The 72,089-nt window shown below is 42.8% G+C and overlaps 1 long non-coding RNA gene across 1 annotated transcript; it reads left to right on the forward strand.

Annotated features, from left to right (window-relative positions):
* The first annotated feature begins 31,183 nt into the window (after positions 1–31,183).
* On the forward strand, positions 31,184–54,016 carry LOC137356449 (uncharacterized). Its single transcript, XR_010971058.1, has 3 exons — positions 31,184–31,260; positions 42,219–42,345; positions 53,864–54,016. It is a non-coding gene; the product is annotated as an uncharacterized lncRNA (long non-coding RNA).
* Positions 54,017–72,089: the final 18,073 nt, after the last annotated feature.

Consider the following 72,089-nt stretch of genomic DNA (forward strand, 5'->3'; position numbering starts at 1 on the left):
GGATGTTGATAGTGAGGGATTCAGCGATTATAATGCCATTGAATGTCAAGGGGAGATGGTTAGGCTCTCTCTGGTTTCAGACAGACTTTGTCTGGCACCTGTGTGGTACGAATGTTATTTGACATATCAGCCCAAGCCTAGATATTGTCCAAGTGTGGCTGCATTTTGCAAGGACTGTTTCAGTATCTGAGGGGTCGCTAATAGTGTTGAACATTGAAATATTGGGCAATCATCGGTGATAATCTCCACTTCTGACCTTATGATTGTGTAAAGGTTATCGATAAAGCAGCTTGGCCTAGGACACCAGTTCTCCACTATCTAAGAGGAAATTGCCCCCTTGGTTGGAAGCCCAAAGGTCATCTTAAACATCCATTCCCTCCACCACGGTATTATTATGGCCAAAGAGCATACTATTTACATTGCACAAGATGTACTGCAGCATTTGACCTCGACTTTTTAGACAGCACGTCCCAAATCACGATCTTCACAAGTGCAGCAGTCGTATTGGTATGTCGTTACCTCCAAGTTCCTCTCAATTCACACAGCAGGCAGACATGTAAATATATTGCATTTCCTTCGCAGTCACTGGGTCAGTACAGTGAAGGTCCCTACCATCTTCACCAAACGGACAACTGAACCTCTCTAAGTTTTTCAATTTTATATAGGGAAGGGCAATAAAATTCAACCTTGCTAGAGATGTCGCCATCTCGAGAAAGAATACAGACAAAGATGGAAAAGGAAGATTAAATTTTGATTGCAGAGGAGAAATTGCTGAGCATTATTCCCTCTCCTGAGGTAAAAAACGGCCCCTTCTCTATTTTCAAGATGAAATCTGATAACGGTTCTATTTTACGTCCTGCTGTTAGGGAACTTATCCAGCAGGGGAGGAAGCATAAATCCATTCAGTCAGTTGGTGGTATATGTGACTGACCAGGAATTCAGATTATTGTGGCTGAATGTAACGGTTAGGCTCCAGCAGGTGGTTCATTCAGGCTGCAGAACTTCCCTTCCAATTTGACTTGGGGAATTTCATTTGTGGCGAATAATTTAACCCTCTTGCCTTCCTCACTACAAATTACCTACATCTCATAAGAAACTGCAAAGCTCCTATTAATTTTAGTTAGAACAACTAGTCTTAACATATTCTCTCGATTCAATGACAAAACAGAAAAGTCTAGTAGTGAAATCCTGGTAGATTTCAGACAGTTAAAAAAAAAGAAACAGGTAAATAGCGTGTATTTCTGTAGCCCCTTTCAAGGCCTCAACAGGTGGCAAAGCACTTCATAATACATTTTTGAAGCAGTTATGCTATGCAGGAAACATGGCAACAAGTTTTCACTCATCAAGCTCCCACAAACAGGATTCAGATAACGATAGGATTATGTATATATATTTTTTTACTCGATATTGGTTTTGGAATAAATACTGGCCAACACAGGGAAAACTCCCTTCTCTTCTTTATATATTGCCATGTGGTCCTTTATGTGAACCTCACAAGGCAGGCCAGCTTCGTTTTGACGTATCATCCGAAAGAAGTTACCTTTGATTGTTCAGCACTCCCTCAGCACTGCAGTGGACTGGCAGTCTACATTGTGGTGCTTATACCGCTGCAGGGGCACTTGAACTCACAAATCCCTCACTTAACCAGACTATTACCCATTGAACCACGGCTGGCAGTGGCTGCAGAAACGTTGCAGCATCGAAACAGGCTATTCAAATCAGCTAGTCTTTTCATTCACTTGAGCAATTGATACTTATCATGCTTACCTGTCTCTGCATCACCTCGATCCCTTTTCTCCAATTCGACCATCAGCTAGAAGCATAAATATTTTCTGCATAAAATTCAAACCCTGCAAGTGAATTCCAAAACATCTCAAAACTCTGCGTAGTGCGATGTCTCCTCCCTTTATACTAAATTTCTTACGCATCATCTTGTATGAGGTAAGATATCGCAAATACATGGTGTTCCGAGGGGTTGTGATGTATTTTTTGTGATTTATTTGCATAAATTATGGAAATATCAATGTTATAACTGCAGGTTATTTTTCTTGAAATTCCTACAAGATGCTTCCTCATATGGATGGTAAAATAACCAGGAACATTAAGAATTTCACAGTGTGAAAGCTTTAACGTTTCTTACTGAATTCTTGACATCGACGTATGCATGTGTTCTTATATCCGCAGACTAATAGATACAGGGTTTTGTCCCCTTACCCTACGCTGCCCACTCCAACACTACCAACAGAAGGTATTTTTATTCAATCAGTTTCCTTCGGGTATCTCTAAAAATTCTAAAAAAAAAACATAACCACCATTACCATCTTGAGTATGGGGATGCAAGCTAGAATATATGATCTATCCTCATTCTGCATCCCTTTGCGCTGTTAATTTTCTTTTGAATCCGCACTGAACTCCTTAAATTAAATTTATCCGTTGCAGGTTACGGTGCGCAACGCTTCACACAGTACTCCAGATATGGTCCAATGCGAGCGTTACCAACTTGTTTCAAAACGTCCTGTCTTTTACATTCCAGACCTTTATATAAAAATAGAAACAATCCTTTTCCTGTACGTTTATTTCCTGTACATCACAAACAAATTCAATGATTTGCATGGGTGGGCCGCTAAGAGTCTCCTCACAACTCCGAGGGTTGTCATTGGAGATCAGGATTGTGTCTCTGCAATCATATGTATATGTGTGTGTGTGTATATAGATAGATAGATAGACAGACAGATAGATAGATAGATAGATCGATAAATAGATAGATAGATAGATAGATAGATAGATAGATAGATAGATAGATAGATAGATAGGTAGGTAGATAGGTAGATAGATATAGATGTCGCTTCTCAGACCTATATATTTTGGCTTTACAGTTACAGCTCAATTTCTTCTTATTCTTTCATGCGATATGGGCGTGGCTGGCTAGGAATTGATTGTTCAGACCTAAATGTCCCTGAAAAGGTGGTAGTGATCCATGTTCCTAAACTGGTGTAGGTATACCCACAGTGCTTTTAGGAAGGGAGTTCCAGGTTTTTGATCCAGCGACAATGAAGGAACAGCGATATATTTCCAGGTCACGAACTTGCAGGCAGTGATGTTCCTATGCATCTGCTGCCCTTGTTCTTCTAGGTGGTAAAGCTCGCAGGCTTGGAAGGTGCTGTCAAAGGAACCTTGGTGCATTGTGGAAGTGCATCTTGTATATGGTACACTCTGCTGCCACTGTGCGTAACTGGTGACAGGTGCAAATGTCTAAGTTGGTGGATAGGATACCAAACAATCGGGCTGCATTGTCCTGGATAGGCTTGAGATTCTGGAGTGTTGTTGGAGCTGCACTTATCATGGCAAGTGAAGAATATTCCGTCACACTCCTTACTTGTGCCTTGCAGTGTTGCTGGTTGCTGCTTTGCGTTTTTAGCATCAAGACTCATAGGTGTCTTTCAGCCTCTTCCTTAGACATTTCAAAAATATTCGTCTCATCGATGCTTACTTCTTTGTGCAACACGCATCACTTGTCCACTTAGGATTGCCCTTCAATATTTTGTCCAAATCAGTCCTAAATCTGTGAGCAGCCTTCTCCAATTCTATTATCCTGCCTGTCTTGCTTGGGTTTCAACAGCAGACCATTTATGCACATAGTGTATGCTACAGTGGTAGCTGCCGTGGACGAAGTAACTGAGATAGATTTATAGATTTTAGCGTTCCAGCAGAAATATCTCGGAGGCATGAAGTAGCACCTCTAAATTTTCAAAGTCACCTTTGAAAATCTGGTTGAACGATAGCGTGTCTTCGATCTGTTAAATATGCTGTTAAGATGTGCATCAACATAATCATCCAAAGTTCCTTTACCTGCAGGAACGACAAGATATGAGGTCGACTCAGAAACATTCTTACATGGTTTATTATGAAGTAATACATTTCTAGATGCAATTATAGTCGTGTTATCTGGGATGAAAAGCAGGGCGATGAGTTACAGCACTTAATGTCGAAATAACTTTGGTAAATTATTGTTGTGGCGGGAACACTGGAAAAGTGTGGGCTTGATGCTCTTCTAGGCCCACACTGAACGCTTGGGTCCGTCTGAAAAAGATTCCTTCCACTTTGTGCGGCCCTACTATAGGTCCCCTACGTTTGGTTCCAATGTGGCACTGTTTCCTGGCGTCTGGGAACCGTAGGGGCAGACTGAATGAGTGGGAAAGAACGCGGCAGATGGAATATAATCTGGAAAACTGTGGTAGGGGAACAGATGTGCAGAATATTTCTTAAAAGGTAAGAGATTAGAAAGTGTAGATGTACAAAGGGACCTGGGTATTCTCATCAATTCGTCACTGAAAGCTAGCATGCAGGTGCAGCAAGCAATTAGGAAGACTAACGGTATGTTAGCCTTTATTGCAAGAGGATTTGAGTACAGGAGTACTGAAGTCATGCTTCAATTGTATAGAAGCTTGGTTATAATGCACGTGGAGTACTGTGTGCAGCTTTGGTTCCCATTACCTTAGGATGGATATTATTACCATCGAAGGAGTGCAATGAAGGTTCACCAGACTTATTCCAGGGATGCTCGTACTGTCCTATGAAGAGAACGTTTGAAAACTGGGCATTATTCTCTCAAATTTCAAAGAATGAACGGTGCTCTCATGGATCCCGACAAAATTCTTAAAGGCATCGACAGGGTAGATGCAGGTTAGATGTTTCCCCTGGTTGGGGAGTCTGGAACCAGTGGATACAATTTCAAAATAAGGGGGAATCCACATAGGACTGAGATGAGGAGACATTTGGCTACTCAGAGGTTTGTGAGTCTTTGGAATTTTCTACCCCAGTGGGCTGTGGAAGTTCAGTCGTTGAGTATGTTGAGAACAGAGATTGACATATTTCTAAATACTAATGATGTAACATGGATATGGGGATAATGTGGGACAAGGCTTTGGAATGGATTATCAGCCATGACTGCATTGAATGGCAGAGCAGTCTCGATGGGTCGAATGGCCTACTCTTGAACCTATGTTGTCTTTCTGCATTTTGCTGCCATCCTCCTTTCAATTTGGCGCAATCCCAAATTTTGAAATTGTAATTCCAATTTCCAAGTGCAACGCAGTAAGGTGACCCACAATGGATGCAACACCTCTCCTTGTGAAACATCATTTCCCACAATTTTCCAGTTTGAATAACGACTTTTAACGATTACTCTGTAGGTTCTATGTATGTTTTAGTTAGTGTTCCATTCATTCTGTCTCCTGATGCTACATGTGCTGACCATAATTCTGGATAAGTATTCCGTGCATTAAAGAAAAAAGAGGTGTTTGAAATTCCAAATGCATTAAGTCAACTACATTACCATTATGTCCGCTCTCTGCTAAACCTTCAAAAAATTCAATTAGATCAGTCAAACATGAACGCTTTTAGTCATCGGGATAACTACTCGTTATTATGCTTTAAGTTTCTAGATGTTCCTCTATGACATCTTTGAGGAAGTATCTCATTGCCTTTCCAACCATCGCCGATAATCTAATTGGTTAGTAGTCACTTGGGCTTCCTCTATCTGCTGTTTAAAATATAGGAACTGCATTGGCTATCCACCACTCTTCTGGCAACATTGCCTTTCCTAGTGAAGTCTTGTATATATGCAAAATTCCTTCTGCTATTTTTTCCCTAACATCCTTCGATATGCACAGATGCAATCCATTCACACCAATTGTTGCTTACTTTCTGAATTTGATTAGATTAGCAATTGCCTTACTCATAATTTTTGTAACAACTTATAATCTTAAGATATATGAGCAGGACTGGGCCATAAGGCCTCATGAACTTGATCTGTCGTTCAGCAAGTTCATGTCAGATCCACCAGAGCAACACTACTTTCCTGGCGTATCCAATGTTCCTTGATTTTCTTAGTGCTCAGAAATACATTTTTTTTATATAATCAATGATTGAGCATCCTCTAAATACTAATGACATAAAGGGATATGGAGAGAGTGCGGCAAAAAACTTTAAGTGGTTTATCAGCCATGATCCTACTGAATGGCGGAACAGGCTCTATGGGATGAATGACCTATTTCCGCTCCTATGTTCCTAGGTTGTTTGCCGCAGTCTTCCTCTTTGTTAATTAGACCTCATAGTTTGGCGTCATTCCCAATGTGGTAGATAATGCCAAAGACTCACAGCCACACAAGTGAAGGCATTGCTCCTTGTCCTCGTACTGAATGGATGATACCTTAACTGAGAGTATGACCCCTCATGCTGGGCACTTGAACCAGCAATAGATCATGTATCCAATTATTCCCTGTTTAGCCCTCAAACAATTTTATGCATTTCCATTTAACATCTCTCATTCTTCCTAGCTCCAAGGAATACAGGCCTACCCTATGTAAGCGCCCTTCAGAAAGCAACCCTCTCTTCCCTGGAAGTAACCGAGTTCGCATTCTGAGCACCCCTCTAAGCAAAGTAGCTCAAGTATTATGCACAGCCTCGGCATCCCTTCCAAAGGGATACCGAGGCTGTGCATAATACTTGAGCTATGGTCTCACAAATTCCCATATAATGCACGAAACTTTCTTTCCCTAATACCCCTAATACTACACTAAAGACGAACCTTGACTTGAATTTCTAATTGTTTCCTGTCCCTGTTTGTTAGCCTTCTGTAATTCATGTAGAAGAACATCAAAAACCCTCTGAATACAATTTACTAACCTTTTACTAATCTCCCACCTTAAAACAAACAAAATAATATCACAAAATAATTCATGGAAATAATGGGAGCCAAGGTTTCAACGAGAGCAATGGACTTAAAGAAATCAGTATCAGTAAATAAATAGTATTAGAAAAATGAATGGGTCTACCCGGTGAAGAAATCCCTTGGCCTTGACAGTCTGCATCATCGGTTTTTAATCGCAGTAGCTACAGAGTTAATTAATGCATTGGTTTAAAACTTCCAGAAGGCCTTAAATTTTAGAACGGTTACCAGGGATTGGAAGGGAGCAATCATAACCTCGCTATTTAAGAAATGAGGACGAGAGAAAAAGGGGAACTATAGGACAGTTTGTCGAACATATGCAATAGGCAAATGCTAGAAACTAGGGATGTTAAAACAGAACACTTAGAAAATCATACCTAGTATGTTTAACCAGAGTGAGCACGGAATAATGAAAGGAAAATCATGTTTAGTAAATCTTTTCAAGATTTTTCTGAGGGTGTAACTAGTGAGGTGGGTAAGGGCGGGGGGTGGGGGTGGGGAGAGCTCCTGGATTATATAAAGGCATTCATTAAGATACAACACAATAGGCTATTTAAAAAAAGCTCATGGATTGGGGTAACATATTGGATTGAATTAAGAGTTGGTTAATTGAAAGAAAAAAACAAAGAGGAATAAATGGGACATTTTCTGGTTGGCAGGTTGTACGTATCACAAGGATCAGTGATTTGGCTGTATCTATTCACAACCTATATTAATGCCTTAAATAATGGGACTAAGTGTCTCGTATCTATGTTTACTGGTTATGCAAAGTTAGTGGCAGAGTAAACAACCACAGGTCGCAAAGAGGCTGCAAAGGGATGCAGAAAGGTTGTGCGAGTGAACAACAATATGGAAATGAAATACAATGTGAAGTTGCAAAGAGTGGCGTTACCCAATTTGGTGGGGATAAAAAAAGAATATTTTGAATGTTGAGAGATTGGAGGATGTTTGCATTCATGGTGAACTGGATGTCTTTCTACATCAATCACAGCATGTTTACATGCAGGCCCAGAAAGCAATTGGGAAGGCAAATGGTATGTTAGGTTTTGTTGTATAGGGATTAAATTATAAAAGTAAAGGAGTCGCACTACAATTGTATAGGGCTTTGGTGAGGCCATAACTGGAGTACTGTGTGCAGTTTTGGTCTCCTTATCTAAGGAAGGTCATACCTTCCCGAGAGGGAGTGCAACGAAGGTACATGCAACTGGTTCCGGCGATGAGAGGACTGTCCTATGAGGAGAGTTTGAGTAGATAAAAGCTATATCACCAGGAAGTTGCAAAAAATGGATCTGTATTTTGCACATTTATGAGTCATGTTTATTTGAATCATAACCCATAAATTGTGATACCTTAGATAAAGGGCTAGAAATGATTAGAAAATATTTGTTGGAGATCCAAATCTAACATGATGGTGGAAAAATATAATGCAATGAAGCAAGCTAAAGAAAACGTAAATGTATCATCGACCGACTTTCCTGCTTTGTTGCTGGCTCAGTGTTTTTTTTTAAATAAAATCACTAGACTGACGCTCAATGAAATTGTCATAGACACAAGCTAGACATGAGAAAATCCGTGTGAGACTTATTTGATTTTCATTGCTACAGGTTATATGTATACAAACGTTAGTGCTTTGGACGTTATGTTTTCACAGTATATGATAAAAGGTAAGTGACAGGGTATATTGTGATATCAAGCTGATTGATGAGCTTCGTTTTTTGTGGATCTTTACTATTTTTGTATCTATATGTGGCATAACCTGCACACAGATGTTTTGACCCCTATTCTTTTGTGTTTGTTCATGGGATGTGGGTGTTGTTGGCTCGGTCAACATTTATTGCTCTAATTGCCCGTGAAAATGTAAGAGTGAGCTTCCTTCTTGAACCTCTGCAGTCTTTGGATAACAAGAACACCAACAGGGCTGTTAGGAAGGGAGTTCCAGGATTTTGACCCAGTAACAGTGAAGGAACGGCGATATAGTTCCAGCACACTGTAATTGAATACTTGTATCTGGTCGATAAATTAATGCTTCATTTAGACGTAGCCCTGGAAAGACCACAATTGGAGCACTAACAGCAGCTCTGAGCACCACACCATTGCAAAGACGTATTGGCATCGGAGGTAGTGCAATTTAAATTGACCAGAATGATGTCTGAAAACAACGGGGAAGCGATTACACAAAATAAGGCTAAATTCTCTCGAATTCAGAATATTGAGGTGTGATCTGATCAATTTTTCAAGATAGGAAGGGGAGAAGAGGGGGTTGAATTATAGAATCATAGAATAGTTACAGTGCAGAAGGAAACTATTCCACCCGTCTTGTCCATGATGTCACTTTGTGAACAAATCAGCTGGTCGCACTGCCCTCCTCTTTCCACTAGCCCTGCATTTTCTCCTTTTCGTCATAATTGAATCTGCCAACGCAGGCAGTATACTCCAGATCCGAACCACTCACTGCATAAATATATATATACAGATAGTCATGGCACCGTTGGCTCCTTTGCCATTCGCCTTAAATAGATGCCCTCTTGTTCCCCACCCTTCTGCCAATGTGAACAATCTCTCTCTCACTCTATTCTGCCCAGATCCCACGTGATTTTGAATAGCTCCATCAAGTCTCCTCTTAACATTCTGTTCTCAGAGGAGAATAGACCCAGCTCGCCAACCCATCCATGGAACTGAAATCCTTCATCCCTGGAACCATTATCCGAAATCTTCACTGCACGCTTTTTGAAGCTCCCGCATCCTCCGTAAATTGTTGTGCCCAGAATTTGGCGCAATGCTCAAGTTGAGGCCGAAACAGTGTTTTATAAGATTCATCGTAAAGCTGATCTTCAGAAGGATTACAGGAGACATGAGGAAAAAGGTTTGCACCCAGAAGGTGGTGGATGTCTGGACTTCACTGCAAGAAATGGCATTGGAGGTAGAAACCCTCAATTCATTTAAAAGATAACCGGACATGCTCCTGAACTTCTGAAGCCTGGAAGGCTATGGACCAGGTGCTGGAAGGTGGGATTCAATTGGGTGGCTCGGTTTTTCGGCTGGTACAGACACGCTGGGCTTAATGGCCTCCTTCTGTGCCGTAATTTTCCAATGGTTTTATGGTTAAAATTCTGTCTTCATTCATCCCGTTATGCTTATCTAACTTAACTGCGTGCAAGCGATTCGCCTCCAATACCGCTTCTGTTAGTAAGGTCCACATTCTAGCCACTCTGGTACAAAAAAAACTCCTAAATTCTTTATTGGATTGGTAGTGACGATCATGCATTTATGGCTGCAAGTTGTGGTTTCTCCACGTATTGAAACATCTTCTTAAAGTTTACTCTATCTAATTCTCTCATATAAATTTCGATGGGCATCATATCACTCCTCAGCTTTCTCTTCTGTGCAGCAAAATCCTCCCTCCCCCCGTTTAATCTTCCCTGATAGATGTATTACTCGAGGAAAGTCGACATCTGTGTAGGTTACTTTGAGGTTTGACTATCCCTGAAAGTGTGCTCCCTGATTCTGACACACGGGTAACCTCTCGCCGAAGGGTCCAGCATACCGTGATGAACGTTAGGGAATGAAACCTACCGTCGTTCTGCGGGTTGGACATACAAGTGTCCTCCGTCCCACATTGACATGGCTGACATTGATTCTGTGAGAAAATACTGGATTAGGGACACTTTCCCTTCCCTGAAAGCCATTAATGTAACAATTAGAATTTACCAGCTATTCGGCAGATTTGTTCATTGTTTTTGCTCCATCTTAGAAAATTGCCTGTCATTGGACATTATTTCTAGTTCAATGGTCCTGTAAAGGATAAATGGGTCTTTTTCCGAATGGCAGGTAGTGACTAGTGGGGTACTGCAGGATTCGGTGCTGGGAACCCAGCTATTCACAATATACGTTCATGATTTAGATGAGGGATCTTAATGTAATATCTCCAAATTTGCAGATGACTCAAAACTGGGTGGGAGGGTGAGTTGTGAGGAGAATGTAGAGAGGCTTCAGGGTGATTTGGAAAAGTTGAGTAAGCGGGCTAATGTATGGAAGATGCACTATAATGTGGATAAATGTGAGGTTATCCACTTTGGTAGCAAAAACAAGAAGGCAGATTCTTATCTGAATGGCTATAAACTGAGACAGAAGGGAATAGTCAGCGAGACCTGGGCGTTCTCGTACACCAGTCGTTGAAAATAAGCATTCAGGTGCAACAGGTGGTAAAAAAGGCAAATGGTATTTGGCCTTCATAGCGAGGGATGGCCTGTTGCAATTATACAGGGCCTTGGTGATGCCACACCTGGCATATTGTGTGCAGTTTTGGTCTCCTTATCTGAGAAAGGATGTTCTTGCTATAGAGGGAGTGCAGCAAAAGTTTACCAGACTGATTCCTGGGAAGGCGGGACTGACGGAGGAGGAGACATTGAGTCGATTAGGATTCTATTCGCTGCAGTTCAGAAGAGTGAGGGGGGATCTCATAGAACACAATAAAATTCTAACAGGACCTGACAGGGTAGATGCAGGAAGGATGTTCCCGATGGTGGGGAGTCCAGAACCAGGGGTCATAGTCCATGGCTAAAGGGTAAACCTTTCACGAGTGAGATGAGGTGAAATTTCTTCACCCAGAGAGTGGTGAGCCTGTGGAATTCGCAACTACAGAAAGCAGTTGAGGCCAAAATATTGAATGTTTTCAAAAAGGAGTTAGATATAGCTCTTGGATCTAAAGGGATCAAAGGGTATGGGGCAAAAGCCGGAAAAGGCTACAGAGTTTGATGATCAGCCGTGATCATAATGAATGGCGGAGAAGGCTCGAAGGGACAAATGGCCCAGTTCTGCTCCTATTTTCTATGTTTCTTTGTTTCTATGCACAGCAACCAGTAAATGACCATTCCCACCTGCTCTGCAGTCGAAAGTGACTGGAAATCCTTCTAATCAAACTGCCGTTTCGAACGACGATGGATAAGGTTTGAGAAGTTTATTATAATTTGTAACTGCTGAAAATAGAGTCATAGAGAAGCACAGCATAGAAACAGGACCTTCGGCCCTCCATATCCATGCCGACCACAATACCTATCTATACTAATCCCACCTGCCTGCATTAATTCCATATCGCTCTATGCCTTGCTCATTCAAGTACCTGTCCAGATGCCTCTTAAATGTTGCTACTGTTCCTGCCTCTACCACCTCCTCTGGCAGCTCATTTCAGTTACCCACTATTCTTTGTGTAAAAAAATTACAACTTTGATCCCCTTTAAACCTCCTCCCTCTCAACTTAAATCTATGCCCTCTAGTTTTAGTAACCCCTACCATGGGAAACAGACTCTGGCTGTCTACCCTATCTATACCTCTCATAATTGTATATACCTCTATCATGTCCCCTCTCAGCCATCTTCGCTCCAGGTAAAACAGGCCCAGCCTATCCAATCTCTCATTATAACTCAATCCCTCCAAACCAGGCAACCATCCTTGTGAATCTTTTCTGCACCGTCTCTAGCTTAATCACATCTTTCCTGTAGTGTGGCGAACAGAACGGCACACAGTACTCCAAATGCTGCCTAACCAACGTTATATACAACTGTAACTTGACAAGCCAACTGTTGTAGTCAATGCATCTTGCACCTCAAGGTGTCTCTGCTCAACAACACTCCCCAGGGCCCTGCCATTCACTGTATATGTCCTGCCTTGGTTTAACTTCCCAAAATGCATCACTTCGCACTTGTCTGCGTTAATATCCACTTGCCAAGCCCTTGCCCACTTTCCCAGTTGATCTGTATCCTTTGGCACACTTCTTCACTGTCCACTATTCCACCAATTTTGGTGTCATCTGCAAACTTACTAATCGTGCCCCCTACATTCACATCCAAATCATTAATATATAAGACAAAAAAAGAGGGCCAAGCACCAATCCCTGCAGCACACCTCTGTTCACCGGCCTCCATTCAGAAAAAAACGGACCTCCACTACCACCCTCGGCCTCCTATCGCCAAGCCAATTTTGTATCCATTTGGCTAGCTCACCATGGATCCCATGTGTTCGAACCTTCTGGACCAGACTACCATGCAAGACCTTGCTAAAGTCCGTGTCGACAACGTCCACCGCCCTGCCCTCGTCAATCCTCTTGGTCACCTCCTCAAAAACACAATCAAAGCCATGCTGACTGTCCCTAATCAGACCTTGCCTTTCCAAATGCATATAAATCCTGTCTCTCAGAATCCCTGCCAATAACTTTTCCAGCACTGATGTAAGGGTCACTGGCCTGTAGTTCCCTGGGTTATCCCTGCTGCCCTTCAGAAATAAAGGCACAACATTAGCTATCCTCCAGTCCTCTGGTACCTCGCCCATGGCTAACGATGATGCAAAAATCTCTGCCAGACCCCCATAAATCTACTCCCTTGCTTCCCATGGCATCCTAGTACACCTGGTCAGACCCTGGGGGTTTATCCAGCTTAATGCGCTTCAGAACCTCCAACTCCTCCTCCATTGCAATGTTGATCCGCTCCAGGATATCGCTATTCCCTCCCTTGAATTCAGCAGCTTCCATGACCTTCTCCACAGCAAATACAGACGAGAAGTTTTCATTTAATACATCGTCCATTTCCCGTGGCGCCACACATAGATCACCACACTGATCCTTAAGGGGACCTACTCTCCCCAGCTACCCTTTTACTCTTAATATACTTATAGAATATTTTTGGATTCTCCTTAATCTTATCTGCCAGGGAAATCTCATGGCCCCTTTTTGTCCTCCTAATTTCCTTCTTAAGTGTACTCCTACATCACCTGTACTCCTCGAGGGTCTCGCTTGATCCCAGCTGCCTGCACATGACATATGCCTCCTTCTTTGCCCTGACCAGAGCCTCAATATCCCTCGTTAACCAAGGTTGCCTTAGCTTGCCAACGTCGTCCTTCCATCTAACAGGAACATGCCGGCCCTGAACTCTTCCTATCTCACTTTTAAAAGCCTCCCACTTGCCAGACGTCCCTTTACCTGTAAGCAGCCTCTCCTATTAAACTTTTGAGAGTTCCTGTCTGAGGCCATCGAAATTCGCGTTCCCCCAATTTAGGACTTCAACCTGAGGACCAGTCCAATCCGTTTCCGTACCTATCTTGAAGCTAAGAGAGCTATGGTCACTGGTTCCAAAGTGCTCCCGCACTGACACATCAACCACCTACCCAGCCTCATTTCCTAAGAGGAGGTCGAGTGTAGCACCTTCTCTAGTAGGGCCATCCACATACTGCTTCAGAAAACTATCCGGGACACACTTAACAAAGTCTTCCCCATCTGATCCCTTAGCACTAAGGCAGTCCCAGTCAATATTAGGGAAGCCAAAATCACCTACTATTACAGCCCTATAAGTCCTACACCTATCTGTGATTTGTCTCTATATATATATGACTACTGGGGGGCCTATACTATATTCCATTCAAAGTGATCACCCCTTTCTTATTTCTAAGTTCTACCCAAATGGCCTCGCTGGACGTTCCCCCGAAATATCCTCTCAAAGTACTGCCGTGATGTCCTCCCAAATCAATAGTGCAACTCCCCCTCCTCTCTTACCTCCATCTCTGTCACGCCGAAAGAATCAGTACCCTGGAAAGTTAAGCTGCCAGTCCTGTCCATCCCTCAACCACATTTCCGTAATAACTATAATATCACAATCTCATGTACCGACCCATGCTCTGCATTCATCTGCCTTACCTGTAAGGCTTCTTGCATTAAAGTAAATTCAGTTTAGTCTACCAGACCTTCCACGTTCTCTGTTCTGCCCCTGCCCAGCCTGCCTACTGGACGGGCTTGCTTTAACCTCGACATTTGCCTCAACTATCTCAACGGAGAGACTACTACGTTGGGTCCCACCCCCCCTCCCAGACTAGATTCAACCCACCCAAGTAGTACTAGAAAACCTCCCCGCAAGGATATTTGTCCCCTTCTAGGTGATATGCAACACGTCCCTCTCGTACAGGTCATCTCTGCACCAGAAGAGATCCCAATGATCTAAGTAACTGAAACCCTCCAGCCTACACCAGCTCTTCAGCCACGCATTCATTTGCCGTATCCTCCTATTCCTAACCTCCCTAGCACGTGGCACAGGGAGTAATCCTGAGATTACAACCGTAGAGGTCCTGCTTTTTAACATTCTGGCTGACTCCCTGTATTCACTTTGCAGGACCTCATCTCTCTTGCTACCTCTGTCGTTATCACCAATATGCACCACGGCCTCTGGCTGCTCACCCTCTCCTTTCAGAATGTCCTGAAGCCGCTCCGAGACATCCTTCACCCCAGCACCAGGGAAGCAGCATGCCGAAGTAGGGTCACTGACCCGAAACGTTTACTCTGCTTCTCTTTCCACCGATGCTGCCAGACATGCTGAGTGGTTCCTGCATTTCTTGTTTTTATTTCAGATGTCCAGCATCTGCAGTATTTTGCTTTTATATAAGCAGCACACCATCCTGGAGCCTCGTTGTGGAAAATTAAGCATATTTGTTCCGTCAGCATATTAGGAAAGGGGTTACAATAATAATTCGGATTGCAAGTGCTAAATGTTTGAGAAACCTTTTTATTAATGTGAAGCCAGCAGATGCATGACTGCGTCTGGATCAGCAAACATGCTTAGTCACAATGACTAACAGATATCATTCGTGGAATGATTGATTTTACAAGATAGCCTTCGTGGAATGATTGACTGCATGCCTGTTTTCTAGCTGACCAGATAACTTCATGAGCAGCAGGAAGTAAAACGGAACCGCTATCAGATTGGAAATTCCAAAAAAGGGAAGTGGTGACAGATCTGTTAGCCAGGAGCTATATAATACTGAGATCTCAGGAGTATTTGATGCAACTTTCTGTTTGGATATTTAACCCTTTCATTGTCAATTTTGCTGTCATTGTAGGCAATACTGTCCAGATTTTCAGACCATGCGGAAGTATGTAACAGTGCCCTCAGCAGTGTTTGCCATAGCTGTGCGGCTGAAAGTCCCAGTGCAGGATGAGCCGCAAGATGGTCCCTTCGAGTTACCGCATGTGCACGGCAGCACAAACAAAAGGAAAACAAGAAGGGCCGGTTCCTTGATCAAATCGACTACAAAATGAAAAATAAAAAGGAGTATATGGCTCTCGGGAAAAAATTATAAGGACCACTGCTTTTTTGTAATGTGATAGTCTGGGGATTAATGGCATTATTCTTTATTCTTTCATTGGATGTGGGCGTCGCTCGCAGACAAGCATTTGTTGCCCATCCCCATTTGCCGTTGAACGAAGTGGTTTGTTTCGACATTTCAGAGGACAGTTAAGAGTTAGACACATTTCTGTGGGGCTGGAGTCACATGTCGAGCAGAAAAGGCAATGACAGCAGATTTTCTACACTAAAAGACATTCGTGATCCAGAATTTTACAGCTTTTTACAACAATCGCTGATAGCTTCACTCTTACTGAGACTAGATATTAATTCCAGATATTTAATTAATTGAATTTAAATTCCATAGACTGCCGTGGTAGAATCTGAACTAGTGACACCAGGGCATTACCCTGGGCTTTTGCATGATTAGTTGAGTGTCCTTGCCACTACGCCAGTATCTCCCACTTGTCCCACTCCCATGGTAGTAGGCTTAGACGCGAGTTGGCTGCATACCATGATTTTGGGACGGCTACAAGATATAATTCCCCCACCCCCCCAACGTCCCCCATTGGTGAAGATTCCCAGGGAGGGAAAGTCATGTGGATCGGTTGCCGCGCCACAGAGGCAGGCAGCCAATTTGCATTATTGAAGACCTAATCAGGTGTGAGTTTCCGGCGTCGCAGTCATTTGTCCGGCGGCCGAGCGGCCGAGCGGCCTCGCGTTCTATGGCGAGGCCGGCAGCTTCGAAGGGCAGTCTGACTGCGGCAGTCTTGTGAACCATCGGAGCTGGAGATTCCATGCCCCAAAGTGCGGCCGAGGGCGGAACAGGCACCTTCGAAGTTTAGTTTAGTTTAGTTTAGAGATACAGCACTGAAACAGGCCCTTCAGCCCACCGAGTCTGTGCCGACCATCAACCACCCATTTATACTAATCCTACACTAATCCCATATTCCTACCACATCCCCACCTGTCCCTATATTTCCCAACCACCGACCTGTACTAGGGGCAATTTATAATGGCCAATTAACCCATCAACCAGCAAGTCTTTGGCATGTGGAAGGAAACGGGAGCACCCGGAGGAAACCCACGCAGACAGGGAGAACTTGCAAACTTCACACAGGCAGTACCCAGAATTGAACCCGGGTCGATGGAGCTGTGAGGCTGCGGTGCTAACCACGATCAAACGATCCAACTTTCTTCCTGCACAATTTTATTTTCTATTGGAATTCCTTCACAAGATACTGGAAAAAGATCGAAAGTAATTTGCAAAATGGATTTGGAAACATCCTTAGTAGCAGGTGAGGGGCAATAATTGTCTCGCTCTTCAAATGAACCAGCACAGCCAGGACTGGCCGAATAGCCTCGCTCTTTGGTGTATGGTGCTATAGTTCTTGGAGGACCTGACATTCCCCTCCGCAAACACCGTGTGTCAGTCGAACAGAAATATTACCGACCTGTGATCTGAATTACAATATCAACCGAATATTCTTCATGATTCCTACTTAATAATTGCGAGCTTGCATACAGTTTTGATACTGCAAATATGGAAGTAGTTCGTGTAGGAATGCAGCAAGACCTTGACGATATCCACGCTTGGGCTGATAAGTGGCAGATAACATTTGGGGAACGTAAGTGCCTGACACTGACTATCTCAAACCAAAGAGAATATAACCATCTCCCCTTGAAGCTCAATGGCATTAAGATCGCTCAACCCTACACAAACAACATCCTGGGAGTTACCTTTGAACTGGACCAGCCAAATAAATACTTTGGCTACAAGAGCATGTCAGAGGCTGTGTATTCTGAGCCAAGTACTCGCCTCCTCTCACCCCAAAGCCTGTCCACCATTTGCAAGGCACAAGTCAGCAGTATGATAGAATACTCTCCACTTGCCTGGATGTGCGCAGCTCTAACAACACTCAAGAATCTCGACACTGTCCAGGACAAAGCAGCCCGTTTGATTATCAGCCCATCTACAAACATTTACTCCCTTCACCATCGAAGCACAGTGGCGGCTGTGTGTACTAAATACAAGATGCACTGCAGCACGCACCAACGCTTCTTCGACAGCACCTTCCAAACCTGCAACCTATACCATCTAGATGGACAAGGCCAGCAGATGCATGGGAACACCAACGCCTGCAAGTTCCCTCCACACACCACCCTGACTTGAAACTATATCGGTCATTCCTTCACTGTTGCTGGGCCAAATTCCTGGACCTCACTTCCAAACAGCACTTCTGGTGTTTCTTCCCCAAATGGACTGTGGCAGTTCAAGAAGTTGGCTCACCGCCACATTCTCAAGGGCAATTCGGGATGGGCAATAAATGCTGTCGTAGCCAGCGACGCCCACACACCATAAAAACCGAAAAATAAATAACGTTTTGTGCCGCTGTATTTTGTTTTGTTCAGCTGCAGGTGAGTGACAGTGCGAACAATTTGATTTAACATTGTTATTAGGTATCATTTCACATTATTGAGGAGAGTGCAGTAGTCGCTCTGTCAAGTAACATAAATAGCAGGTGCTGTTTATTGCGTTAATATTTTAAGGTTCATGCCTATGCTCCCGCAATGCATATTTCTGTGTGATATATGAAAAGCACAGGCAGTGGCACGAAATCACCAGAAGTATCACAAGAAGTAAGTTGCATTCATTATTTCTTTTGCACTTTTTATTAAATAATGCCTTCAAGATACGATTTGCAGACATCAGCTGCAACGCTATTAAGTTTGCAAAGGTCTTGTAATGCTCCCACTCGCTGTTGCTGCATTCCCCTCAACTGTTAATGCAGTCGCATGAAAGCAAGAAAGGTGAAGGCTGTGGCTGCAGTTTCACAGTCGTAAGTGTTCATTGGCAGAAACTGGCAGCTTCAGAACTGCTAATAATTGTCTTCTCCGGTCAGATTCCACATTGCTCACCGCTTCTGATTGGCATGTACTGTTACATTCAAGCAGTAATTCATTGCTAAAGCCTGGGTAAGTTGACGATAGTCCACCGCCCCCGCCCCGCCCCCACCCCCCCGCCACCCAGCCCCCCGCCCCCTCTCCCATTCACTGGTGACAACTCCGTGGTATAAGTTTGTTTTTTTTCTGTTATGTACAGTATGCAGGGTAGCCAAAAAAAATGCTGCAGTTACTGCTATTACTGAGACTTGGTTGAGGGAAGGGCATGATTGGCAACTAAATATCCCAGGATATCGATGCTTCTGGCGGGATAGAGAGGGAGGTAAAAGGGGTGGAGGAGATGCAGTACTGGTCAAAGAGGATATCACAGCTGTGCTGAAGGAGGGCACTATGGAGGACTCGAGCAGTGAGGCAATATGGGCAGAACTCAGAAATAGGAAGGGTGCGGTAACAATGTTGGGGCTGTACTACAGGCCTCCCAACAGTGAACGTGAGATAGAGGTACAAATATGCAAACAGATTATGGAAAGATGTAGGAGCAACAGGGTGGTGGTGATAGGAGATTTTAATTTTCCCAACATTGACTGGGATTCACTTAGTGTTAGAGGTCCAGATGGAGCAGAATTTGTAAGGAGCATCCAGGAGGGTTTTCTAAAGCAGGATGTAAATAGTCCAACTCGGGAAGGGGCCATACTGGACCTGGTGTTGGGGAATGAGCCCGGCCAGGTGGTTGAAGTTTCAGTAGGTGACTACTTTGGGAATAGTGATCACAATTCCGTAAGTTTTAGAATACTCATGGACAAAGACGAGAGTGGTCCGAAAGGAAGAGTGCTAAATTGGGGGAAGGCCAACAATACCAAAATTCGGCAGGAGCTGGGGAATGTAGATTGGGAGCAGCTGTTTGAAGGTAAATCCACATTTGATATGTGGGAGGCTTTTAAAGAGAGGTTGATTAGCGTGCAGGAGAGACATGTTCCTGTGAAAATGAGGGATAGAAATGGCAAGATTAGAGAACCATGGATGACAGGTGAAATTGTGAGACTAGCTAAGAGGAAAAAGGAAGCATACATAAGGTCCAGGCGGCTGAAGAAAGACGAAGCTTTGAAAAAATATCGGGAATGAAGGACCAATCTGAAACGAGGAATTAAGAGGGCTAAAAGGGGTCATGAAATATCTTTAGCAAACAGAGTTAAGGAAAATCCCAAAGCCTTTTATTCATATATAACGAGCAAGAGGGTAACTAGAGAAAGGGTGGCCCACTCAAGGACAAAGGAGGAAAGTTATGCGTGGAGTCAGAGAAAATGGGTGAGATTCTAAATGAGTACTTTGCATTGGTATTCACCGAGGAGAGGGACATGACGGATGTTGAGGTTAGGGACAGACGTTTGATTACTCTAGGTCAAGTCGGCATAAGGAGGGAGGAAGTGTTGGGTATTCTAAAAGGCATTAAGGTGGACAAGTCCCCAGGTCCGGATGGGATCTATCCCAGGTTACTGAAGGAAGCGAAAGAGGAAATAGCTGCGGCCTTAACAGATGTCTTTGCAGCATCCTTAAACACGGGTGAGGTCCCGGAGGACTGGGGAATTGCTAATGTTGTCCCCTTATTTAAGAAGGGTAGCAGGGAAAATCCAGGCAATTATAGACCGGTGAGCCTGACGTCAGTGGTAGGGAAGCTGCTGGAGAAGATACTGAGGGATAGGATCTATTCCCATTTGGAAGAAAATGGGCTTATCAGTGATAGGCAACATGGTTTTGTGCAGGGAAGGTCATGTCTTACCAACTTAATAGAATTCTTTGAGGAAGTGACAAAGTTGATTGATGAGGCAAGGGCTGTAGATGTCATCTACATGGACTTCAGGAAGGCGTTTGATAAGGTTCCCCATGGTAGGCTGATGGAGAAAGTGAAGTCGCATGGGGTCCAGGGTGTACTAGCTAGATGGATAAAGAACTGGCTGGGCAACAGGATACAGAGAGTAGCAGTGGAAGGGAGTTTCTCAAAATGGAGGTGTGTGACCAGTGGTGTTCCACAGGGATCCGTGCGGGGACCACTGTTGTTTGTGATATACATAAATGATTTGGAGGAAAGTATAGGTGGTCTGATTAACAAGTTTGCAGACGACATTAAGATTGGTGGAGCAGCAGATAGTGAAGGGGACTGTCAGAGAATACAGCAGAATATAAATTGATTGGAGAGTTGGGCAGAAAAATGGCAGATGGAGTTCAATCCGGGCAAATGCGAGGTGATGCATTTTTGGAGATCCAATTCAAGAGTAAATTATACAGTAAATGGAAAAGTCCTGGGGAAAGGTCCTGGGGAAAATTGATGTACAGAGAGATTTGTGTGTTCAGGTCCATTGTTCCCTGAAGGTGGCAACGCATGTCAATTGAGTGGTCAAGAAGGCATACGGCATGCTTTCCTTCATTGGACGGGGTATTGAGTACAAGGGTTGGCAGGTCATGTTACAGTTGTATAAGACTTTGGTTCGGCCACATTTGGAATACTGCGTGCAGTTCTGGTCGCCACATTACCAAAAGGATGTAGATGCTTTGGAGAGGGTGCAGAGGAGGTTCACCAGGATGTTGCCTGGAATGGAGGGCGCTAGCTATGAAGAGAGGTTGAGTAGATTAGGATTATTTTCATTCGAAAGACGGAGGTTGAGGGGGGACCTGCTTGAGGTGTACAAAATCATGAGAGGTATAGACAGGGTGGATATCAAGAAGCTTTTTCCCAGAGTGGGGGATTCAATTAATAGGGTTCACGAGTTCAAAGTGAGAGGGGAAAGGTTTAGTGGGGATATGCGTGGAAAGTTCTTTACGCAGAGGGTGGTGGGTGCCTGTAACGCGTTGCCAGCGGAGGTGGTAGACGCGGGCACGATAGCATCTTTTAAGATGTATCTAGACAGATACATGAATGGGCAGGAAGCAAAGAGATACCGACCCTTAGAAAATAGGCGACATGTTGAGATAGAGGATCTGGATCAGCGCAGGCTTGGAGGACCGAAGGGCCTGTTCCTGTGCTGTAATTTCCTTTGTTCTTTGTTCTTATTATTTAAGGTGATAAGTGCTGCAACATCAGCGTACATCTGCATGATCAAGTCAGATATCTTAAGCCATCAAACATGCCTCAAATTTATAGCAACTTCACATGTAGATATTTCTTTTTTTACAAACTGTACGATATCATTGCTTATTTCCAGTCCGAGCCTAAATTTGGTTGGGATGTTATTGCATTGTTTTTTTGGAAAAGAAAGGTTCAGATTTACGATTAGTGAATTGTCACATTTCATGCACAGTGCAGCATTGCCCAAGACAACAAAACAAAATATCTCTCAGAACTGGATTGAAATTAATGAATGTCCCAAATCTTAGAATTGATTTATCTTTCAACAGATCAACATGCCTTTTGAAGTGAAGGAGATGCTCTAATATCTTAGCAGGTACACAGGTTTTGAATTAAATTCATCCAATTATGTATATAGATAGAGGCGTATTTCAGCAGTACTCATGCATTGAATCGCATCCTGGTTTTATTAAACAAAGGACAACATTTGTTTCTGTCATCACGTCCTTGCCTATTGGTGCATGGTACCAAACCTCTTTTTACGCATTATGGCCTAAAGAATATTTGATTAGTCAACACATGATTTATTTTCTTGTTTTCTCTCTCTCTGTCTCTGTCTCTGTCTCTCTCTCTCTCTGTTATTGGTCGTTTGCTGCAGGAATCCAGAAGGCATTCCAGTATCCTGCTTTAAGACTGCACGTTCCGCTGATTAAATGTATGTTTTCTTATAGGTGACAATGTACTCTGCTTACGCTGCTGCTGGTGATACCACTTCCGAATCTTTACTTCTCATTCTCGATACTCAGTTACTATTGATTTCATGTTACTTCTAAAGTCGTGACAGTGTTTCTTTTTCTTGCCATTTTGTCAAATATATACTTAATGGGGCAGTAGCAACCTGGATACAAATGGGCCTACAATCTATAAGTAGGAAGTTGGAATACTTGCTTTTCAGACTGGAAGAAATTATATAATGGTGTCCCCCAGGGCTCAGTTACTGAGAACACTGCTCTATTTGAGATACGTTAATGACTTGGATAGAGACGACATAATTTCAAATGATCAGGTATTATGGTACTATAAATTTAATGCAGAGCAGTATGAAGTGAAGCATTTTGGAAGCAAGAATGATGAGGTGCAAAGTAAACTAAATAGTAAAATTTTGAAGGAAGATACTTATGGGTTCATATAAGCAATTCTGCACATGATAGGACAAACTAACTAAAAGAAACCAATACGTAGTTATTGCGTTTATAAATGTGATATGATGTAAATTATGAAAGCAAGGATGGTATGATAAACTTTGTGAATCATTGATTTCGAATTAGATGGAGCATTTGGTCCTAATGTAAGCATCGCATTTTAAGAAGGATGTCAGAACCTGATGCAGGATGCAGAGGACACTTATCAGAATAGTATCATGGATGAGGGTCTGAATTTAGGTTGTGAAACAATTGAAGTTGATAATGCTCTAGTTTGAGTGGAGAGCGTGTATTGCAAATTTGATATTTCTGAAAATGTAATGGTGGACAATTTAATTGTAACTTTCAAAATGTAATTGTATATACACTTAAAAGGGAAATACATGAAATTCACGGGTGAAGCATGATCTGTGGGATAATTGAAATCTCTCTCAAAGAACTGGCATGGATGTGTGGTGCCCAATCAACTCCTTCAGTGCTACCTCATTCTATAATTCTGTAATGGTTCCTCAAAAAAAAATGTTTGTTCCAATACCACGATGTTTCTGGAAAATTCATCGACCTGAAATCTTGATTCGGTTTTTCTCTCCACAGATCTGCAAGGCCTAACAAGTGTTTCCAACATTTTCAGCATTTAGTTCAGATTTGGCATTTTTTTGTTTCTGCTTACCTTTTCATGTGTATAACAATCTTTCCTCTGATCCAAACAGAAATCTGGTTGACACAGTGCTGGTTATAAAACTCATAAAGAGTTGTAAAGTCATAATGGCACAGAAAAATAGCATTCTGCCCATCGGTTCTATGGCGGCTTAATGTAGAACGATGCAATCAGCCCCATTCCAGGTCTCTAACCCTAGACACCTGTGTAAGTTTATTTCTCTCAAGTGCCCATCGAATTTCATTTTGAACTCATTCATTTTCTCACCACTCATCACCCTCGTAGGCATCGAGTTACAGCCGGCTAATACTTGCTGCATCAAAAAGTTCTTCCTCACATCCCTCCCCCTACATCCCTTCTCCAAAATCTATGTACCCTTGTCCTTGTACCATCAACTTTTCTATGTCTATCCGAGAAAACCTGTACGAATCATACGTATCTCTATCATACCTCCCCCCAGTCTCCTTTGCTCCAAAGAAAGCAACGCCAACATCTCGAAACTAGCTGAACTAGAATCATTCTGGTGCATTTCGTCTGCACCCGATAAAGGACTCTCATATTCTTCTGAAAGTGTGGTGATCGGATCTGGAATGTAATACTCTCGGTGTGACCCTAACCAGACCTTTACAATGGTTCAGCATAACCTTCCTGCTTTTCGACTCAATGACTCTATTGCTGAAGGCCAAGATCTCAAATCTTTTTTTCTAACTATTCTCTCAATATGCCCAGCCAGGGTTAAAGATCTATGCATCTGAACCCGCACGTTCCTCTGTCCCTGCATATTCTTTGCAACTGTACTATTTAGTCTATATTCCCTCTGCCTATTCATTTTGTCAAAAATGCATCACCTCACATTTATCTGTAATAAATTGCATCTGCCATCTGTCCGCCTATTCTGCTAGCCTTTCCGTGTCCGTCTGCAGTTGGTTTGCATCATCCTCATTGTCCATCTGCAGGTTTAGCATCATTGACAAATTTTGAATTTTCACTCTGTGTTCCAATATCCAAGTCATTTATGTATAACAAAAAGCAATGGTCCCAGCACTGAACCTTGGGAAACACCACTGTATGCCATCCTTTATTCTGAAAAAGAACCACTTAACATGAATCCCGGTTTTCTGTCCTTAAACCTTTATTTTATCCAAACTGACTCTAATCCTTCTATTCCATGAGCCTCCATTTTGCTCCCCAGCCTTTTATGTGGGACTTTGTCGAACGTTTTCACAAAATGCATTAAAAAAAACATCCATTGCTCTTCCTTCATCAATCTTCTCTGTCACTTCAAAAACATATCAATTTTATTCGTCAAGCACAATCTGCCTTTTGTCAGTGGGATCTACCTCTCCCGAGCTAACTCATACTGCTTCAACTGTCTGTTGATTTTGTTTTCCTTTATTATTGTTTCTTAAATCTGTCCACTTTGCATGTTAATATGATGGCCTGTAATAACTAGGACTGGCTTTATACACGTTTTTGAATAAGGGTGTGACATTTACTGCTCACCATCTGGCTCCTCCCCAACATCTGGAGACGATTGAAAGATTACGACAAGCACTTACTTTGTATCCATTCCCACTTCCTTCAGCAATCTGGAATTCAAGCCATGCACACCGAGTGACTAATCCAGTCTGAGCATAGGCAGCCTTTCCTGTAGAGCCTGCCGACCAATTTTCACCCCATACATTATCTGAACCATCTCTGTTTCTGACGATAATTTGTCAGCATCTGCATCATCAGTAATCATTGCCTGTAAGTACTCATTATTTTTTCTAAACATGCCCTGCGCCTTTAAGCATATTGTGCCATCTTTGTCCCTAACAGGCCCCACCCTACCTATTATAATAAAAACAAGAAATGCTGGAACCATTCAGCAGGTCTGGCAGCATCTATGGAAAGAGAAGCAGAGTTAACGTTTCGGGTCAGTGACCCTTCTTCGGAACTCACCCTACCTATTACTACTTGCTTACCATTTACATGCTGATAGAATATTTTGGGTTGCCATTTATGTTAATTGACATTCTACTCACAAATTCTCATCCTGCAAGTCTTGTTAGAACCGTTATCATCGCATTGAAGTTAGTCATCTTCCAATTTAGATGTTCGACTTCAGATTATTCCTTACCCTTCTCCATTTCCAATCTAAATCTTTTGATAAAATAATCACTCTTACCCGAGTCTTTCCCCGATTCCCCACAGACACACCCAGTTCACTTGGCCAGCCTCATTCCCCAGAATAAGATCCACAATACCTCCTTCCTAGTTGGTCTGAGAGCACACTGATCAGTGAAGTTCTCCTGAACACATTTCAGAAGTTGGTCCACTCCTTTGCCTTTAGTCTAACATTATCCCAAGTAATATTTCATTAATTCAGTTCCCTCGACATCATCATTGTATAGTTATTGCACATCTCTGTTATTTCGAGGCAGAATTGCTCCACTACTTCTCTCTCAGTCTTTGGACACCTATAGAATACCTCCAGGAACAGGATCATCCTCTTTACTGGGCACCTGCATGTTATGACCGTCATGACCATAACAGTATTCATAAATTGCTCTTTAAATCCAATGATAACGCTCTTTACAAGCAGATGGTGCGCTGTCTTCTGATGTCATCCTCATTGCAACACAGATGCGTTTTTCTTTGGTGAAGGCCACATTGATCTTTATTTATCATATTAATATAAACGTAGACTCAGTTAACGAACTTCGTTGATTAACTGTTCTACTTGTCCATTCCACATATGATTCATGGAAGCCAACCTTAAATGTAAATCCACACTTCAAAGTTTTCCTAGCGGGAGAGAAAATAAACTTGACCTTTCACAGTCAGTGTCCCATCACAAGGATCCAATGAAGGAAAAGTCAGAATGGGATCACCTACACTGATCCCTAAGACGGAAAGTGTAAGACCGCTTTCGATTTCATATCAGGTTATGGTCACCATGCGAATTACTCAGGCCAATGTTTATTCAAAGAGATTGGAGGTGGTGTTCCCACGCACGTTTCCGTCTGCCACTTATAAAATGCGGCCCAGGCGTGCTCTTTTCAGAGGTCTAGCCGGACGACAACACCACGCAATTTTACATCCCAGCTTCTCCATTGCATATCATGTTGGAGGCATAAAATCCTGGCAAAATTGTCTTTCCTAACTTCGGTGGATGTGAGGAACCGTAGATGTGCGGTGGGTAGAATAGGGAGGATCCTGGCCAGCTGGAGAATCAGGTCCAGGTGGTCAGAAGGAGGAGTTTGTGACGTCCCCATAACTGATGATGCCAAAATTGGCTGATTGTCCTGAAGGGTTAGAAGAGAGGAACAGTCTCTGCTATTCCCGGGTTCCCTTACAAAGGTTCACCTTCAAATACGTTTCACAAGGAAACAGAGGACCCTGGAGCAGGTGCTGGTGGGAAGATGAAAGAGTACGAGTAAGGTGAACTGTCCAGCAATAATCCGAATGAAAACGTCAGCATTTGTGCATGCTGGAAATTCGAAACCAAAGCAGAAAATCCTGGAAAAAACAGAGCAGGACAGGCAGGAACTGAAGAGTGAAAAAAAAACAGTGTTCATGTTTCAGGTCTGTGATGTTTCATCAGAACTGGCAAAAGTTAGAGATGTATTGGTTTAGAGCAACAGAAAGGGAGGAGCCGGCAGGAAGAATAAAAGGGGAAGGGTGAGACAGGTTGCAGGGCAGGAGAGATTAACTGGCAAAAGGTTACATGGTACAAAGCAAACGGAAATGGTGATGTGACAACCAAGAAAAAAAGCAAAATGTGTGGATGGACGAGGTGTCAATCACAGGTAGCAGCTGTCCGAACATAAATTAGAAAGAGGAGAGTGTTTGGAGTGGCTGGGGAAGAACCAGAAAACAAATCAGGAAAATATAAAAAAAAACAAATGGGGTTTTGGTTATGATCTAAATTTATTGAACTCAATGTTGAGTCAGTATGATTGCAAAGTATTTAGGCGAAAGCTGAGGTGCTGTTCCTCGAGAGCTTGCGTTGGGCTTCATTGGAACACTAGGCAGGCGAAGGATGGAAAGTTCAGACTACGAGCAAGATAGAAAATTCAAATGGCAGGTAACAGGAAGCTCGTGGTCACACTTGCAGCCATGACGGAGGTGTTCCACAAAGTGGTAACGCAATCTGTGGTTCTCTATCTAATCTAGAGACTTCATGGAGAGTATACCAACCTGGAACAAGTGCACATAAATCGTTATTTCACTTGGAAGCAGTGTTTGGGACCTGGGCGCGGGTAGGAGGAGGTATAAGAACAATAGTTGCATCCCCTGCACATGCATGGAAAGGTGCTACAGGAGAGAGGGGTCGTGATAGAGGGGACCGAGTAGTGCATCAGGGAATAGATCCTTTGTGGTGGAATCATACTGACTGCAGCGAAAAGGCAGTGGATGACCCGTTGAATATGGAGGCTTGTGGAGTGGAAGGCGATGACAAGGGGGGCACTATCATGGTTCTAGGTGGGAGGGGAAAGGCTGAGAGCAGAAATATGAGAAATGGGTCAGACACAGTTGAGAGCACTGGCAACCACAGTGGGAGGATATCCCTGTTTGAGGAAAAAGGAAGACACATTGGACCTACTACTATAGAAGGCTTCGACGACCAAAAACCTACAATGGAGACAGGTAGCCTGGGTGAATGAAACCGAGGCCTTGCAGGAAATGGGCTATGAGGTAACGCAGTGTAGGTAGTTGTTGGTGTCCATGGTCTTACAGTGAATATTGGTTGATAGCGTATCAGCATTAATGGTGATTGTGAAGTGGAGGAAGTAAATGGAAGAGTAAAAGATGGAACAGGTGAGGGAAGGGTGAAAATTTGAAACAAAATCAATAACATTTTCCAGTTGCTAAGGTCAGAAAACAGCATGGACACAGTCATCACTGTACCAGAAGAAGAGGCGAGGGAGACGGCCTGAGTAGGACTGGAACATGGAATGTTTCACATATTCCACAAAAGGATTGGCATGGGTACGACCCATGCAAACTAACATAGGAGGATGTGAGACAAATTGAGGGAGAAGTTGTTCAATGTGACAACAAGTCCAGCAAGGCAGAGTAGAATGGAGGTCGATAAGAACTGGCTTGGCCTCTTTTCAAGACAGAAGTGCAGAGCTCTCAAAAAAATCTGGTTGGGGGTGGGAGGTGGGTGAAAGTACAGCGGGATTGGACGTCCATTGTGAATAGGAGACGTGAGGGCGAGCGAATTGGAAACAGTTGAAGTGATGGTGAACATCGGAGGAGTCACAGTTGTCGGTGGGAAGGGACTGGACAGGGGAGTAAACATAGAGTTGAGGTATAAGATAACTTTTCACTGTAGGCAGGGACAGGCTGTGACAATGGATCTACCAGGGCAGTCTTGATTGTGGTTTGTGGGACTGAGGTAGAAGCGGTATGTACAGGGCTGGGGAAGTATGGGCTTGGATGACGTAGAGGGAAGATCTCCAGAGGACATGAGGTCAATGACAGCTCCGGGTACAATGTCTTGATATTCTGTGGTGGGATCTCGGACCAAGTGGAGGTAGGAGGATGTGTCGGAGAGTTAGTATTCCACTTCTGGAAGGTACAGGTCAGTACGCCTGACAAAGACAACAAGTATGATGACAATGTTGCGCTAGGATTTGAGATAATGGAGTCTGCAGGTTTAAGGGAATGGGGTTAGAACGAGTGAGGGGAGCAGAGAAAATGAGATGGTCAATGCCACGCTGACAATTCTCAATGTAAAGATCGAAGGAGGCTAAGAGGACAGATGGAGGGCTCGAGGTGGAGGGAGAATACAGCAGATGGGTAGCAATGTCTGCTGAGAGGGCTAGTGACTCCAGGCCAAAGAAGTGGGTGCAGAGGTAGAGGTGATGGAAGAAAAGTCAAGCCAAGCTCGAAATTCATTGAGGTGGGAATGCAAGGAGATGAGGATGAGTCTATTGCTGCTGACAGGTCGTTCAGAGTCAGAGAGGAGAGGGTCAGAGGGTATCATCAATACACAGCAAGGGATGAGACTCGAAGAAGACATGTGGTCAGAGACAAGGGACGGATCCAAAAGAGTGTCTCTCCACTCGAACTATTGAAACTTGTAATCATTCACACCTGAATGAAAAGAACCAATTTTTGTTTGCTAATGTGCCAGATGAGGCGAAGGATGAAACTATGGACCAGGACGTCTTTGTGAAAGAGTGAGTTGGTATTGCTTAAGAGAAAAGTCGAGAATGTGGACTTTGTTATGCATGACATGCAGCGTAGATGTTAGGATGTGGTGAGAACAACTGTTTAGGAATGTTGAATGTTTAGGAGATACTTACAATGGTTTCGTGGACACCAAACACACAAGGAATAAGTTGGAGCCAGAGACAGCTGCTGATGAAGCTGATGTGGCTGTGAAAGCAAGGTTTTGATAGTTACCTAATCAAACGCAAGAAGGCAGGTAGAAAGCAACGAGCTGAACAAGGTAGAAGAGACAAAGGGAAATCCCGTTGGAGAGAAGAGCAGGACTTCTTCAAGGTTATCTTTCGTGCAGGAGAAGTGGCAGTGAATTAAACACTAATACAACAGCAAAAATATTGAGAATGCTGGATATCTGAAACAAAAACAGAAAATGCTGGAAAGAATCAGCAGGTCAGGAAGCATCCTTCGAGAGAAAAACAGAATTAAAGTTTCCATTCAGAACTGGCAAAAGTTAGAATGTAATCCTAATGATATGTTTTAATCTTCCAGGAAGTTGTGGGCACGTATACTTGTTACTTGATTCTCAGCAGTGCGTTTATGAATTGCGACATAAGCTTAAGAACATTTATTGAATAATGGAACGTGATTCACTGAGAGTGACAGATGCCGATGCTTGCACAAAACCGGATATGTGATGATGGTGGCCGATTGTATTAGTCACTGTACGTTCCCGAGTTGCACTGATCATGGTCAATGAAGAATATAGCGTCGTCACACACATCAATTGTTTTCCATCTTCAAGTGATGCGTGCATTGAAGGTGAGCTGCAGAAAAAGTTGACCGGAGTAGCATGTTTGAAGGCCATATGGAAAAGGAATTGAACTATTAGGACATCGGGAATTTGTCTCTGTGCCAGCTTTTGGAATAGTCTGAATCCATATCCAGCCTCAACCAAAGATCTGTGTAATCAGTCGTCTTAAAAAGAAATGGAATTAGCTGTGGGCAGGACTGTTTCCTGGTCATCAGAGGCCAACATTAATCTCCTTGACACTTGGTAAACTTTGGTTGTCACTCTGTAGGTTGGCTTCTCTAGCAAGCTTGGCAAGATTACAGTTAAACATTTGTTCAAGTATTACATTTTTGAAAGTTTTTTGAAGCTTGTTAAAATATTTCTAAGCAATTGTCGAAGCTTATGGAAGTATTTAGATTGAGTAAAATTATTTAACATTTTCGAAATATTCACGACAGCTTAAAATCATTTGAAAACATCAACTTGAACAGTGATTGACTGCTTGCGCTCAAGGGGCGTTACTTCGTTAGGTGACGTCAATGTGGGCGTTTCTTCATCGAGAACACGCCTCTCTGCTCCCCTTGGACAGGAGCAGGCTGCTGGAGCCATGCTGCAGTTGGGGAAACAACTCCTGCTCCAGCCAACGGACAAGGTAAGTACGGATATATTCATTTATTTTTATTATTATGCACGCAACGTCGAACGCCGACGCCTCGCCGCTGACAGCAAAATCCGAGCCAATTGTTTTTTGTTATTCCAGTTAAACGGTTTAATGCAGCAAACCACCAACTAACTATATTAGAGTGACTGCAAGTCTTTCGAATGAAACCGCTTGCTGCAAGTGCAATGGATGTGGTTAAAGATATTTGTTATGATTTTTTAACTTCTCAAAAGGAAGCATGTGTGTCCAATCTGTATACCAGGACGAAAGTAAGTGATAATCTTGGAAAACGTATCACTGATGTGGAGCGAGCAGATGCATATCAGATTTTGGATCACCAAACCTGCAGAGTCACAATGACCACAATACATCCTCTGTCGAATGATTAAGTACGTGGCCGTTGTTTCACAGGCCAGATAACTGTAAGAAAGGTAGGACGTAAAACAGAACCGTTAACTGATTCGATGTTCCATAAAGGGAAGTGGTGTGAAACCAGTTGGCCAGCACATACGTTACACTGAGACCTCAACATTAGTTTGTGCGCCTTGTCTTTGGATAATGAACCCTTCCTTTGTCCAATCTACAAATAAAGCAATGTGAATACTATGATTCTTAGGAATCATTATTAGGAACACAGTTTATTTTTCATTCGCAGTAAAGAGCTGGATTTGGGAATAAAGGCATAATGACAAAGATTGCAAGGAATTCGGAAATGTGGGAAATATTGAGGGGGATCATACCGGAATTCAGGATGAACGGATGCAATGTCAGATGAAATGTAATGCATAGATCTGTGAACTAATGAATTTTGGAAGGAAGGATGTGTCGAGGCAAAATAAATTAAATGGTATTATTTTGAAGGGGGCGCAGAAAAGGTGTGATCTGAGGTCTAACATACACAAAGCCAGGAAATTCTTTAAGATAATGAACTATCCAACTAGTGAGCGGATGAAACACTAGTTTACTTCCACACAATCTTTTTTCTTTTGAATTGGAATGCAATGCTTTACAAGGTACTGGAAAATCAATAGATATTTGCAAAAGGAACTGGATATATCCTTGAAAAGCAAACAATTGCAGGGCCATGGTGAATGAGCTGGTGAGGTGTGGGGGGCGTGGGGAGGGTAATTGACTCTCTCTTCAAATTTGCTATCACAGCCACGATTGGCCGAATAGCCTCATTCTGCGCTGCATGCTACAGTACTGGGCCGAGCGTTCATTTCCCACTGCAAACACCATGTGGCAGTCAAACAGAGATGTTGCCGACTTGTGATCTGATTCACGGTGTCAATAAAGTATTCTTCATTATCCTTGCTTAATAATTCTGTGTTTGCATAGTTTTGCGCCATTTAATTTTGCTCGTCTCAGATGAAGGTGAGCCACAGTGCCCACAAAACAATGCGACGTGGTTATTGTACATAATTTCAAATTCTTGTCGGGAGGACAGAACTCTTTTGAAGTTTCATGGAACTTTAAAAGATTGCAGCACTCAAGTATATTATTCCGATCTCTGTCACTCTCTCCCTCGAGAACATTACAGTGCAGTACAGGCCCTTTGGCCCTCGATGTTTTTAGAAATTAGAACATGACAGCGCAGTACAGGCCCTTCGGCCCTCGATGTTGCGCCGACCTGTGAAACCATCTGACCTACACTATTCCATTTTCATCCATATGTCTATCCAATGACAACTTAAATGCCCTTAAAGTTGGCGAGTCTACTACTGTTGCAGGCAGGGCATTCCACGCCCCTACTACTCTCTGAGTAAAGAAACTACCTCTAACATCTGTCCTATATCTATCATCCCTCAACTTAAAGCTATGTCCCCTCGTGTTTGCCATCACCATCCGAGGAAAAAGACTCTCACTATCCACCCTATCTAACCCTCTGATTATCTTATATGTCTCTATTAAGTCACCTCTCCTCCTCTTTCTCTCCAACGAAAACAACCTCAAGTCCCTCAGCCTTTCCTCGTAAGACCTTCCCTCCATACCAGGCAACATCCTAGTAAATCTCCTCTGCACCCTTTCCAAAGCTTCCACATCCTTCCGATAATGCGGTGACCAGAACTGCACGCAATACTCCAGGTGCGGCCTCACCAGAGTTTTGTACAGCAGCAGCATGACCTCGTGGCTCCGAAACTCGATCCCCCTACTAATAAAAGCTAACACACCATATGCCTTCTTAACATCCCTATTAACCTGGGTAGCAACCTTCAGGGATTTTTGCACCTGGACACCAAGATCTCTCTGTTCATCTACACTACCAAGAATCTTCCCATTAGCCCAGTACTCTGCATTCCTGTTACTCCTTCCAAAGTGAATCACCTCACACCTCTCCGCATTAAACTCCATTTGCCAATTCTCAGCCCAGCTCTGCAGCCTATCTATGTCCCTCGGTACCCTACAACATCCTTCGGCACTATCCACAACTCCACCGACCTTAGTGTCATCCGCAAATTTACTAATCCACCCTTCTACACCCTCTTCCAGGTCATTTATAAAAATGACAAACAGCAGTGGCCCCAAAACAGATCCTTGTGGTACACCACGAGTAACTAAACTCCAGGATGAACATTTGCCATCAACCACCACCTTCTGTCTTCTTTCAGCTAGCCAATTTCTGATCCAAAGCTCTAAATCACCTTCAACCCCATACTTCCGTATTTTCTGCAATAGCCTGCCGTGGGGAACCTTATCAAACGCCTTACTGAAATCCATAGACAGCACATCCACTGCTTTACCCTCATCCACCTGTTTGGTCACCTTCTCGAAAAACTCAATAAGTTTTGTGAGGCACGACCTACCCTTCACAAAACCGTGCTGACTATCGCTAACGAACTTATTCTTTTCTAGATGATTATAAATCCTGTCTCTTATAACCTTTTCCAACATTTTACCCACAACCGAAGTAAGGCTCACAGGTCTATAATTACCAGGGCTGCCTCTACTCCCCTTCTTGAACAAGGGGACAACATTTGCTATCCTCCAGTCTTCCAGCACTATTCCTGTCGACAATGACGACATAAAGTTCAAGGACAAAGGCTCTGCAATCTCCTCCCTAGCTTCCCAGAGAATCCTAGGATAAATCCCATCTGGCCCAGGGGACATATCTATTTTCACGCTTTCCGAAATTGCTAACACCTCCTCCTTGTGAACCTCAATCCCATCTAGCCTGGTCGCCTGAATCTCAGTATTCTCCTCGACAACATTTTCTTTCTCTTCTGTAAATACTGACGCAAAATATTCATTTAACGCTTCGCCTATCTCCTCTGATTCCACACACAACTTCCCACTACTCTCCTTGATTGGCCCTAATCTAATTCTAGTCATTCTTTTATTCCTGATATACCTATAGAAGCCTTAGGGTTTTCCCTGATCCTATCCGCCAATGACTTCTCGTGTCCTCTCCTTGCTCTTCTTAGCTCTCCCTTTAGATCATTCCTGGCTAGCTTGTAACTCTCAAGTGCCCTAACTGAGCCTTCACGTCTCATCCTAACATAAGCCTTCTTCTTCCTCTTGACAAGCGCTTCAACTTATTTAGCTCCCTCGCTCGACAACTTCCTCCCTGCCTGACAGGTACATACTTATCAAGGACACACAGTAGCTGCTCCTTGAATAAGCTCCACATTTCGATTGTGCCCATCCCCTGCAGTTTCCTTCCCCATCCTACGCATCCTAAATCTTGCCTAATCGCATCATAATTTCATTTCCCCCAGCTATAATTCTTGCCCTGCGGTATATACCTGTCCCTGCCCATCGCTAAGGTAAAGCTAACCGAATTGTGATCACTATCACCAAAGTGCTCACCTACATCTAAATCTAAGACCTGGTCGGTTTCATTACCCAGTACCAAATCCAATGTGGCATCGCCCCTGGTTGGCCTGTCTACATACTGTGTCAGAAAACCCTCCTGCACACACTGGACAAAAACTGACCCAACTAAAGTACTCGAACTATAGTATTTCCAGTCAATATTTGGAAAGTTAAAGTCCCCCATAACAACTACCCTGTTACTCTCGCCCCTGTCGAGAATGATCTTCGCTATCCTTTCCACTACATCTCTGGAATTATTCGGAGGTCTATAAAAGACTCCCAACAGGGTGACCTCACCTCTCCTGTTTCTAACCACGGCCCATACTACCTCAGTAGACGAGTCCTCAAATGTCCTTTCTGTCGCTGTAATACTCTCCTTGATTAACAATGCCACACACCCCCCCCCCCCCCCTTTTACCATCTTCTCGGTTTTTTTGCTGGTCGTTTGATGCTACAGCTCAGAAGAAATTTCAGTCCCCTGCTGGTTCCCCATAACAGTGCATCTTCCTATAATTAATATGTCCACTCCGTTATACTTGAAAAAGGCATTCTGCTTGCCCTGTTGCTGGCACTGTTACCACTTCCGTACCCTTATTTCTCTTTCTCTATCTTAGTTACTATTTATTACATGTTACTTCTGAAGTACTGACTGTTATTTTTTTTTGTTTGTTTGTTTGTTTTCGCATTCTATCAATTCTGTTCTTAATGGGGTAGTAACACCCTGGATGCAGATAGCCTACAAACTGTCAGCAGGAATTTGGGATACTTGTTTTTCACTCTGGAAGGAACTATATACGGTGTCCCCCTGGGCTTGGTTATTGAGAACACTGCTTTTTTGACATATATTGATAACCTATATATGGACATACAAATTAGGATCAGGAGTAGGCCACTCGGGCCCTTGATCCTGCTCCGCCATTCAACAACATCATGCTTGATATGATTGTAATGTCAACTCCAAATTCCCGCCTACATCCAATAACCTTCCATCCCCCTTCGTATAAAGGCTCAATCTACCTCTACCTTAAAACTATTCAAAGACTCTGCTTTGAACACCTTTAGATGAAGAGAGTTCCAAAGACTCACAACCCTCAGCGAGAGAAAAAAATCTCCTCATCTCTGTCTTAAATGGGCGACCCCTTATTTCTAAACAGTGACCACGAGTTCGAGATTCCACCCCTCCCCTCCCAAGAAGAAAGATCATTTCCACATCCACCCTTTCAAGACCCCTCAGAAGCTTATATGTTTCAATCAAGTCGCCTATTACTGTTCTAAACTCCAGCAGATACAAGTCAAGCCTCTCCAGCCTTTCCTTATAAGATAGCCCACCCAATCTATTAGTCTAGTAAACCTACGCTGAACTTCTTCCAAAGCATTTACAAGTTTCCTTAAATTAGAAGACCAATATTGTACACAGTACTCCAGATGTGATCTCACTAATGCCCTGCACAACTGAAACATAACTTCCCTACCTTTGTGTTCAATTCTCCTTGAGATAAATGATAACATTCTATTAGCTTTTCTAATTACTTGCTGCACTTGCAAACTAACTTTTTTTTTGCAATTTATGTGCTAGGGTACCCAGAACTCTCTGCATCCCAGAGATCTGCCATCTCTCACCATTTAGATTATATGCTTTTTAAAAAATTCGTCATGCCAAAATGGACAATTTAACATTTTCCAATATTATACTCCATTTGCCAGATCTTTGTCCACTCATTTAACCTAACAATATCTCTGTGTTGCTTCCTTATGTCCTCTTCAGAACTTATTTCCATACCTATCTTGGTGTCATGAGCAAATTTAGCAACCATACCTTCGGGTCCGTTCATCCAAGTCATGTAAATAAATTGCATAAACTTGAGGCCCCTGTGGCACACTACTCGTTACATCTTGCCAACCAGAAAATATCCCATTTATGCCTGCTCTCTGCTTCCTGTTACCAAGCCAATCTTCTATCCACGCAAAAAATGTTACCCCTTACACCATGCGTTGTTTTTTTATTGCAAAGCCTTAAGGATATCTAAGTACATCCTGGATAGAAATGGCATGATTTCAAATGGGCAATTATTATGGCACATTAACTTCAATGCAGAGAACTGTAAAGGTAAGTTTTTTGAAAGCGATAATGATGAGGTGCAATGTAAATTAAATGGACAAATTTAAAAGGGATTGCATGCACAGAGAAACCTACAGAAGATGTGCAGATGATAGAACAAACAAATTAAAAGAAAACGAATATGCAATTATAGACTTTATAAATAGAGTTTTAAAGTAAATTAGGAAAGCAGGGATGTTATGAACCTTTGCAATCATTGCTTGGAAATTAGCTGTAGCATTGTTCGACACCTTCCTACTCGATTCCACGAGAGCATTTGCCCCTCCAAATCTTTTTAAGATTTCAAACATCGAGATTGCATTACCACTTATTCATTGTGGTGCATCTACGCTACACCCTCGCCTAGGTCAATATAACCGTTCTGAGGTGTTGTGGACAAATCCCGCTGGGGTCTAATCAGTGATTTTTATTGCAGTAACATAACTTACACACTTTTATTCCCGGACTCCTTGACACAAAGGCATTCATTCAGCGAGCTGTGTTCTAATTGTTTATGAACATGAATCCTTGTGTTAATGATCGTGTTCTTGGGTTCCCAGATCGCCATGTTCCTGCACAGTATATATTCACAATATATATTAATGACTTGGGTGAGGTAACCAAATGTAACAATTCCAAGTTTGCAGACGACACAAAGCTGGGGGGAGAGGGTGGGAGGGGAGTGAGCTGTGAGGAGGATGCAAACAGGCTCCAGTGTAATTTGGACAAGTTGGGTGAGTGGGAAAATGCATGGCAGATGCAGTATAACGAGGATAAATGTGAGGTTATCCACTTTGGATGCAAAAACAGAAAGGCAGATTATTATCTGAGTGGTGATAGATTGGGAAAGGGGGAGGAGCAACGAGACCTGGTGTCCTTGTACACGAGTCGCTCAAAGCAAGCATTCAGGTGCAACAAGCAATTAGCAAGGCGAATGGTATGTTGGTCTTCATTGCAAGAAGATTTGAATGCAGGAAGAAGGATGTCTTACTGCAGTTATACAAGGCCTTGGTGAGACCACATCTGGAGTATTGTGTGCAGTTTTGTTCTCTTTATCTGAAGAAGGATGTTCCTCCCATGGAGGAGCGTGCAAAGAAGGCTGATTACTGGGGTGGCAGGATTGACGTATGAGGCGCGATTGGGTCGAATAGGCCTATATTCACTAGAGTTCAGAAGAATGACATGGGATCTCATAGAAACCTATAAAATTCGAACAGCACCAGACAGGCTAGATTCGGGGAGGATGTTCCCGATGGCTGGGGAGTCTAGAACGACGGGTCACAATCTCATGATAAGAAGTATGGAATCTATAACCGAGATTAGAAAAATATTCTTCACTCAGAGGGTGGTGAACCGGTGGAATTCTCTACCACAGAAGGCAGTGGAGGCCAAGTTATTAAATATATTGAAGAAGGAGATAAAGATATTTCTTAATGCCACAAGGATCAAGGGACATGGGGAAAAAAGCGGGAACAGGGTTTTGCATTAGACAATCAGCCATGATCTTTTTTGAATGGTGGAGCAGGCCCGAAGGGCTGAATGGCCTATTCTTGCTCCTATTTTCTATGTTTCTATTTATACAGTTTCTCGCTCTTTAGGAAATAGCCTTACATATCGTTTTTTGGAGCAACGTGGATGGGATCATATTTAGTAACATTCAATTTAATTCGCCACAGAATAGGCACTCAATGAATCTCGCCATGTCCTTTACAAATTCGTACACTATTCCATGAACTTTGTACCGTTCCATAATCTGCAAAAGTGACTTTACAACTCCCCAGTCGTTTATCCAAGTCAGTAAATTTTAGCCTGAAAAATTGAAGACGCAGCACCGATCCCTGGAGATCACAACTTTCACATCATGCTTTGAAATCAGCCAACATATCAATTGGACTGTGCGTCTGTCAATTTATCTATCTATCTATCTATCTATCTATCTATCTATCTATCTATCTATCTATCTATCTATCTATCTATCTATCTATCTATCTATCTATCTATCTATCTATCTATCTATCTATCTATCTATCTATCTACCTACCTACCTACGCTGATACCTACCTGCCTATCCAGCTATCTATACCTGTCAATATATTCTTACATAGATATTTTTTCTCTCGTGTTGCTCTCCAGGCTTTAAGACTCAGTTTTCATCTATGGAAATTAACATATTAACAGCAAAATTGTACAGCACCTAATCGAATTCTCGCAGCACACTTATCTTTGGTATCAGTTGAGCTCAGTGGTAGCAATTCCGGCTGAGTCAGGTGGTCGTGGTTTCAATTAATCTCCGAAGACATGAGGACACAATTTGGGTACACAAGTAAGTGCAATACACTGACTGTCCGATAATAAGAGAGCGCAGACCCAGGTTCCGCCTGCTGCTTAGTGGTATGTGAAAACTCCAAATGTAATATTTGATGAAAATCAGCTTAACCACATGTAAAGCGTGAAACAAAATTTGGAATCTGTGACACTTCCCTTCCCTTCCTCGACTTCTCTATCTCCATCTCTGGGGATAGGTTGTCTACTAATATCCATCATAAGCCCACCGACTCCCACAGCTACCTTGATTACACTTCTTCACACCTTACCTCCTATAAGGACTCCATTCCATTCTCTCAGTTTCTCCGTCTCCGACGCATCTGCTCTGATGATGCTACCTTCCAGGACGGTGCTTCTGATATGTCCTCCTTTTCCTCAACCGAGGATTCCCCCCTCCCCTCACTCCCTCACTGTTGTTGACAGGGCCCTCAACCGTGTCCGGCCCATTCCCCGCACCTTTACCTTCACCCCTTCCCCTCCCTCCCAGAACCGTGACAGGGTTCCCCTTGTCCTCACTTTCCACCCCATCAGCCTCCATATCCAAAGGATCATCCTCTGCCATTTCCACCACCTTCAGCATGATGCCACTACCAAACGCATCTTCCCCTCCCTTCCCCTGTCAGCATTCCGAAGGGAACATTCCCTCCGTGACACCCTGGACCACTCCTCCATTACCCACACCACCTAGTCCCCTTCCCATGGCACCTTCCCCTGCAATCGCAGGAGGTGTAATACCTGCCCATTTACCTCCTCTCTCCTCACTCTCCCAGGCCCCAAACATTCCTTTCAGGTGAAGCAGCGATTTGCTTGTACTTCTTTCAATGTAGTATACTGTATTCGCTGCTCACAATGTGGTCTCCTCTACATTGGGGAGAACAAACGCAGAATGGGTGACCGCGTTGTGGAACACCTCCACTGAGTCTGCAAGCAGCACCCTGATCTTCCGGTTGCTTGCCATTTCAACACTTCCCCCTGCTCTCATGCTCACATCTCCATCCTGGGCTTGCTGCAGTGTTCCAGTGAACATCAATGCAAGCTTGAGGAACAGCATCTCATTTATCGATTAGGCACACTACAGCCTGCTGAACTGAACATTGAGTTCAATAATTTCAGAGCATGACGGGCCCCCCATTTTACTTTTATTTTCAGTTCTTTTTTCTTTTTTACATTTTTTACAATTTCTTTTTGTATTTTTATTTCATTTCATCTTAGTTTGTTCAGTTTGCTTACCCACTGCTTTTCTTCATGTTTGTACTTGCTGCTGTTCAATCTTCAGTTCGTTCACACCCTATCTGTACTAATGCTTTGTCTTTCAACACACCTTTAACATATTGTTTGCCTTTGCTCCATGCCCTTTTGGTCAGCTATATGGCCTTGTCCAATCTACAACTTCTCCTTTGTTATCTCTTGCCCCACCCCAGCCTCACTTGTTTATAACCTTTGACATTTCTAATATTTGCCAGTTCCGAAGAAGGGCTACTGACCCGAAACGTTAACTCTGCTTCTCTTTCCACAGATGCTGCCAGATCTGCTGAGTATTTCCAGCAGTTCTTGTTTTGATTTGGAATCTGTCCAATGGATTTAGAGAAGCATAATGTTTTTAAAAATGTCTTTACTGGGCTGATTTACTGAAATCTTGTTGGCACTTAAGACTGGCTTGATTCAGTCATTGCTGATTTTAATCTTGGGGCAGATGACGGCTCTGCTGAAAGCTATTGCCAGTTCTGATGAAATGCAGCTGACCTGAAACGTTAACTCTGCGGTTCTGTCCACAGATGTTCCCAGACCTGCATTGGTATTCCCAGAACATTTTTTTTGGTTTTTATTTCAGATTTCCACCATCTGCAATATTTTGCTTTCTAAAAAGCTGTTGCCTGGCGCTTTCAGAGCAACAGCAACAGATAAAGAAAAATGTCCATCAGCTAGAAACTACACAGTACAGAGATGAGTACATAACACGGGGAAGTAAAGCCTCTATACATATACCTAGATATAAGAAGAGAAAGGGAGGGAGGGAGGGAGAGAGAGAGAGAAATGTACCAATTGTGTTAATTCTTTTCTCTCGTGGGAGGATCCAAAATAGATCACTTGAATTCTCTGCTGATTTTCTTGGAACAAATTTACTAAATGGTGTGCTAAATATGTACAGGTGTTTCATCAGATCAGGGTAAGTCGTGTCACACCACCATGCTTACTCTTAAATGCTCAACTTAAAGAGTGCAGTGAAACCAACTAAAATAAAAAACGAATTGAGCAATGTGGTGAATACTTTTATTGGACTGGAAGAAAAATAGGTTTCCTGTATTTTAGAAAGAAAATACTGAAACGGTTATATGCATATTGGATTGGGAAGAATTCAGTTAAACAAATGGGATAATCTAAAAAGGAAATCAAACTCTCCAGGTTTGCTCCAGTAGCAGTATTCGTCCTATAAGGTCTTCAATAGTGAAACAACTTTAGCGAGGCATATAGAAAATGTACTTGAATGCCTAAAATGCACGCAACACAAAGATCCCGTTTACGTGCGGATCACATATATATTCGGCTGGAATTTAACAAATTCATGTTCAGTGAGAATGTCTGAGAACCTTTTCTGCCTATACGTGAGGGGTGCTATTTGTTCCTTAAAAAGATCTTGACGAATTTCGACAGTGTGACCTCATTGGTGATTACAGTAGTCTTGACATTTATCCTGTACTCTATGTTCCTGCAGCTGCAACCCCATCAGATCCATTATCTGCAAACCAATCACAAAGAGAATTAAGACAAACCAGTAATTTCAGTCAGGTTGTGTGAATGTCCCTGGAGCATGTTTACTCTTTCAGTTCTTCTTGGGATTGGTGAGTATGGGCCTCGTACCAGTTGATTTTAACTCCCAGAGAGACAAAGATCTTTATTTCAACAGAAACCTATAACACTTCAGAAAACTGCCTGAATTGAAGAATTGAAGGAACAGTTCCGTGTTGTGGTAATGTTTGTATTTTACTTATTTTGAGAAATTGTATGAAATATGAACACAACTTTTAAAGAAAGGAATTTATTGTTATGGTCCTGGATCTTAATAAAAGCAAGCCACACGTATGCCACTCATGATCTGACAACTCTATGTATGTAGATTTAAAGGAGATTTTATTATTATTATTAATTTATGGGATGTGAGCGTCTCTGGCCAGGCCAGAATTTATTGCCCATGAGAAGGTGATGGCGAACTGAGTGGCTTGCTAGGCCATGTAAGAGTTAACCACATTGCTGTGGGTCTGGAGTTACAAGTCGGCCAGACCAGGTAAGGACAGCAGATTTCCTTCCCTAAAGGACATTAGTGAACCAGATGGGTTTGTACAACAATCGACAATGGTTTCATGGCCATCATTATACTAGCTTTTTTAATTCCAGATTTATTAATTGAATTCACATTCCACCTTCTTTTGTGGTGGGATTTGAACCCATGTCCCAATAGCAATATGCTGGGACTCTGGATTACTAGCCTAGTGACAATACCACTACGCCATCGCCTCCCCCATTATATGGTATCGGAGCCACAATAGGAAAAGCTCTGACAAAGTAATTGAAGCCATATCTATCCATCTAACTAACCTTGACTAAATATCACTTTTTAACTCTATGCATCAATCCACGCATCTACAGCAGCATCTCTATCCTATTGCAATAATATTGGGAAAAATGAAAAAAAAATATTGTTAGATTCTCCAGCTGACAGAATGCGATATTTTCGATCTTAAGTCATTTCCAGCATAGTATGCTTGATAGGATTATGTGGTTAAGTAGTGGTCCTCAAAATGTTTAGGATCTGTACCTAAATTCTCATTTTACTCTTCAATTGTATTGAATTATTAAAATACAAAGTAATTAAATATTGGCCTGAACGGGAGTACAGATCTGTTTCTGCAGAATGTCACAAGACCACAAGGGTGAATTTATTAGGAGAGATTACATATACTCAGCTTTTATTCCCTGCACAATAAACTGCAAGAGGAAATTCAATTGAGAACCTTAGTATTTTGAATACAACTCATCGACTAGACTTGGCAGAAACATTTTCGGATCGTGAGGGACTCTCCGATGTGGAGCATAACCTTAAAATCAGAGCCAGGCCATTCATCTGGATGGAGTTAAAACACAAGTAGCCGTTAATTATTGAATGGCGGAAAAAGCTCAAGTCACACTCTGGCCCACTTAGATTCTTGCATTTCTTTAATTTGAGAAATGAAATAAGCTGTTTTTTAAAATTATGAGAACATGTTGCATTTTTTGCCATATATTCTTTTATTATAGAAGACTGTAGTATAAGATTTGATAAGGTAGAAGTAATTTGTGCCCCCTTCTAAGTGGGAACAGACCAGGCAACACATATCTTGTTATGAATCGACTGTATTGAGGTCAGCGTCAGGGAAACATTATTAAGAATTTAGATAAACGATAGTCACAAACTCAGGCAGTGATTAACAGTCTAACACATATACTAGCCATATTAGAGACCGGACAGCAGAGCGCACAACTTTTTCTCTTGGAACTTCTGGTCTTCATTTTTTTTGTCTCTGTCTCTCTGTCTCTCTTGTCCCGTGTCGTGGCTGTTTGAAAATCAGTCTGGCTGATTTAATTTATCCTGGCTGCTATCAATGAACCCTCCCTTGTCCGAATCATCTTGCGTCTTGTGACAAAGGATGTCTTCCTTAACCAACCAATGATCATTCTTTGACAGGTGCTAACCTTTTGGATTTAACTAGGTAATATCTCTTTGTGTTGACCAGTTTATCTCAATGCTTTTACATTTAGTCATTTAGTAGAACAGAACTTGAGTAGCTGAAAATAGACGTTGTTGAAGCGTTTTGTCTTGCACTCATCAGGACAACCGCAAGAATTACAAATGTAAAGAGAAAAAACTTACACTGCGTGAGAAGACAGTGCTGATTGGTTGGCAAGCGAACTCTGATTGGTAGAGGCGTTGCCATAGCGAAGTAACCGTTTATGGTGACTTACAGTTAACAGCAAAGCTTTGTTTTAAATTTAAACCAGGCAGCTTGACTCTGATTGGTCTGAGGATTGAACCAACGTATGGCTGTCACTTATTTTGTTCAGCTGAAACAGCTGCAATGTTTGTTCCTATTCTTTCCGTCTGCAAAGAACAGGGCCATGTGAATTATTATGTATAGCCTCCAGTATGTTCTCATGCACCTCACTGCGAGCACCACTGACAATCTTAAATTGGTCATCAGCGTATTTCCTAGCACACTGTAGATTATTTAGCAAATGTTGTCCGATCGTGGAATCACATCTAATGTTGGACGCTGTGTTTTGGGTTTTGCAAGTATTGGCTAGTTGGGTACAGCCCATATCCTCTCGTTGCAAACAGCAAAGAGGATGCAATCCTCCAGTCTCATGGACGTGCAGCCTATATACCAGGTATCACACTAGCATTCAAATTCATATATCATATTACTCATTTGTGTGTTAGGAAGAACGTCTTTTTGGCTTGATCGCGGTACCCTGTTAGTGGTGAACACCGCACGCGTTGCTGCTGCATAGTCGCAGCATGAAACAGCCAGCTTTACTTGTTGGTCAAATTTTTGATATATTACCCTTCTAGGGTAACTTCAGGTAGACTGGGGACTGTTCAGGACTGACAAAAACGGCCTTCATAAGTTTGCGTGATATCGAGTAAGAAATTATCTGATCAGGGTAGCCATTATCAGGCAGGATGTCTTTGATTCGCCCTATTTCAGCATCAAGCTTGCATGATGAGAAAATGGCTCGGACCCTACTGATGGAGTTGCCGATAAGGCCAATCTATAGCGCATGGAACGGTAAAAATAGCAGTACGAGCATTGACAAATGAAGCCTTGTTTGTGGTAAACCATGGTAGAGACCCCCTGAACAGATCTATCAACTCGTAGTTCAAGAAAAGGGAGCTCATTTGACTTCTCCATTTCAAATAAGAATTTGAGCTGAGGGTTCAACCAGATCAGACGTGTAAGGAATAATTGTATGAAGCTGGCGATTCAAAAATATAGCAAATGTAGAACCTACGTATTAGAAATATTCCAGAGTGAGGAGGTTTGGTGTCATTCCATCAAAGACACGTTTCTCATGGAACCCAACAAAGATGTTTGCGAGAGCAGGGACTAGAAGGGATCGCATGGCAGCGCCATCTATTTGGGCATACATGGTATTACCCTCATTGCCTGCCTCGACGTTCGATATCATCGGTAAATTTTGGAATTTCACCCCATGTTCCAATATCAAAAAAGCAGTGGGCCCTGCACTGAACCTTGGGTAACACCACTGTCTACCATCCTTCATTCTGAAAGTCAACCAATTAACAGGGCGCATTGCTTTATTTCTTGAAGCCATTTTTTAATCCAAGCTGACATTCATCCTCATATACTGTGAGCATTAATTTTGTTACCCAGCCTTTTTGCGGTGCTTTGTCACAAATTTTATTAAAGCCATATACACAACATCGTTGGCATTCCCTTCATCAATCTTCTCTGTTACTTCAACCAAAGAAATCAATTAGATTAGTCAAGTATGCTCTGCCTTTTTTTGCAAATCCGTTCTGGCTCCCTCTGATTAACTCGCATAAATTCAACTGCCTGTTGATTTTGTTTTTCCTTGATGACTGTTTCTAAAACCTTGCTCACCTTCACTGTTAAACAGACCGTCCTGTAGTTACTTGGACTGGCGTAACACACATTCTTAAGTAAGACTGTTGCATATGCCACTCAGGAGTCCTGTGGTTCCTTCCCTTTATCTAGAAAAGGTTGGACGTTTACGACAAATATTTCCACGATCTCACTTTCACTTCCAAGGAGATGTAATCCATCCAGACCCAGAAATCGACCCACTATGAGCAAAGCCACCCGTTGCAATGCATCCTGCATAGCAGTTTTCACCGCATACATTATCTCTAACACCTCTGCTTCTTACAATAATTTGTCAGCATCTACTTCCTGAGTAAACACAGAGGCAAATGGATCAATCTGTTTACCAGACTTGTCCTGCAGGTCTAAGGATGTTTAAGATGAGAGTGGCTGCCCTTCACGTCAAGGCAGCATTTGAACGAGTATGGCATCAAGGAGCCCCAAGAAAGCTAGAGTCAATGAAAATAAGGAGTAAACATTCTACTGGTTAGAGTCATACATAACACAAAGGAAGATGCTTGTGCTTGTTGGCGATCAATCATCTCAGTCTGAGGACATCACTGCAGGAGCCTACGATCTTTCCTCCATCATATGGACGTAACTGGGAATGCTCACTGATGATTGCACAATGTTCAGTACCATTTGCGACTCGTCGGATAGTGAAACATCCGTATCCAGATGCAGCCAGACATGAACTCATCCAGACGTTTGCTGATAAATGGCAAGTAACATTCACGCCACACAAGCACCAGACAATGACCATCTCAAGCAGGGCGCGCTCCCTTTAATGCTCAATGGCACTACCATCGACGAATCTCCCAGTATCAATATCCTGGGGACTACCATTGACCTGAAACTGAAATGGAACAGTCATATAAATATTGTGGATGCAATAGAAGGTCCCTCATGTACTACTCCATAAAGTCTGTATACCATTTACACGGCACAAGTCAGGAGTGTGATTGAATAATCTCCAATTGCCTGGATGAAAACAACACTCAAAAAGCTCAACACCATTCAGGACAAAGTATTGCACTTGATTTTCACCCCATTCATCACCGACGCACAGTGGCAGCAGCATCTACAAGATGCACTGCAGCAACTCACCAAGTCTCCTTCGAAAGCATTTTCCAAACCCGTGAACTCTACCACCCAGAAGGACAAAGACAGCATATGCTTGGGAATTTCATCACCTGCAAGTCCTCTGCGAACCACACACCATCCTGACTTGGAGGTATACCACCGCTGTTTGACTTGTTTTGTCAAAGTCCTGGTCCTCCCTTCCCAACAGCACTATTGGTTTACCTACATCTCAAGGACAGCAGTAGTTCAAGAAGACAGCTCACCATCACCTTCCCAAGGGCAATTAGAGATGGACAATACCTGCTGGCTTAGGTAGCGACGACCACATCCCATAATGGTGAATGGATATTGGGGAATATAGGACAAGGTGGCATAGCCTAAAAATAGTGGCAGACCTTTCAGGGGCTAAAATAGGAAACACTTCTCCAGACATAAGGTGACAGATGTTTGTGACACTCTTCTACACATAGCAATTGACGTTGAATCAACTGCATGCACTAAAGCAGAGATTTATAGATTTTTTTCAAATCCAAAGATTTTATTTTTTTATTTTTATTTATTTAGAGATAGAGCACTGAAACAGACCCTTCGGCCCACCGAGTCTGTGCCGATCAACAACCACCCATTTATACTAACCCTACAGTAATCCCATATTACTTATTACCTACCTGCACTAGGGGCAATTTACAATGGCCAATTTACCTATCGCCTGCAAGTCTTTGGCATTTGTGGGAGGAAACCGGAGCACCCGGTGAAAACCCGCGCGGTCAGAAGGAAAACTTGCAAACTCCGCACAGGCAGTACCCAGAATTGAACCCAGGTCCCTGGAGCTGTGAGGCTGCGCTGCTAACCACTGCACCACTGTGCCGCCCTATGCGGAAGAAGGGGCAAAGGGTGGAATATAGTTAGGTCACAGATGTGCCATCATCTCACAAATTGGTAGAAGAGGCTGGAGGGGGTTAAAGATTTTCTCCTGTTCCTAGGTTCCTATGCTCCACCTTGCCTAGGGAAACTATTAGTTACATCGATTATGCACTGAAACGGGGGTAGAGTCATCGAGTCGGACAGTATAGAAACAGGGCCTTTGGCCCACCTTGTCCATGCCGGCCAAAATGCCTATCTACACTAATCCCACCTGCCTGCATAAATTTTATATCCCTCTATGCCTTTCTGATTCAAGTACCTGTTCAGATGCCTCTTAAATGTCGCTACTATTCCTGCCTCCACCACTCCCTCGGAAAGCTCATTCCAGATACCCACTATTCTTTGTGTGAAAAATTTACCCCTTTGATCCCCTTTAAACATCCTCCCTCTCACCTTAAATCTTTGCCCTCTAGTTTTAGTCACCTCTACCATGGCAAACAGACTCTGGCTATCGACCCTATCTGTGCCTCACACAATTTTATGTACCTCTCTCATGTCCTCTCTTAGCCTTCTTCTCTCCAGGGAAAACAGACCCAGCCTATCCAATCTCTCTTTATTACTCAAGCCCTCCAAACCTGGCAACATCTTTGTGAATCTATTCTGCACCCTCTCTAGCTTAATCACATCTTTCCTGTAGTGCGGGGACCAGAACTGCACATAGTACTCCAAATGCGGCCTAACCAACGTTATGTATAGCTGTAACATGACGTCCCAATCTGGTACTCAATGCCTCAGCCAATGAAGGCAAGCATGCCATATACCTTCTTCACCACCCTGTCTACCTGTGTTGCCACTTTCAGGGAACTATGTACTTGCACCCCAAGTTGTCTCTGTACAACAACACTCCCCAGGGCACTGCCATTCACTGTATGTGTCCTGCCCTGGTTTAACTTCCTAAAATGCATCACTTCACACTTCCCTGCCTTAAATTCCATCCACCACTCCCTTGTCCACTTTCCCAGTTGATCTATATCCTGTTGTAACCTTAGGCAACCTTCTTCACTGTCCACTATACCCCCAAATTTGGTGTCATCTACAAAGTTACTAATCATGCCCCTTACATTCACATCCAAGTCATTAATATATACGACAACAGAAGAGGGCCCAGTACCGATCCCTGTAGCACATCACTGGTCACCGGGCTCCAATCTGAAAATTAACCCTCCACTACCACCTTCTGCCTCCTATCACCAAGCCAATTTTGTATCCAATTTGCTTGCTCAGCCTGGATCCCATGTTTTTGAACCTTCTGGACCAGCCTACCATGTGGTACCTTGCCAAAGGCCTTGCTAAAGTCCATGTAGACAACGTCCATCGCCCTGCCCTCGTCAATCCTCTTGGTCACCTCCTCGAGGAACTCAATCAAATGATGATTTCCCAGGCACAAAGCCATGCTGACTATTCGTAATCAGACCACGCCTTTCCAGATGCATATAAATCCTGTCTCTCAGAATCCCTTCCAATAACTTTCCCACCACTGATGCAAGGCTCACGGGCCTGTAGTTCCCTGGCTTATCCCTGCTGCGCTTCTGAAATAAAGGCACAACATTAGCTATCCTCCGGTCTTCCGGTACCTCACCCGTGGCTAACGATGATACAAAGATCTCTTCCAGTGCCCCAGCAATATCCTCACTTGCTTCCCATAGCATCCTAGGATACACCTGGTCAGGCCCTGGGGATTTATCTACTTTAATGCGCTTCAGAACCTCCAACACCTCCTCCTTTGTAATATTCATATGCTCCAGGATATCGGCGTTCCCTCCCTTGAACTCATTAGCTTCCATGACCTTCTCCACGGTAAATACTAACGAGAAATATTCATTTAAGACCTCGCCTATTCACGGGGCTCCACACATAGATTGCTACACTGATCCTTAAGGGGACCTACTCTCTCCCTAGCTACCCTTTTACTCTTAATATACTTATAGAATCTTTTAGAATTCTCCTTTATCTTATCTGCCATGGAAATCTCATGAATATTTTCGCCCTCCTAATTTCCTTCTTAAGTGTAGTCCTACATCCCCTATACTCCTCGAGGGACTCCCCTGATCCAAGCTACCTATACCTGACATATGCCTCCTTCTTTGTTCTGACCAGACCCCCAATATCCCTCGTCAACCAAGGTTCCCTAAACTTGCCAGCCTTGCCCTTCCATCGAACAGGAACATGCCAGTGCTGAACTCTTCTTATATCACTTTTTAGTTTAGTTTAGTTTAGAGATACAGCACTTTAACAGGCCCTTCGGCCCACCGAGTCTGTGCCGACCATCAACCACCCATTTATACTCATCCTACACTAATCCCGTATTCCTATCACATCCCCACCTGTCCCTATATATTTCCCTACCACCTACCTATACTAGGGGCAATTTATGATGGCCAATTAACCTATCAACCTGCAAGTCTTTGGCATGTGGGAGGAAACCGGAGCACCCGGAGGAAACCCACGCAGACACAGGGAGAACTTGCAAACTCCGCACAGGCAGTACCCAGAATCGAACCCGGGTCCCTGGAGCTGTGAGGCTGCAGTGCTTTTAAAAGCCTACCACTTGCCAGACGTCCCATTACCTGTAAAAAGCCTCTCCCATTGAACTTTTGAGAGTTCCTGTCTCATGCCATCGAAATGAGCCTTGCCCCAATTTAGGACTTCAATCTGAGGACCAGTCCTATCATTTTCCATAACTATCTTTAAGATATTAGAGTTATGGTCACTGGCCCCAAAGTGCTCCCCCACTGACACATCAACCACCTATCCATCCTCATTTCCTAACAGGAGGTCGAGTGTAGCCCCTTCTCTAGTAGGGCTATCCACATACTGCTTCAGAAGGCTCTCCTGGACACACTTAATAAATTCTTCCCCATCTGATCCCTGAGCACTAAGACAGTCCGAGTCAATATTAGGGAAGTTAAAATCACTACTATTACAACCCTATAATTCCTACACCTATCTGTGAATTCCCTACATATATGCTCCTCCACTTGCTCTGACTATTGGGGGGCCTATGGTGTAATCCCATCAAAATGATCACCCCTTTCTTATTTCTACCCATATGGCGGTGCTGGACGTTCCTCTCAGGATATCCTTTCTAAGTACTGCCGTGATGTTCTCCCTAATCAATAGTGCAATTCTCCATCCTCTCTTACCTCCACCTCTGTCGCGCCGGAAATATCGGTACTCAATAAAAATGAGCTGCACATCCTGCTGATCCCTCACCAAGTTTCTGTAATAGCTTTAATATCACAATCCCATACATCGATCCATGCTATGAGTTCATCTGTTCATCTGCCTTATCTCTAAGGCTTATAGCATTAAAGCAAATGCAGTTTAGCCTAGCAGACCTTCCACGCTCCCTGCCCTGCCCCTGCCCGACCTGCCTACTGGACTTGATTGCTTTAACCTCTACATTTGCCACAACTATCTCATCTGTGACAGTACTTCTTTGGGTCACCCCCAACCTCCCCCCCGCAAGACTAGTTTCCAATCTCCAAAGTAGTGCTAGCAAACCTCCCCGCAAGGATATTGGTCTGCCGCCAGATTAGATGCAACCCGTCCTTCTTGTACAGGTTACCTCATCACCAGAAGAGATCCCAATGATCCAGGTAGCTGAAGCCCTCCAGCCTACACCAGTTCTTCAGCCATGCATTCATTTGCCTAATCCTCCAATTCAGACCCTCACTAGCACGTGGCACAGGAAGTAATCCTGAGATTACAACCCTAGAGGCCTTGCTTTTTAACTTTCTGCTTAACTCCCTATATTAATTTTGCAGGACCTCATCTCTTTTCCTGCCTATATCATTAGTACCACTATGCACCACGACCTCTGACTGCTCACCGTCCCCTTTCAGAATGTCCTGCAGCGGTTCCGAGACATCCTTGACCCTAGCACCAGGGAGGGAACATACCATCCTGGAGTCCAGGGTTAAAGAGAACCTTCCACTGAAGTTATTTTGCTCGATCAGAAGAATCCCCGAACTTCCCCAGGCAGGTCAATGTAGAAGGCAACACCATCCAGGCACCATAAGCCCTATGCTTTGCTATCCCCATTGCAAAGTGTTTGCTTCGTTCCGCTTTTCCTTCCTAATGTTGGCACTATCCAGTTATCATCACCTCATTACACCTAAAATTAAACATTCTGTTCCCTAATTCTGACTTTCCCGCCAATGAAGTCCTGCTATCGTCGTAAGAGGCGCTTATTATCTTTTTTAACCCTTGGATTGTTATTCCTCCATAACACATCCATTATTAACCACATTATTGGTACGGAAATATGAGTAACCTTTTGACAATATTTGGGAAGTTTGCATGTATTATTTGAATCCAGTGTGTTGCCTACTGGTGGTCACGTAATTTCTCCCTTCCACTCTATTATTTTGGGATACTTTTAACTTATATTCAATTAAGATCCCATTGTGGGGGAGCTCAGAAACTCCTGCTGATCAATTTTAAGTTGGATGGTGCCACTAAACGGCGGTGCTCATCTGATACTATTTCTGCGCCCCTACCAATATTCAATCACGTTCAAGGTATTATAAACTGAAAAAAAATGGACGGCAGTTAAAATGCCTGGCCGATTCACTTTCACCTATTTTACACCAATCATTTAAAGATAAAATCATACAATTCGGTTCCAAACCGATCATCTGCAGGGAAGGAAAGTTAACTAGGCAATTCAGAATAGTTTACTATTTTTTCCTGGATCATTTCCAAAATTGGCACAAATCATTTATTAGCCACTTGGAACACTATTGTGCTTGTCGTGATGTAAGCTAATGCTACTTGACTAGTAATGAGGAGACATTAACTAATACACAAGAGTATGCATGTTAAAATTTCATTATGTCCATTGGTGAATTTGAATTCAGTTTTCAAAATGTGGTGGTGAGACAAGATGATATGACTAATAAGTGAGCATGACATTGCTGGACTGTTGTAGAGTCCAAATTTATTTAAATGAGGAAATCTGTCAAACAGTTTTCCTAAATGTGATTCCAGTCATACAGCGACATGCTTTACTATTCACGGCTCTTTAATGTGTCAATCCGCCAAACTGTTACCAGCGGTTGAAGACGAATGCCTAGCAGCATCATTTGTTGGCAGTTAGGGATAGGAATAAATAGGAGCCTCGCCAAATATGCCCACATCATCGAAATGAAGAAACACTTACTTCTAACTGCATGTTCCTGCTGTCGCTATTGTATCCACATCTGACATGGTTTTGCAAAGTTATTTATAATTCAGAACTGCCATGATGGCATCTGTTTAATACCTTTCACCCACACACAGTTTAAATTTGCTGCGGAACATTGTCAATTCTGGATATAAGTTCATTGGATCTGAAATTCAAGTTAGGTGAGGATGCTAACAGGTGGTATAGAAAATGTGTCGTTAGACGTTTAGTCTAATATTTGGTTTTGTTAACTTCAATGGAACCTAATATCGTCTAGGGCTTTAATTCACTCGAGTAGATTTTAACTTTGGGAGATTATGAAAAATGTGCGATATTGAATTGGTAACCAATTATACGATCCACTAGAATACCCATTCAGTTGACTTTAACATGTTTCATGGTTCATGAATTCCAAATATCGTCCATATTAAAACATCACTTCAACGTGAAAGCAACCCACTATATTTTAAACTTCAATTTAAATTTATTTGATAGTTACTTGTAACCTGTTTCTTTTTCTTTCAGTTGAATTGTTGAAGCAAATGAGTCTGGAAGCGTACATCAAGAAAGTCAATGAAAAAATACCTGTCTTCTGAGGCACCGTCGCATCACGATGAATTTATTGTCAGTGTTGTCTGGTACACGTTTCATAAATTAAATTATGCATCTATTTGTCGATATATTCAACTTTAAATGATTCACATATCCATCCAGTTTTTGATTGCCTTGAAATTTTGGCTGAGCAAAACAAGCAGTCCCATTTGTGTAGACAAGATGCTGCTTAGTGACAATTTATGTTGATGCTTTACTCTATCTATCTATCTATCTATCTATCTATCTATCTATCTATCTATCTATCTATCTATCTATCTATTTATCTATCTATCTATCTATCTATCTATCTATCTATCTATCTATCTATCTAACTATCTCTGTCTCTCTCTGTCTGTCAGTAATTTTCTGGACCCTCTGATCTCACTCCATCGTTATGTCTTTGTGTGTGCATATATGACTATGGTTCTTCCTGTGTAGCCCAACTTAAAGAGCGTCTACCTCTCATGCTGCGATTTTATTTGATCTAATGGCCTAAGTTAATTCGATAGAAGGTTTTGGAAACTGTGCCAGACAGGTATAAGGAGGGATGACAGTAGATTCATAGAAACATAGAAACAAAGAAAGCAAGAGCAGGAGTAGACCATTCGGCCCTTCGGGCCTGCTCCATCATTCAAAAAAGATCTTGCCTGATCATTTAATTCAGTACCCTTTTCCCACTTTCCCCCACTTGATCCTTTCAGCATTAAGCAATATATCTATCTCCTTCTTGAATATATTTATAACTTGGCCTTCACTGCCTTCTGCGTAGAGAATTCCATAGGTTTACCATCCTCTGAGTGAAGAGGTTTCTCCCCATCTCGCCTCTAAATGGCATACCTGGTATCCTGAGACTGTGACCCCTGGTTCTGGACTCCCCAGCCATCAGGAACATTCTCCGTGCATCTAGCCTGTCACGTCCTGTTGTAATATTATAGGTTTCTATGAGATTCCCTCTCATTCTTCTAAACTCCAGTGAAGATAGGCCTAGTCGACCCAATCTCTCCTCATATGTCAATCCTGCCATACCAGGAATCAGCCTAGTAAATCTTCTTTGCACTCCCTCCATGGCAAGAACATCCTTCCTCAGATAAGGAGACCAAAATTGCAAGCAATACTACAGCTGTGGTCTCACCAAGGCCCTGTATATCTCCAGTAAGTCATCTTTGCTCCTGTATTCAAATCCTCTTGCAATAAAGGCCAACATACCATTCGCCTTCCTCACTTCTTGCAGCACCTGAATGCTTGCTTTCAGCGACGGGTGTATAAGCACACCCATGTCTTGTTGCACCCCCTCCCCTTTTCCGAATCTATCTCTATTCAGATAATAATGTGCCTTTCTGTTTTTACAATTAAAGTGGATAACCTCACATTTATCCACATTATACTGCATTTGCCATGCATTTTCCCACTCACCCAGCTTGTCGAAATCACATTGGAAACTCTTTTCATCCCCCTCGCAGCTCACATTCCCCCACGCCGCCCGCAATTTTGTATCAACTAGAAACTTAACTCGGAAATGTTCCATTTAATTCGCTCACCGAAGTCATTAATGTATATTGTGAATAGCTGGGGTTCAAGCACTGATCCCTGTTCTACCCCACTAGTCACTGCCTGCCAGCCAGAAAAATACCCGTTTATTCCTACTCTATGATTCCTGCCTGTCAACCAATTCTCAATTCTTGCCAGTACATTACCCCCAATGCGACGTGTTTTACTTTTGCACACTAACTTCTTATGTGGGACCTTATCAAAAGCCTTCTGAAAATCCAAACACACTACATCCTCTGTTTTTCCTTATCTATTCTACAAATTACATCCTCAAAACACTCCAGTAGATTTGTTAAGCATGATTTCCCTTTCGTAAACTCATGCTGACTTTGTCAAATCCCGTTTATGCTTTCCAGGTGTTCTGCTATCACATCCTTTATAATATACTCTAGCATTTTTCCCATTATTAATGTAAGGCTAACTGGTCTGTAATTCCCTGTTTTTTTCTCTCCCTCATTTTTATAAATAGTGTGGTTATATTTGCAACCCTTCAATCTGCAGGAACTGCTCCAGAGACTATAGAATTTTGGAAGATGCCCAACAATGCGATAGCTAGTTCCAGGGACACTTTCTTTAGTACTCTGGGATGTAAATCATCAGGCCCTCGGGTTTTGTCAGCCTTTAACCCGATTAAATTTCCTAGCACTTTTCCTTTTTACTAATGCTGATTTCCTTCAGTTCCTCCCTCTCATTAGACCCTTGGTTCCCGAACATTTCTGGGAAGTTATTTGTGTCCTCTAATATGAAGACTGGCCCAAGGTTAATCGTTTCCCATTTCTTTGTTACACATTCTAAATTCCCCCGTTTTTGACTGCAAGGGACCTGCATCAATGAAAAATAAACACTAAGAATTTACAAGGTTTTAGTGGATGTAAACTAAAAATTAGGGAATACCAGAGATTTCCAGAAAGTATTACCCGAGTGAATTTAAACTCTGGTACCAACATTAGGTTGAAAGAAAGGGGTGAGCAATATATACGCTAATGAAACTGAATATGGTTCCTTGGGCATACTCAATGCTTAGTTGGTGAAAGTTGCGACTTATACAACGTTGTGTTCCAGCAAAGAGGCAGTTCAGCATGTGGGGAGGTAGAATTATATGTCCATTATTTATGCAAGTTGAGACACTGAAACCAGGAATTTCTAGACTGGCTTGGTTAACATCTGCAGTGGGTTAGCTCTTGGAATGTGCAACTAAAGACATTGGCAGAAAATCGAAATTAATTTGGGTTTACTGCCGAGAATCAGTATTTATAAGTGGAAGTCTTTATTTGCGGAATTACCAGAAGTAGTGGAGGGACTGGGTAGCACGGTTGACTCGAGGGCTAGCATATGCTTCAGAATAGCATCAACAACGCGAGATAAATTTCCAATCCAGTCTGAGGAAGGCAACAGAAAACCACTTCATATACCTTTTCTCCATTCATGCTCATCTCTGCTGAGTGGAGAAGTGCAGATGTCCAGTTCTAGTGTAGACCACCATCACCACCTAAGGTATTATTGCAGCGATTGTCTATGGATGTTGATTATGCAGATTTATAGAAGGCATTCAATAAGGTTCTACGTAAAAGTCTATTAGGTCAAGTTAAATCTTTGAACTGAAGGCAAATATCTAACCTTGTTAGGATATGGGAGTGTGAATAGAAAATATATGGTTGAGGTAATGTTCTATTACTTGGGTATTGCTGAAAATAGAGACATGTTGTTGATGTTTTCCTCTTGCAATCATCATGACAATCCGCAAGAATATCAATAAAGGGAAGACAACCACACTATAACATATCAGAAGAGAGTGTGGATTGGTTGTCAAGTGAATTCTGCTTGAGAAAGGCGTTACCATGGAGAATGGGCCAGTTTACAGTGACTGACAGTTAACTTCCAAGCTTTGTTTGAAATTTAACCCAGGCAGCTTGACTCTGACTGGTCAAGGCGATGTCCTGAGGAATTAACCAACAAATGGCTGTCAAGTGTTTTGCTTAGCTGAAACAGCTGCAATGTTTGTACATTGTTTTTTTTCTTTCTGCAAAGGAGAGGGCCCTGTGTACTAATATATGTTGTTTTCCCTTCTTTGATTTTCTTGCACATTGTCCAGATGAGTGCACGACGAAAAGTTTCGACAACATGTCTCTATTTTCAGCAATACTCAAATCATGTTATATAGTCGATTTCAAGGAAACAAATAAAGCTGTCGCGCAATGATCTGCCCCTGGCCTTCAGCTCTTTACGAGATGTGTTAATAAAGTGGACAATGCAATTGCGAGCCATATATCCAACATTGTTGATGAGACAAAGATTGGGGCGTAGTATGTACTATAGACATGAGTATAAAATTACGATAAACATTCATAGATTAAATGAATGCCCAAAATATTGGCGAATTTCAATGCAGGGAGTTATATGTTCATCTATTTTAAACCAACACCGGGTAGATCTGAACATTTATTTTGAAATGGTGAAGAGTAATATATCGTGAGGTCCAAAGAAATTTAGTTATCGCTGCACACAGATCTGTAATATAAAGTGGCTATGCAAAAAAAGTTTCCAAAAACTCTAACGACGTGTATGCCATTGTATTTAACGAGCTAGAATATAAAGAGGAAATGTTTTGCAGAGCTATACAAAGACCTGTGTACAAAGATCACAAGTGTGTACAATTCTGGCACTACAACTTAGAAGAGCCTTCGAAGGAATGCAGCTGAGATTCAACAGAATGTAACCGGGTTTCAAGGAGTTAACTCATGCAGAGCGATTACATACACTTGCTTTCTATTCCCAAAAATATAAAACAAAAATGCTTAAGTGTTGATTTGAATGAGACTTTTAGAGTTTTGAAAGGAATTAGGAGTCAGGGGTTGGGTAGAGGGACAAAAATCTCTTACTCTGGGTGAGGGTCCAGAAAAAGAGACGGAACAATCAGGAAAGGAGCTCGGAAATATTTATTCGATAAAGGGAAGTAGAAATAAGGAATATTCTCCCACAAGAGGCTGTCGATGTTATCTCGAAAAATATTTCTTTTAATATGAGATCCATTCATTTTGCTAGCCAAAGATGCTAATGGATAAGGGGTGAAGTTGGGTGGATGTCGGAAGGATATATATCATCCAGGATTTCTTTGGATTGCGAGACAGACACGAGCGGTGGCAGGGCTTGCTCTTGGTGCTTTATTCCAATATCGAAGTATACATTTGGAGGCTTGCTACATGTCAATCGAGAATGTCATCGAGGGATGGCAGTAATTGAAGAAGGTGAAGCATCGTTTTTTTTAATTCATTCATGGAATGTGGGCGTCACTGCCTATGCCAACATTTATTGCCCATCCCTAATTGCCCTTGAGAAGGTGATGAGCTGCCTTCTTGAACCGCTGCAGTCCATGTGAGGTTTGGAAGGAAGTGGCAGGATTTTGACCCAGCGGCAGTGAAGGAATGGCGATATAGTTCCAAGTCAGGATGGTGTGTGACTTGGAGGGGAACTTGCAGGGGGAGGTGATGTTCCCATGCATCTGCTGCTCTTGTCCTTCTTGGTGGTAGAGGTCACGGGTTTGGAAGGTGTTGTCTAAGGAGCCTTGGTGCATTGCTGCAGTGCATCTTGTAGATGGTATACACTGCTCCACTGTGCGTCGGTGGTGGAGGGCGTGAATGTTTGTAGATGGGGTGCCAATCAAGCGGGCTGTTTTGTTCCGGATGGTGTCGAGCTTCTTGAGTGTTGTTGGATTCTTGAGGGACTACAGGCTTAGGCCTGGAGTGAAAGATATATTTATGGATGGGCATGACGTGAAAACCGTTTTTTTTTAACTGAAAATACAAAATGTGGACCACGTATGTTCTAAATTGAGGGCAATGAGGAGGTAATAATTTTTATTCGATAACTGATGGCTGGTCAATAGCAGGCATCAATGTGGCCCTGTCCATTTGTAGCCATGTTTATGGACCACTACCCGCCAGCCATTAGTGAAAAAAGAGATGTCAGTATAAGAGTGGGCAGAGGAGACCAATGCAGGATATAGGGCAGGCAGGAGATGGATTGGATGTGGGCGAAAACGAAATGTAAAGCAAGTATAGAGCACCAAATGAGGTGAGGAATTTTCTACTAACTGGAGCTTAAACCGTTACAGTGTTCCACAAATGTACAAAATATCTTTAGAGGCGAAAAGTCTGCACGAGTGGATATAGGAATCAGCAGTGGCTCTTGGAATTCTGGGGAAGAAAGTACCAGCAGAAAAGACAAGTAACAAGAGATAATGCAAAGGAAATCCATGAACAAAGAGAAAATTGGGTAGGTGCTCCAAGAAAGTGCTATAGATCAGTCACATGTCAACAGCATCAATAACTAACAGAGCTGTTCTAAACCTTGCCCGCAGAAGGATGGAAAGCAATAGTAGTCTGGACAGAAGTAGGCATAGAACATAGAACATAGAAAAATACAGCACAGAACAGGCCCTTCGGCCCACGATGTTGTGCCGATCCTTTGTCCTCTGTCAAGGACAATTTAATCTATACCCCATCATTCTCCTTTATCCATATACCTATCTAAAAGCCGTTTGAAAGTCCCTAAAGTTTCTGACTCAACAACTTCCCCAGGCAACGCATTCCATGCCCCGACCACTCTCTGGGTAAAGAACCTTCCCCTGACATCCCCCTTATATCTCCCACCCTTCACCTTAAATTTATGACCCCTTGTAACGCTTTGCTCCACTCGGGGAAAAAGTTTCTGACTGTCTACCCTATCTATTCCCCTGATCATCTTATAAACCTCTATCATGTCACCCCTCATCCTTCTCCGTTCTAATGAGAAGAGGCCTAGAATGTTCAGCCTTTCCTCGTAAGACTTATTCTCCATTCCAGGCAACATCCTGGTAAATCTCCTCTGCACCCTCTCCAAGGCTTCCACATCCTTCCTAAAATGAGGCGACCAGAACTGCACACAGTACTCCAAATGAGGCCTTACCAAGGTCCTGTACAGCTGCATCATCACCTCACGGCTCTTAAATTCAATCCCTCTGCTAATGAACGCTAACACCCCATATGCCTTGGATGACAATCGAGCGTTTTACTGTCAGGAAAACAATGAAACTAGAAGTAGCATGCCATAGTCCAGCAGTTGTAACAGGAGCATCCAACGGAGAAGAAAAAGCTCATCACTCATCTCTCAGAAGTAATTGGAAGTAGTCCTGGTATTTAGTTTAGGAACATACTAACTGTTCACAATACTCAGCAACAAAGAATTCAATAGCGAGGTCATGTGGGAACAGACCTACCTATCTGTCGGTCTATCTGTAAGTCTATCTATCTATCGATCTTCCTCACTATCTATCTATCCTTTATATTCATCTATCATCGATCCTTCTATAATCTAATATTCAATCTATCTCTCTTTATCTCCCTTTCACGCACTCGTGCGTGCGCACACACACACTCACACATATATATGGCTTTATGGAATATAGATTGAAATATATTTACATATGCACGCACACACACGCACAAAAAAGCACACACACATGTATATTTCGCGAGGTTATGCTGCACCTCTAGAAGGCCCTGGTTCGACCACACTTGGAATATTGTGTTCAGTTCTGGTCGCCTCATTGTAGGAAAGATGTGGAAGCTTTAGAGAGGGTGCAGAGGAGATTTACCAGGATGCTGCCTGGACTGGAGGGCATGTCCTACGAAGAAAGATTGAGGCAGCTAGGGCTTTTCTCATTGGAGCGAAGAAGGATGAGAGGTGACTTGATAGAGGGGTGCAAGATGATGAGAGGCATAGCTAGAGGGGATAGTCAGAGACTTTTTCCCAGGGTGGAAAGGGCTTTCACCAGGGGGCATAATTTTAAGGTAATTGGAGGAAGGTTTCGGAGAGATGTCAGAGGTAGGTTCTTTACACAGAGAGTGGTGGGTGCGTGGAATGCGCTGCCAGCGGTGGTAGTAGAAGCAGATACATTAGGGGCATTTAAGCTACTCTTGGATAGGCACATGGATGATCATAGAATGAAGGGTAGGTAGTTAATTTGATCTTCGAGTAGGTTAATGGTTCGGCACAATATCGTGGGCCGAAGGGCCTGTACTGTGCTTTACTGTTCTATGTTCTCTGTTCTATGTTTAAATCTATCCAATTCGCTATGTATCGATTATTCCAGTAAATATTCTACTCGTGACCACCAAACCTCTAGCTCATTAATGTTCATTACATGTGAGATTATTTCTCTTCAATAATTTAAAGATAGGCCTTTCGCTATATTCAGACCATCGTCTAACTTTCAGGGAAAATTATTTAATTTACCTGTTTGTAATAATAATAATATGTTAACATTATCGGTTTTGCTGGTAAATAACGAGGGTTCCACCGAATATCTAACGTATTTTCTTCGTCTTATAGTTCATGTAATGGTTATGTGGAATCTCGCCTCTGCAGGTACGATAGGCTATTATGTTTCCAACTGCGGATGTGCTATCTGCTAGCACTATTATAATGAAGCCTGATATAGATCCATCGTTTTACTTTCATTGTAATATTATTGATATAAATGAACATTGCAATAACAAGGCAGGTACTTTTGGTAGACTGCATATTATTATGGCACTTACAGAGCGGGCTGTGTTGACTATTGGGATATGTTGGATGCAAACGTTGTTCGTAATCAATTGGGCTGCGGACCCATCAAATCAGCTCCCCATGGTGCCCATTTTGGAGTAGTCTCTGGGTACTTTTGGCTGGATAATGCTGGATGCAAAGGCACTGCGTCGAACTTATTCCTGTGTCCAGCAAACTCGTTGGGAAAACACAACTGCAAACCTAGCGAGGCAGCGTCTGTTATTTGTTCAGGTAAATATGGACTTATTTGAAGAATTTTATGCGGTCATCAACTCTGATTTGAAGAATCATAATACAGATAAGCACAATAATGTATTAATAGCTATCGTACAATCTGGCACTTAGCTAACATACCATATTAGCTGATGATTTCATTTAATGTGGTGTGGGATTCAATCCCATCTTGCGGGACAGTGCAAATGGTGTCCGTTATACATTGAAATTAATGGACCTGAATATCTTACTAGAAGTGTAAAAGGCAACTAATCAGATAGTGCCTGATTTGAGCTATGGCCCAAGACGAATTTCGACCCTGTCTAACTTGCACAACATTCCAGACAGCCGTTTATATATATTTTTTTGCATATCAAAGCCTTGGACTATTATATAGCAATCCAAGTAAGCATTTTGAATTGACAGTCCATTGTAGCTAGCCTGACATTTTCTCCAATCGGCTTTCTTGGAGAACAAGGTGGCGTGTATAATTGTAAATGAATTCATTACCATCCATTTCACAGTATTGGAATTGGTTAAAAATAACTCTAAAGTGTTCTTTCAAGACACTTTTTAAAGATCAGGTTGGAGTGACCACCAAACAATCCTTATGAAAATGAAGTCCTGTCTTTACACTGACGATCTTCTCCATTGTGTTCTGTGGCACTACCACCGTGCTAAAAAGGATAGACACAGATCAGATCTGACAACTCAGACCCGGGCGTCCACGAGGCGCTGTTGGCAATCAAAAGCAAAGTAAGTGTATTCAACCAAAGTATGTTAACGCATGACCCAGCATACCCTTCACTGTACCATTACCATTAAACCATGAGATCAACACTGGTTCAATGAAGAGTGCAGAAGGGATTCCAATAGCAGCACCATGCCTACTTTTGAGGTGACAAGCTGCTAAATCTACAGCACTGGACCACTTCCATTTGTGCCCAAAGTCAAGCTGCTCCAGTACAGCTACAAAACTGGAATCTACTCGAATATTTGGAAAGTTGTCCCAGCTCAGTCCAGTCCAGAAAAAAGGACAAATTCAGCCAACCAATTACCACACCATCGGCCTACTCTCGATTATCAGCAAATTGATGGAAGGTGTATTCGACAGTGCTATCAAGCCCCACTTAAATTGATGCTCAATTTCTGTTCCACCAGGGCCACTCAGCCCCTGGTCTCATGAAAACCCTGGCCAAATATTGACAAAATAACTAAACTGAGGAAGGAAGGTAGTAGTGTTTGTCCTTTATTTCAAAGCAGTATTTGAGGGAGAGTGACATCATGAGCCCTAGCCAAATTGCAGTCAATGGAATCGGGGGAAAACTCGACAATTCTTACCTAGCAGAAAGGAACATGGTTGTGTTTGTTGGTGGCCAATCCCCTCAGCCCCACAACATTGCTGCAGGTGTTCCTCGGGGTGGTGTCCTAGGCTATCCATCTTCAGCTTTTTCATCAATGACTTGCTTTCTATCACAAGTTCAGAAGTGAGGACGTTCGCTGATGATTGCACGATGTTCGGTACCATTCACAATTCCTCAGATACTGAAGCTGACCGTGTCCATATGCTGCACGACGTGACAAAATACAGGCTTGGACTAATATGTGGCAAGTAACAGTCGTGTCACATAAGGGCCAGGGAACGCGATATCCAACAAGAGAGAATCTCATTATCTCCCTATGATATTCATAGACGTTTCTATCGCTGAATCCACACCTAACAGCATCCTGGGGGTTGCCATTGACCAGAAAGTGAACTGGAGCAGACACATATATACTGTGCTACAAGATCATCTCAGAGTCTGGGAGTTCTACGGCTTCTCAACCACTTCCTAACTCCCCACATCCTGTCCACCATCTACAAAGCAAAAGTCAAGAGTGACGGAGTAGACTCCACTTGATGGGTGAAGCGACAATAACACTCAAAAAGCTCGACACCATTCAGAACAAAGCAGCCCGGTTGAAGAGCACCCCATACACAAACCTGCACTCTCTCCAGCACCGACACATACTGGCAACACTGCACAAGATGCACTGTAACAACTCACCACACCTACTTTAAAGGCACCTTCCAAACCCGCGACCTCTTATATCTGCAAGTTCCCCAGCAGACCACACAGCATCCTGACTTGGAACTATATCGCCGTCCCTTCACTGTCGCTGGATGCATATTCAGGAACTCTCTTCCTAACAGCACTGTGGGTGTACCCGTCCCAGATTAGATTAGAGATACAGCACTGAAACAGGCCCTTCGGCCCACCGAGTCTGTGCCGAACATCAACCACCCATTTATACTCATCCTACACTAATCCCCTATTCTTACCAAACATCCCCACCTGCCCCTATATTTCCCTACCACCTACCTAAACTAGTGACAATTTATAATGGCCAATTTACCTATCAACCTGCAAGTCTTTTGGCTTGTGGGAGGAAACCGGAGCACCCGGAGAAAACCCAAGCAGACACAGGGAGAACTTGCAAACTCCACACAGGCAGTATCCAGAATCGAACCCGGGTCCCTGGAGCTGTGAGGCTGCAGTGCTCGCCACTGTGCACTGTGGACTGCAGTAGTTCAAGAAGACAGCTCACCACAATATTCTCAAGGGCAATTGTGGATGGACAACAGGTTCTGGCCTTGCATGAAATGGATAAAATAAAAGCAAAGCAATCTGGGTATTAATTTATTGCAGACCATATTGAATCTGTGTGGAAGTGTGAACAGATTGGTAGAAAATTGGCGGTTGGTTTCACATCTCTCGGCGAAAAGCTGCATTGACGAAGGTGCCGCCTTTCTTATGAGGGTTATGGACGTAGAACATACAGCATAGAAGCCGGCGATTCGGCCCAACAGATATATGCACAATATTAATCCTCCATGACAGCTTCCTCCTGACACATCCCATCTCACCCTATGAGTATAATCATCAACCTTAAATGACAACCACTCCACCGAATTCAAACCGAATTTCAGAATGTTCCACATGCAATCAATATTCTCTGAGTTATGACGCCTCTCCTGAATTTCCCCACCGAAGCAATTGTTTCTCTTTCTATATTCATGGTCTCCAGATTTAGAATCAGTGGGAAATCCTCCCTTTTTCTTTCCTTTATTTAGGCAACTAAGGATGCACAATAAATGCAGATTCACTGCTGTCACAATCATTCCTAGAAAAATGGTACAAAACATTCCCCCCTGAATCAGGATATCTGACACTTATCTCCATACTTAACATTCCATTTGTGACATTGAGATGATCTTGGGTATAACGTTGTTCCTGACATGTAGAACATCATTTTTTTCATTCATTCATGGGATGTGGGCGTCGCTGGCCAGGACAGCATTTTATTTCCCATCAGTAATTGTCCTTGAGAAGGTGGTGGTGGGCTGTCTTCTTGAACGCTGCTGTGCATTTGGAGTAGGTACACCCACAGTGCTGTTAGGAAGGGAGTTGCAAGCTTTTGACCCAGCGACAGTGAAGGAACGGCGATATAGTTCCAAGTCAGGATGGTGTGTGACTTGGAGGGGAACTTGCAGGTGGTGGTGTTCCCATGCATTTGCAGCCCTTGTCCTTCTAGTTGGTAAAGTCCGCGGGTTTGGAAGGTGCTGTCTAAGGAGTCTTGGTGCATTGCTGCAGTGCATCTTGTAGATGGTACAACTGCTGCCACTGTGCGTCGGTGGTGGAGGGAGTGAATGTTTGTAGATGGGGTGCCAATCAAGCCGGCTGCTTTGTCCTGGATGGTGTCGAGCTTCTTGAGTTTTGTTGGAGCTGCACTCATCCAGGCAAGTGGAGAGTATTCCTTCACACTCCTGACTTGCACCTTGTAGATGGTGGACAGGCTTTGGGGAGTCAGAACGTGAGTTTCTCGCTGCAGGATTCAAAGTCTTCGACTTGCTTTTGCAGCCACGGTATTTATATGGCTACTCCAGTTCAGTTTCCGGTCAATGGTAGCCCCTAGGATGTTGATAGTGGGGGATTCAGCGATGATAATGCCGTTGAATGTCAAGGTGAGATGGTTAGATTCTTTCTTATTGGAGATGGTCATTACCTGCACTTGTGTGGCGCGAATGCTACTTGCCACTTATCAGCCCAAGCCTGAATATTGCCCAGGTCTTGCTGCATTTCTACACGGACGGCTTCAGTATCTGAGGAGTCACGAATGGTGCTGAATATTGTGCAATCATCAGCGAACATCCCCACTTCTGACCTTTTGACTGAAGGAAAGTCATTGATGAAGCAGCTGAAGATGGTAGGGCCTAGGACACTACCTTGAGGAACTCCTGCAGTGATGTCCTGGAGCTGAGATGATTGACCACCAACAACCTCAACCATCTTCCTTTGCGCTAGGTATGACTCCAGCCAGCGGAGGGTTTCCGCACTGAATCCCATTGATCTCAGTTTTACTAGGGCTCCTTGATGCCATAATCGGTCAAATGTTGCCTTGATGTCAAGGGCAGTCACTCTCACCTCACCTCTTGAGTTCAGCTCCTTTGTCCACGTTTGAACCAAGGCTGTAATGAGGTCAGAGGTGAGTGGCCTTAGCAGTAACCAAATTGAGCATCACTGAGCAGGTTATTGTGAAGCAAGTGCCGCTTGATGGCACTGTTGATGACAACTTCCATCACTTTACTGATGATTGAGAGTAGGCTCATGGGGCAGTAAGTGGATGGGTTGGACGTGTCCTGCTTTTTGTGTACGGGGCATACCTGGGCAATTTTCCACATTGCATGTTGTTGCTGTACTGGAACAGCTTGGCTAGGGGCGTTGCAATTTCTGGAGCAAAGGTCAGTGCTATTGCCGCAATATTGCCAGGCCCCAAAGCTTTTTCAGTATCCAGTGCCTTCAGTCATTTCTTGATATCACGCGGAGTGAATCGAATTGGCTGATGTCTGGCATCTGTGATGCTGGGGACTTCAGGAGGAGGCCGAGATGGATCATCAACTGGGCACTTCTGGCTGAAGATTGTTGCAAATATTTCCGCCTTATCTTTCGCACTGATGTGCTGGGCTCCCCCACCATTGAGGATGGGGATATTTGTTGAGCTACCTCCTCCAGTTAGTTGTTTAATTGTCCACCACCATTCATGGCTGAATGTGGCAGGACTGCAAAGCTTAGATCTGATCCGTTGGTTATGGGATCACTTAACTCTGTCTATTGCATGCTGCTTACGCAGTTTGGCACGCAGATAATCCTGTGTAGTAGCTACACCAGGTTGCCACCTCGTTTTGAGGTATGCCTGATGCTGCTCCTTGCATGCCCTCCTGCACTCTTCATTGAACCAGGGTTGGTTTCCTGGCTTGATGGAAATGGAAGAGTTGGGGATATGCCGGGCCATGATGTTACAGATGGTGGTTGAGTACAATTCTGCTGCTGTTAATGGCCCACAGCGCCTCATGCATTCTCAGTTTTGCATTGCTAGATCTGTTTGAAATCTATCCCATTTAGCACAGTGGTAGTGCCACACAAAACGATGGATGGTATCCTCAATGTGAAGGTGGTACTTCGTCTCCACAAGGACTGTGCCGTGGTGACTCCTACCAATACTATTATGGAAAGATGCATCTGCGGCAGGCAGTTTGGTGAGGACGAGGTCAGTTATGTATTCCCCTCTTGTTGGTTCCCTCATCACCTGCCGTGTATCGAGTCTGGCAGCTATGTCCTTTAAGACTGGGCCAGCAGTGTTGTTACCAAGCCACTCTTGGTGATGGACATTGAGTTCGCCCACCCAGAGTACATTCTGTTCACTTGCCATATTCAGTGCTTCCTCCAAGTGCTGTTCAACATGGAGGAGTACTGAGGGCGGTAGGTGGTGATTAGCAGGAGGTTTCCTTGTCCATGTCGAGGACTCCTAGGACCACTCCCTCTCCACTGTATACCACTGTGCCACCACGTCTGCTTGGTCTGTCCTGCCCGTGGGATAGGATATACCCGGCGATGCTGATGGCAGTTTATGGAACCTTGTCTGTCAGGAATGATTCTGTTGCTGACTAGGCTGTGGGACAGCTTTACCAACTTTGGCACAAGCCCCCAGATGTTAGTAAGGAGGACTTTGCAGGGTCGACAGGACTGGGTTTGCTGTTGTTGTTTCCGGTGCCTAGGTCGATACCCGGTGGTCCGTCCAGTTTCATTCCTTTTTATTGACTTTGTAGCGGTTAGATACAAATGAGTGACTTGCTGAGCCGTTTCAAAGGGCATTTAAGAGTCAACCACATTGCTGTGGGTCTGGAGTCACATGTAGGCCAGACCAGGTAAGGACAGCAGATTTCCTTCCCTAAAAGACATTAGTGAACTAGATCTGTTTTTACAACCAACGACAATTGTTTCATGGCCATCGTCAGACTCGTTTTTAATTCCAGATTTATTAATTGAATTCAAATTCCACCTTCTGCTGTGGTGGGATTTGAGCCCATGTTCCCAGAGCATTGCTCTGGGTCATTTGTCCAGTGACAATACCACTACGCCACCGCATACCCTCATATAAAGCAATCTAAAATGTAGAGATGTAATTGGACATTGTTGAAATGTGTGCTGGCCCTGGTGTGTTGTGGATATGTGATCTTTTTTATACAAACAATTATGACTCTTCAACGGTTAGTGTAATTTACGAATGTAAAACCAAAGTCGTTCTGCCGTTACAAGTGCACGCTAAGAATCTATTCAGCGATGTCGAAGAGCAATGGACTTCATCCCAAGTGCTGGCCAACATTTAACCTTCGCGCAACAGCACTCAAATAGACAATTTCAATGCTAGATTCACGGAAAAGCAAATTCAGGCCTGATGCATAATTTGCAACCCTTCTCAACGTGTTCTGCTGAGCTAAAACTGCTCCCAAGTTCGAGCGTCAGTGTCGCATTGTCGCTGTGTGTGTCTTCTACTTGAACTAAGTAATTCCTATAAGAACCAAAGTATTTAATGTGTCTTTGGAAATGCCATAAATACTGTTGTAAGCAAGATTGAGGTGCAGTTGGTTTGCTGATCCTGAGCTATTTTCACACTTCCATAATGATCAGTGAAATTGATGCATGTTACAAGCCTGTAAATGACAAATAAGGAAGCTACAACTGGATTTCTTTTGTTGGAATTGTCGTACTGCAGACTAAAGAGGGTATGACTTTATTTTTCTGCCCTGGTTAAGAAATATTTCAAGTAAATAAAATGATTTACAATGGATCACATTTACCACTCTTCACACTTTCAGATGAGATGCCAATACGATTGATCAATGGGAGCAGTCCTTGATCTGGATGAATCCAGGCGTATCATAAGAACATTTGGAGAGCAGTGTGTGATGATGGTTGGAACATACTTGATGCAAGATTGTGTGTCAGCAAATGGGCTGCTGGCCCGCCAAAGCCGCTCCTGGCAGTGCTCAGTTTGGACCAGCTTCTGGTTCGTTTTGTATGGGCAATGTTCAATGCGACGGGACTGAGCCATCTTTGTTTCGGTGGCTCAAAAACTCGTTGGGAGAACACGGCTGTGGACGCGGCAAAGCAGCATCGGTTATTTGTTCAGGTAAATTTGACATCCTTTAACAATTTAATGCAGGCATCACTGCTGACTTAATCTATCAAAATACAGGTAATAATATTAATGGCTCACATTTATATTTCATAATCTTTTGCCGCTGAAAGTTTCGTTTCATCAAAGTTATGTTAACAATTTAGGTACGAACCTAAGGTGCTTCATTCGAAAGGCAATTGGAAACAGTTATATTTCCCTCTTGAAAACAATAAGGCAGCAGCATTAATTGAAGAGAATATGCGGCATTCAGTTATGACAGCCATCTTCCTGTTTTGGTACTGAAGATAAGAATATGCTCCTCGAAGGCAAGTTTTCAGAAGAGATCAGCCTGGACATATTGAATGTATGCAATTGAGAACATAGTGTAGAGGCCGAGCATCAGCCATGATCGTATTGAGTAATGAAGCAGCCTCAACAGGCCATACATTCTACTCCTGCTTATTTTTTCTCATGTCTTATGAAATGTGATTTACTAATGGAAGTTGTCTTTCATTTTTTTATCCAGTTAAACGTTGCTGTGTGTATTATTTACCAGTATGTCTACTGCTGCATAATATAATTCTGGGTTGTTCGCACCAGAGCACAAAATTCATTATGTTAAAATGGCGGTTATTTTAAGATGCGAAATTTATACCTGTAAATGTGTTCGCAAGTAAGAGTGAACAGCAGACATCAACAATAAGAAAGGCATCAATGTCCATATTTCTTTTGAAAGTAGTCGGAAAATATTTTTTTTTACTTAGAAGGCTACACTACTATTGTGGATCTGCAGCGAAATTAGGCCTGGGCGTGGATGTTAAATACATGGAAAAGCATGGGCAGAATGCTAAAGTGCCTAACTGATGTTATGTTCTATTGGGTCAACTCAATTGAATATTGGTGAAGGGTTGTAAGACGCGATGTGTCACCACTAGCTTTGCGCTATTGCCTGAGACTAATTCAGCACCGAGATTGTTTCCACAAATATTCACGACCCATTCAGCGAATCTGTTTCAAATTAATGCCGGTGTCACGGATTTACCAAAGTTTATATTTCAGTCTACTATTACATGGAAGGATCAATCCGCCTCTGTTTTGCCGCTGCGATCCTGGTTCCGACTATAACCCTTCTTGCGATGGAACTGAAAAAATGTGGGAGCAAGAATAGCACTAATTGTATTATATGTGCGTCGCTTATGCGAATTATACTAAATTTCAGTTTCGGTATTTTTTTCACCATACTTTTCATTATCTTCTACATACGTTAACATGTGCTGCAGACTGGGATCGATGTGGCTGGCAACAATGGCAATAATTTTGGGAGTAAATTAGTCAAGGTCTCGGTTCATCTTTACATACATAGATTAAAACCAATACATATTTTTCTCAAATTAAATTTTCTGTCCTTCTTGTCGAACCCTGAGCCTCTGCTGACATTAAAGCAAAAGAACGGTTGGAGTGGTGGGGTGGGGGGCGGGGGAGAGGTGAAGTGGGGTGAAACTCTATGGATGCACTGGTAGCCTCAATTAATATATATTTTTAATGATTAATATGGATCCCCATGCTTGGCCTTGCAATGTGTGACTTTGGAAATGAAACAAACGGTGCAATCCTGAGCTGCCCGGGACCGGAATAAGCCGTATGAGTATTTCTGCTGTATAATTAGAGCGTGGCTGATACAAAGGACCATTTACGGACAGAATAAAAAATCTTCTGATTTACGCTCCCCGTTCCACAGCGTTTTAGTCACCATTGTATCACAAAATGTTTTCTCAAACTCAACCAAAACCATGTAATCGCTTCTGGTAGCACAGGAACTGTTAAAAACTAAGACCAATTTAAGAGGGAAAAATGGGGTGTTACTTTCAACTCCTGAGGCAATCGAAATCCGCCCAGAAGATCACTGATTAACCTGTAGTGTTGCTGTCACCTGTATCTTAACTCCATCTTACCCGTCTTGTTTTCATAAGCATGTAAAATAAATGAATTAACGCATAGTCTACAATCAATAGAGGGAAATAACCTGAAACTATGTTCCAACATTGTAATTCCAATAGCTTGAGATTATGCAGGGGGAATCTACCCCAATATCATTTTGAAGCATATCTGGCAAATTTAGATGGAGACATTTACCCAATCAATTCAAAGACCCCTTTCCATTCATTAGTGCAGAAACATATATCCGAGTAATAAAAACAACTTACATTTAGACAGCGCATTTTGCGTAGCTTAAGCCTCCTTCATAGGAGCGTAATGAAACAGAAATTGACATCACATTCAATGTATGTCTACTAATTACATACATACATAA

Source organism: Heterodontus francisci, chromosome 45 (genome assembly GCF_036365525.1).
Source record: "Heterodontus francisci isolate sHetFra1 chromosome 45, sHetFra1.hap1, whole genome shotgun sequence".
In the NCBI taxonomy this organism is placed as follows: Eukaryota; Metazoa; Chordata; class Chondrichthyes; order Heterodontiformes; family Heterodontidae; genus Heterodontus; species Heterodontus francisci.